This window comes from Pseudopipra pipra, chromosome 10, assembly GCF_036250125.1.
Source record: "Pseudopipra pipra isolate bDixPip1 chromosome 10, bDixPip1.hap1, whole genome shotgun sequence".
NCBI classification, from domain to species: Eukaryota; Metazoa; Chordata; class Aves; order Passeriformes; family Pipridae; genus Pseudopipra; species Pseudopipra pipra.
In genome coordinates this window covers 12,205,439-12,277,074 of record NC_087558.1, presented here as the reverse complement: position 1 = coordinate 12,277,074, position 71,636 = coordinate 12,205,439, and the positions used below count along the sequence as shown (strand labels likewise).

Here is a 71,636-nt window from a genome sequence, read left to right as displayed (position 1 = left end):
TAGAGTTAATTTCCATTAGCAAACTAATTTTCATTTGCTTCTGTCTAAATGAGCCATGAGAATCCAGCCATCATTACAAATAATCATGCCAACACTGCTAGCATTGTCCTTTCCTGTCTACTGCTTCTCTCCTGTCCTGAGTTGATTTGGACACAAGTGACATCAGTCACATCCAGAGCAATTGCAGCCAGGGTAAGTGGATGTGGCAGAGAAAGGAAATTGCAGGAGGACCTGATCCGGCAGAGAAGCACAGAGACACTGTGTGAATCAGTCCAGGAGAGAACTGTGTCCATCTGCAAATCTAATGGAAGAAGTGACGTGATTTTATGGTGTCCCTTGTAATGCAAGGGACTGTAACTTCATCTATAATCCAAAATGGACTAAAAATTTCAGCAGACTGTTAATGGAGGATATGTCTCACCTCACATATGACAACAGAACCTCTGAGGGCTTCTGTGTATGAATAAAATTGACGGGTGTTCTGTTGTCATTGTCTGTTTCATCCTTATAGTTACAGTTCCGTCCCATCCTTAAAACTGGGCAGGCACGAATTCTTGCATCTAGAAGGATTTTCACACACAAAATTGTATTTGAAATTTGGAGGCCTCTTTTCACCCTCTGCTTTCACTGGAGAGTGCGTAGTTGCTGACTATATTCCCTTCTGGGTTGCTAGACCCTCAAGTACACAGATAAACAACTTTGAAATTTCTCTCTTTACTCTTGTGGGCTCACACAGATCTGGTTGAGGAAGCCACACTGCATGAAATGTCCCAACACACTGTAGGCTGGCTAGAAAAGGCAAGCTGATGTAGTTAGAGAAACCTGCCAGCAAGAAAATAAAATTTAACTTACCCATGGCATCTTCACTGCAACTTTTCTCCTATGCTTACTGGATACTGCTGGTTTACAGCGTTTCACAGGTGGTCAAGGTCTTCTCCAAACTACATCATATGATTTGAGCTGTCACTGAAGGACAGACATGAGCCAATCCACTGCTGACCCACATGGGGTCTGTGCCAGACAGTGGAAGGCTTTTCTGTGCTAATAACCCATGTCTTCAGCTCAGGACTTAATCTAACAAGGAATTCTTTATGCTCTAGTGCCAGGAAATAGTGTGTAAAAACACAATGACAATTAATACTTCTCTGAGATATGTTGTGCAAGCCAACCTGGAGAGGACAATACTGTAATCTTTTTGGTGTTATTGTAACCTATTGCCCATAAGGAATGGCAAATATCAGCTTCAAATTAACTGTGATACACACACTGAAAGCTAAGTGCAGTGAATGAAGAGAGACCAGAGATAAAACAGGCTGCTCTCTAGATATTATTCTGAAAATTAAAGTGAGTGGATGGAAGATATACATCACAAAAATATTCTATTATGCTGAGTGTACTAGAGCAGAACTTTCACCCTTTTAAACTCTCATTAAAATGCAGCCATTTTTGTTTCAAAGGATTAACTTGTTGGCTCTAAAGAGAGAAGAAAAATGTGATTTGTGGTGTACTTGGAATTAGATATTGTTAATTGAAAATAACCCTAGGCACTTACATAGTGCTTTTCAGCTCAAAATCTTGAAACTATTTTGTGTTCATGTGTATGAAATTCATTCATGTAAAGGGGCTGCTGAAAGACTTGTGTGCAGCAAAAATCTCACCAAAAAGTATCACAGGAGCTTTTGTATGTTTACAGTGTGTTTTTATATGTTTACACTAAGGCAAACACCACCTTTGGGAAGAAGGCTTTTGAAAACGTGGGGACTTGATGTCACGTAGGAACAAAATAGCTGTCTGTAAAAATGGCAGGAAATGATTTATAATGGTTTGGCTACAGCTGAATGGTTATTTGTACAGATAGATAAAACAAGCCCCCTGGAAACTCTGCAAAAGAGACACTAGTGCAGTCTGACTTCTGTCACTCTGAACATAAAAAAATATTCATGTGAAATGAAGACTTTGTAGCCTTGTGCAAACTCCTCACCAAAATTAATTAGAGAAGGAATTACTAGTTGTGTGTTTTGGTCACAGTGAACTTTCTGATGGACTGAGTCCTCCAGTTTAGCAGGGAGGTTCAAAGCATCATAAAGTCCACTGTGGTCATCAGCCACTGCAAGATTCCCCCAAGGACTGCCACACAGACTCAAAAGGTAGGCAGCCTGTTAAGATACTTGTTGAATGAAGTTCGATGGCACTCAACTCACCTGGATCACAAATGTTCCTGCTGGGCAAGTGGGGAAAACAGGTACACGCAGTGGAGGGGCTTGCCTAAGGTTACAGAACTACTTAGTCTAGAGCAAAATGAAAACCCCTTGAGTCATGCCCTTTCCCCCTTACAGTAATCTTATAAAGCATCAAGCAAAAGCCATTAAAATTAACAAAAGCAGAAACAGCTAACACAGAGTGTGGACTCTTTCCTTTGGTCTCTGGAGTAGTACAATGACATTCTGTAGTGGTGCTGTGAGGATTTCTGGTTTACTTACTTGTATAGTACTGGCATGGATGTTTTGGAGTGAAGATTTATCTAAGTCATTTGTTTCTGAACTCACTGTGACCTACTTTAAGTTTGCTATTAAGTGGCTGGGATTTAGAGTGGCTGGGACAGTGATGTAATCAAAGTCACACTTTGGTACATGGAGGCAAAATAAGTCATTGGTATCAACGCTGGACCAGGAAATTTTGCAATGTGCCACCAGATGAAATAAATCACTGTGGAATAAAGATGAAGGACACATCAGGTACTGAGAGGAAGGATCTGTTTAAAGTGGAGAGAGCACAGTTTTCATGTGGCTAATTGATGCAGCAATTCCAGCAGGAAGTCTTGTAACTGATGAGTGTATTCAGCACCTCCAAAACACCCCTGAGAAGCAGAAGTGATAAATATCTTTGATAAGCCATTTTCTGCAGGCTTTCATTCTTTGTTAAGGTAAGGGGTGGTTTCTCACAGCCCTAGTAGCCCCTATGACCTTCTTGCATTAACAGCTGAGGTCTGCCATCTACAGCTCCTAGAAATAGGAATAGCTTCCTTTCACACTGTGTCTGGGAGGAAGGTAATGAGAAAGGGCAAGATATAGGTACAAGAATTAGTGAAGACAACTAAATCCAAAGTGCTGTATTCTGTACCCAGCTTTGGCTCTGGTTTCTCCAAGGAAGAACCAGCTATAAGCTGCAAGTAAAAGGCCAGTAGTATTAAAGAACTTGGCTCTGAAGAGATCTGGGAATGAGAAATGCCACACACTAGAAACTATTACGGTTGTCATTTTACCGTGGGCAGTTCACTGTCAGCCTCAAAGAGTGGTGGAGGAGAAGGGTGGAGTGAAGGAGGCTGGAGGAAAAGCCATTAGGATGGGCAGAGAGGGCACTACCTGGAGCAGACTTATGATAGGGCTATGGACAAACCTTACACATGAGAAACCCAGAAAAGTCAATGAAAAAGCTCTCACTGCTGTCAGCAAGGTCAAGATTTCACAGAGGCCTGACCTCAGCTTTATGTAGTCCAAAGTACAGGTCACAGTCTCACAAGGGGAGCTCCAACAAAGCATGGCACAGGAGTGATTTTTGCTTTTAAGCATTTTGAGATGTCACTGTGGCTTTTATGATCCACTCTTCCTTCATATTGTGACCTCTTCCTAAGGCTCTGCAGAATTCCCTGCAGAGGTCATTAGTGCCTCTCCTGGGGCAGCAAATGTGGAGATAAGGGGCAAAGAAATAACATGGGTTTCACAGGAGCTCAGCCCAACATTCTAGAAACATTTTCTTTGTCCTCAGATGGCTTTCCAAGCACACAATGGGAAAAACACTAGTACTGTTTCAATTAGCACTCTGCAGCTCTCCAGGCATGCCACGGTTCTCAGAGCTCTGAGTTCACTGCTACACTGAGCCTCCATGTGTTAATGGAATGGCACCTGCTGCTGTGTGCAATGCCTCCACAAAGGACACATTCCCTGCCAGCCCAGAGATGTGCAAAATCACTGAAACTGTTTGGCTCTAGCAGACAGTGGAGTTTGATGTCCTTTTATAAATATCATAGACAGGGAGCATAATCCTTGCTCTCACTGTCTCCTGAAACTAAGAAAATTTCCCACAGAAATGAAAGGAAATTTTATCTTAATAAACCTTCAGTATTTACTTTGCTTAAATAGCCAAGGAGAATTTAAACTCATCATTTGTTTTTCTGTGGAAAAATCCCATGCACTGTAATAGAGGAGACCCTGAAAGGCTTTTATCTTAATTACTGCAGAAAATTACAGAGAATTAGATCCTTTCTAATGGTTTTCTGAATCATCCTTTGGGATTTGATAGCAGGAATCTAATTCGCTATTGAATTGTATAGACTAGTGGAAAAACAATACCTATAGAAAAGTTTTCACTATCTATTAATGTCTATAGGGCTTCCCTATAAAAGGTTTCTAAAAGCCTTTTATTTACGACTACTTCCAGGGGGTTTTATTATGCCATACACCTCTGTTTATAATGCACACTCATTAGAGTCAGAAAAGCAAAAACAGACAGCACAGACCAATGAACTGGTTTCTGGGAAAAAGGACAGCATGAAATCCCAAGATACCATCTTCCTAATCCCATGAAAATACATCACATAGTCAAGAAATGCAGAAAAAAAGCTAAGCTTTTGATCCTGTGTGGAGTGAGTGCTGGCAGACCCTTGTTCCCACCTTAACTCTGCAGCTCTAGGGAGGTGCAAAGAGCTTTACTTTGGATTACAGCTTCATAAATACTGTAAATTGATTATGGAGTTTGATCATACCCTGGAAGCTTGCCTGAAAGAAACCATGATTGCCTGTGTAATGTAGCAATAACTGATCAGTTCCTTCCTTTAGCAGTTTACTTCCTTTAGCTGAGCAGCCTGGTCTTTCAACTGCAATCACGGATCCCTCCTGAGCAGACTGTGCTGTACACAGCCTGTTTCTTGCTCCCCTAGTACTTGTTGCACCGACAGAAAAGGAGTCCCTCAACCTTTCTCTGCCCTCACTTCCACCTCACAGACATCAATACTGACACATAACTCCAGGGAAATCTGCGTCATGGTTGTGCAGTCATTTCCTACACAGATCCATCCTCACTGTCAACATGTTTAGGACTCTGAGGAATGCTTGCAATCCGAGTGTGTAGAGCACTAGCACATGCTTTGTGTGTTTAGGGGCAATGCTAAGCTCCACTTCCAAACCCCCTGGTCAACAGGCTTGCTTCGAGTAATGGCCACACAACATCTGCTTTGGGACTTTTCCATTTCCGATGGGCGTTTCTGTTCCTTTTTTTTGTTTATGCAAACTGCTTTTGCTCTATTCTTACAGAACCTTGAAGGAAAAGACCTTGCTGAGTGTAGCTGTGTGCTTTTCAACTGATTTGTTATTTCACCACCTGATGGGGAACATGCTGAATGGTGCCTGACACCAGCACACACTGCCAGAGTTGCCCTGAGTTTAAGCTGTACAGTAAGGCTGTCAGATGCAAGTGTTTGCAGGGCTGAGAACAAGAGAAGTCATAGCAAATGTCTAGGCATCTATTCTCATTCACCTCTTGCAAGTTCACAACAGGGAAAATGGAAGAAAGATGACAGCAGCAACTTCAGGATTTGCCTGTTTCTGCAAAAGCGCTGAGGAGGGAAGAGGAAACACAGTGACTTTATGTGACTTTCTTTCCAGGTGACAACATGTCAGGCTTTCACAACAGGAGTCACAGAGGGATTCTAGCATCAAAGGATACTGTGGCTTTTTTTGACTAAAATTAAATTAGGAAAATGTTACAAAGGTCATTCTGTGGCAGGTGTCCCAAGACTGCATAGCCATGCATTGAAAGTCCACATGACAAAAGGTGTTCGATAACCTCAGACTAAACGATGCTTTTCATTTCCCAGGGACCCATTTATTTCACAGGTATTGGTATTGCAGCTGCTAGCACAAAACATTTAACAGCAAATACAGACCATTCCAGAAAGCGGAAAATAGCATGCTCAGTCCTAGACATAGAAAACAAATTTAGTTATTAAATTTATAAGTTGAACTAATGCTTGAAAAACCATTCATGCATGTTGCAGTTCTGACCAAGTCCTTGCTCAGTAATATCTTTCTTTTGTGAAAAACAGAACTCCCTAGATTTTCAACAATTTTCTTTCCTCTCCCCACCTCCCCTCCCCATTTTTCTAATTATTTTTCATTTGCAACTGTCTGTCTTGGCAGATAGACAAGTTCTGTGTTCAGGACACAAACCCCTACTCCTTATTATCACAAAAATGTTTTATCTGACACATTTTCAGGCTGTCACAAGCATTACAGGAGATTTTTTTATCATCATAGATCATTGCTTCCTTTTGTTTATCTGTCTCAGGTTTTCGCTTCCTCAGATATGAACCTGTCTACCAGCCAGAGCTGTGCTGAATGCTGCTTCTCAGCAATTCAAAACATGAATTCTTAAAAATCTGTCAGCAGTAGCCAAACGCAGAAAGGTTTTTAGTGAAGTAGGGCAGTTAAATCCAGTACAGAGCTCAGGTCTCCTGGATTTCATTTTATGTTAATGTATTTTTATAGAAAGACACTCAGAAAGCTCTTAGATCTTCATGCTAATGAAAACGAAATTGATATAGAAGTCAGTGGTTTGATAATCAGATACAGGCTGGGGTATTCTAATAGGAAGCGGAATGTAGGGAAAGGCAGAGGAAAGGGATTGCTGGCTTTCAACATGTGACAAAGGGACTGTGTTTTTCCTTTGTGTGGATGCTGCCACAGGGAATTGTAGCATTTCCTGCAAACCTTCATTGTCCCACACCTTTATGACAACAAGTAAGAAGCTCTCCATAGGAAAGAGTCTGGGTGCTGGAGTGTTTCTTTTTTCAAACTTGGAAAAATACCAATCTTTTACAGCTACAGCCCTTTTACAGCTACAGCAACTACACAGTGGTCTGGAGAACTGAGTCACCCGTGAACTCAAGGTGGGATTTTAAACAAGAAATGATGCTGAGACTGGTACATTATGAGGCTCCAAAGAAGTAGGAGGTATGTCTAAATCACAAGGACAGTTGCTATTTTACTGAGTTTGCATGTAAAGTGCTTGTTGAAATCTGCTCAAGAGCTGCAGAATATGATGTAAGGGTTAAACTGCTGCTGGTAGTCACCTTGTGAGCAGAGGGTAGGCTCAAGAGAAATGGTGTAATTGGTTCTTCTCATCCTGGATCTGTACACCACTGCAGGCACAGGTCCACCAGTAACATTTCTAAGCTCCAGGATAGGAAGAGAGTTGCTGAATGAGGTTTCTGAGCTTACAGTGAAATGAAACAAAGTGCTAATGACCACTTCTTCATTATGTTTATATCTGGTTTCCAGTACAATAGGACCCTGATTCTCATTTGTGGCTTTTGATATTATTGTAATATAAGCAATTAGCTACAAATGAACAACAGCAATGAGTGTCAAGCTATACATAATGTATGCAGATGTGTAAAGGAGCATGCCTAGATGTTTGTGTTCTCCAATCTGCCCCACCAGAATTTATTTACTATATATGGAACAAAACCCAAACACAAACCTATATCCCCTCCATGGAGGGGGAATGTGCACATAAATCTGAGATTAAATGTTCTGGCCATATCCCTGTACCAGAGCATTAGCTCCAGTGCAGCACTCCAACTGCTCAGATCTGAATCCTAATTTTACTGCTTGAGATAATCCCAATTTAAAAATAAAACTAATGAAAGAAAATTAACATAAACCCAGGAAATGAGCAGCAGAAATATATCCAAACATTTCTTGCAGAAGCCCTGAGACAACCCACTTAGAGACTATGAATTTTATCAGATCAACTTGAAGGTGTCTGGGTACAATCTAATGACATTTAACAATAACAAGATAAACAGATCACCAGTATTTTCACACACACATCTGAGGACTTTCAGTAGTGTCTGAAGCTGATTGAGAATCAGGAGTTTGCTTCTTGGAACCTTACTTAAAAGCATCTACTATCCTTTTAGAAAATGCTTTAAGCATCCTGAGTATGGGTACTTTGAGGCTGGCTATGACATCCGATGCTATTGTTTCAAAAGATTTTAATGAGCACAGCTCTACTGCCATGTGGATGGCTCAATGCTGTGTTCTGCTGCCAGGATGTAGGAGATCACAACTCTTCACAGGGGAAGGCAATTTTTTAATCTGGAGGAAAATTTTAAGTCTGTCAAGGGAGCAACACACCCCTTTTTAAAACTATCTCAAAACTGTGGTGTGTGTTGGATGCCATCGGTTTGTCATAATCCTTTGCATACTGAAATTGTGCCTGTAAATCACCCATATTTTTATTTACAGACACTAGCTTAGACAAAGTGGTGCCTGGAGAAGGAATTAGGGGTGGGGGGTGGGAGGGTCAGAGCTTCTCATGGTCTCTGGGAGACATGTGGGGGACAGTAGGTGTTTGGAGAGGGACACTGTGGAGTATAATCCGTGCTGCTCGGGCTGGTAAATTTCTCAGTTTGGACCACACATGTGCCATGTGGAGACAGCTCCAGATGATGAAATTAATGGGGTCCCTGGGTCAGAATGGTACTGACTTTTCCCTAGAAATGGGAGAAGTGAAGAGGGAGCCCTGGATACAGAGTAGGAGCCTGATTCTTTGTCAGTTCCAGATCTCCAGAGTTTGGGAGTGCTCTGGTGGGGCTGTGACTTCATGTTCACTGGCATTCCTTCAAGTCTTGCCTCTTTGAAGCATGCAACTTGACTAGCAGAACCAGGGAGAGATCTTCTTCTGAAAGGCTCTGTTTGCGCTGAGTCTGCACTAAACTCAGCCTTTGTAAATCCCAGCCTTGTGGAGCCTGAAGACTGCTACCTGTAAGTGCTATTTTGAAGATATTTTTCATGTATGTGAAATAGAGGCAAAGTTTGTGACATTAGAAAGAGGGGAAGACCCGATCCAAAGAAGCACGAGAAGTGCTTTGGTGACATCACGGCATGATGTGCCATTCCAGTCCTGCCCAGGAGTCCCAAAATGCCTCACTCCAGAACCAGACCGGGGACTGCTAGTGGAGGGAAAGACCTGAAGAGCAATGAAGCAGCTGAAGGACACAAGGATGGATATCACCAGGGCAGCCAAATGAAAGTGAGGTCCTGATGAATGTGAAACTAGGTTTGGTGCTTCCCTGGGCTCCTTCCTACTGGGACTGGTGCATGTCTGGGAACTGAGGTCACACAGAGAAGGTGCTCAGGGAGGAGAAAAGGGAGAAATCTTGGCCAGGATTCAGCTGTCAGTGGGAAGAGGAGAGCTAAGTGCAGAGCCAGTGAAGGAGAGGGAGGATGATGGCACAGCAGGATCCTTGGTCTGCCACTGAGTGATTCTCTCTGTGCATAGCTCACTTCCCTGCTTTGTCACTCTTCTTATCTGCACAGACAGCCTGTTCTATAGGCCAGGACCAGGTTTCTGCAACACAACACACAAAGGACCCTTGAACAGCTTAGAAGGTACTGCAATAATATGAAGCAGAAATTGCAGCCATCAGGTTGGAAAAATAGAGCACTTCCAGTCAGCAATTTTGTTCCTGGTGAAGCCCCATGCCACAAGAAGCTTTGAACTACAGCTGCTTCAGTGCCAAGTACAGAAAAGGAAGGTGTTTCTGGAGTTTACTTTTAACCTCAAAAAAATAGGTACAATTTCTATGAAATGAGGGATTAATTTAGCTCATTTTGCACCATGCTCTAATTACCAGCTGCAGTGAAATATTCCAAGATGATGCATCTCAGGATCCATCTTATTTCTGGATCTTGTTCCAATTAATTCCCCCTACCAGTTTAGAGCATCTAAATGAGATGGCTCTGGGTTTCCTAGTCTTTCATCCTTGGTATCCTGGGCCAATTGCTCTTAATAGCTACTGCAGAACCATTTTGCCACTCTTAGGATCATGGTATTAATACTCACTTGCTATCCAGCAGTTTTTTGAGAGAGCCTATGAGAGAGCCAAGTGTGAAAAGCATTTTGAGGTCTCAGGTCATGCTACAGAAGTGAGAACAGTTATTTCTTCTCTCTCACTTCATTTCACTGTGGCCTATTCTATTTCTAAATGCTGGACGTCGCACTGAGCAGAAAAGAGGATAACTGTTCTGCAGGAGAAAAAGAAGAGGAAGTCTATTTTGCAGGAGGAGAAGAGGAAGACTATTTGAAGGAAAGAGAAAACACATGGGAGAAAGGAAGAGTGCATGTGAGAGGGAGGGCACAGACTCAAGTGCAGGAGAGAAACATCTTAGTAGTCTGGGTGTTCAATCCCTATCCCAAATAAGGTGTATGTCCTCATTGGTAAGTCTTGGGGCCAGTATGGCAGAGGCCATGGATTCCTCCTAGGTCCCAAATAGTGCTCACAAGAGGAGCTTTGATGCTGCAATTTTTCCACAAAGAGTTCCATTTCAGAAAGAAAAAAGATTTAGTAGAAAACTCGTGGCCAACCGTACTTGCAATCTCATTCTCATTTATTTGCTCAAGTAATCCCCAGTGCTTGATTTACGTAAGACTTGAATTAACTGTGTATTTATTCAGAGATCTTAAATTACACTGATGTGATGAGGTAAAATTGCAAGCTGATGCAGTTTCAAGGGTATTAACAAGCATATGACAGTGTGGCAGATCCCGCTTGCCAATGAGGAACCCAAGCCCATTTAAAGATTTTCAGAGAAGGTGGGATAAAGGCTCTTTCTTTCACAAGTACAACTGCTTTTCATGAAGGAGAATTTGCCCTAGCACTGAGGTGAGGCAGAGAGGTGTGGTACCTGTCAGAGACTCTTGAAGAAAATTAAAACTGCTTGCTCGATGCTGCTCTTGTTGAACAGTCTTGGTTTGAGCTCAGACACTAAATGAAGCACATTTTTAGTTCTGAGCAATTTCTGAATAACGAGTAATACCAGGAATGTAACAAACTCAGATGAGCAAGAAGAATGGAGCAGTTAACACTATGATCCAACAAAAACTTTCTCTAAATATGAAGGTGACTATAACTTCAAGCAGAGGTACCATTAAAAAAGACTGAAAATCAAACTGAAATCGTCATTGCTACTGGCTTTAGCTGTTGCTGAAGTTTCATGTTTGCAATAGGTGTTTAGTGACTTCAGGCAATGAAAGCTAGCTATGAAGTTGTCACTGAAAGGGATTTAAACCCGTTAAATGAAGAGGGAGGAAAATGATACTGTAAGTCTATGGTTGAGAGTGGGTGGAGAGTTGGTGTGATCATTTGGAAGTCCACTGAAAGACAGAATCTGAGACAAAATACTCATGAAGAATACTGGAAGTTCCAGTGTTGAAATATGATGCAGCATATATGATATGGTTAGGAAAGAAAGCTACACAGTCCATGAAGCCTGTGGAGATCATCAGCCTGAAAAAGATGAGGCAAGAGGGTTGGGGATGAAAAGTGTAGTTGGTGTAAAAAGATGTCTGCTTTACCAAGTGGTGCCAAGGAGGCACACAGCATGAATGCCAGTGCTTCACATGCCGTGAAAGGGAAACAAGGATACCCACGCAGCTAAAAATGGTTATGGCTGGTACACGAGGGACTTACAGGTGTTCAGAGATGAACAGGGCAAAATAGAAGGTCTTGAAGTTGGCTGGGGTTCAGGAGCTACTGTGACTTCTGTGGGAGCGGCATTATCACAAGAGGGAGCTCTCCGCCTGTATGAGATTGTCACCCCAGCTAAAAACACACCGCGGGGATGCAGAACCAGGGCTCTCAAACCCTGAGAGGGGCAGGAGGAGAGAGATCCTGAGTGCTCAGACAGGCAGTGGTCACGGTAGGTTAGTATAGGAGAGCATGGGCTGAGCCGGGTTAGCAGAACTAATCCCGCAGGGGAGGCCATCAACACTGCACACTGTTAATTGCTGTTCTGCAAGTCAGATCCTGCATTATATTAACACTATCTGCTAATTGTTTTTATTTGTAGGCTTTTCTGGGGAAGGAGGAAAAGGAAAGGTGCTTGCTTGGCCGAAGTCAGACTGTGCTAGTGAGAGGTTCATGTGACAATGCAGCTGATCACCAAAGCTCCAATGGTGAAGTTGAGCAGTGGCTGAACACAACAGGGCCTGTGTACCCAGCAGAGGGCATGTGCACACACACATACACACACACACACTTCTACTTTTACCTCTGGGACATCATTTCCTAGATAATGAGCATATCAGTGCCCTCAAAAGCTGTGTAAGTGGTTACAGGACAAAGCCAGAGGCATCAGCCATTCTGCTTTGAGCAGTCTGTGTTTTCTGTTACAGGATCCAAACCCACCCTTGATTTTCATTCTTGTTTCAGATAAGGTCCCACTGCAAGAGGTGCTGAACTCCCATTTCTATCAAGATTGGTGGTTCAGAGGATCTAAGCCACATCCCTAAGATCAGGTCTGAACACTATCATTTGTATTTACTATGTATCAGGGAAACTAGCCTGTAACCTCTTCACACTGAGCTTAGTTTCATCTTCCAGTTATTTCTCTGAAAGCTCATGCTTGATTTTGGAAGACACAATTTATCATAGTCTGGGACTGAGCTGAAAGCTTTGTTTCCTGCCAAGAGTCTTGAGAGGATAATACATGGCCAAACAGTTTGCATAAGTGCCATAGCATCTGAAATGCCCTATAGAAGGCAAACACATTATATTTGTATGCTCCCAGGGCAGGAAGACAGACAGTTCTTCCAGAATGCACTAAGGTACATAATGGAATGTGCTACATATGTTCAATGACAGGACAAGGCACAGAAGACCAGGCGAAAAGAAGAAACCACTCCAGGTTGAAAAGTTAGAAGGCATTAAAAATACATATAGAAGAAAAGAATGCAGTCTTGTCGATGGGGAAAATGGATGGAGATCAGAAGTCTGGGCTCCTTGCCACAGGCTGCTTGACCTCAGGCAAGTCTTCTGAGATCCCATTTCCCCTCCTACCCTTTGTCTATGTAGCTCCCAGGAGCTTCGAGGGAGGGTTGGTCTCAAGCACAGCAGTAAAGATACTCTACTTGGTCATTGCTCCTAAGACATACAGTAAAATTACTTCATATATATAAGTGTGCATATATATAAAACAATTTTCCGGATACCTTAAGAATCAAAAAAGAAAATAAACATAGAATGCCTAGGGAACATGTGGGAGGAGCAGAGTTCCCAGCCGGTTATTAATCCACTTGGACGACAAGGCTTTCGCTGAAGTTTAAAATTAAATCTAAATTAAAAAAAAAAAAAAAAAAATTCTATCCCGAGCCAGCGGTCTGGCTCCGGCCTCAGCACCCGCCCGCCGTGACGCCGGCAGCGGAGCAACCCCCCCGCGGCCGCGGCCCCGCAGCAGCAGCAGCAGCAGCAGCCCCCGCTCCGCTCCCCCCGGGCGGGCGGCTCCGCGGGGCCGCTTGTTGATATCGCTCCGGGCCCCGCTCCGCCCGCGGCCGCCCCGCGCCCGGGCTCGCCGCCGCTCGCCTCCTTCCATTGCAACATTGCAAACCCCTCCTTTCTTTTTTTTTTTTTTTTTTTCTTTCCCCTCCTCTCCCTTTCTTTCCTTTTTTTTTTTTTTTTTTTTTTTTTTTGCATGAAGATGGCGGCGCCTCTCGCCAGCAAGGCAGGGTCCGCCGGCACCACCAGCAAGCCTCCCTTCCCGGAGCTGGATTTCCGATCGGGAGCCAGGGTGGAGGAATTGAATAAACTCATCCAGGAATTCACCAAGCACGATCAGAGGGAGTACGACGACCAGCGAGCCCTGGAGATTCACACGGCGAAGGACTTCATCTTCTCCATGCTGGGTAGGGCAGGGACCGAGCGGGGCGGGGATGGGGCGATGCCGGCCGGGAACCCCCGGGCAGGGCTCCCGGCAGTGCGGCACCGGCGGACCCTTTCCCCGCCGTGAGCGCGCCGGGCTGGGGGGCTCTCCGGTCACAGGGCGGGTCTTATCCCCAGGAAACTATTTTTTCCTGTTCTATCCAACTAGCCTTTAGCAGCGATGTATTTATAAGCACAGAGGAAAGGCTGGGTTGCAGAGCTGACCGGTGCCCGAGAAACACGCCGAGCCAGCAGGGCTGGAGGCGAGGCGAGCCGGGCTCATTATTGTTTTTCTCCCCAACTATCAAGGCTGTAGTAAACCCGAATATTTTTTCCGGACCGCATACTTTGGTTATTAGACCAGCTGATGCTTGAACAGGAGTATCCTCTCAACCGCCTTTCTTGCTTAGGTTGCAAAACTCGCTGCGAGTAGAATAAGTCAGATTGTGGCGGGGGAGTCCTCATCTGCGTGAAACTTTGAATCGCGGGCAGGGATCCTTACACTAGGGTGAAACATGCGTTGACCCTTGCAGAAATCACCTGGGCTCTGGCATGACTAAGGCTTCTTAAGAGTATCAGTGGAATGACTAACAGCTCTGATTCTCTAGGTAGTCAGTTTCTGATAAATATTTATCTTGAATTGACTAAGAAATCACTCACACGAGAGCCTTCAATACGCAAAAGGATGCTCTTTAACGTGCAGATTAGACCTTGAAATCAGTCATCCAAGTTTGAATCATTATCACAAACATTATCTGAAATATTTTTGCGTGTAAAAAACCAACATGTGTAAACAGCTGCTGTGGCCAGTGAATGGTTCTTTGTAGTCCAGAGGTGCACATACACCCTTAAAGCTTATTTGACACAAACCAAATGTATGGTCTGCATGTCCACTGTGAATAACCTACATCGCTTTTCTCATCCAGAAACACAGAGCTCTCCTATTGCAATAATTATTATTTTCTGTATCAAAGGATAGTCACTATAATAGACCACTTCCTCTGTAGCCATGAACATACCTACACTCAGTAATGAGAATCTACGTGTCCAGCTGGCTATCTTGTAAGGTACCTGGATAAGTATAATTGCCTGCTGTATGGGATTTGCACAATATTATGTGTGTACTGCTTTTTCACTGAGGGCTGGACAGGATATAGCAGACTAAATTTAGCTTGAGAACAAGGACAACAAGTTGAAAAGTCAGTAGCATGTATATTTATAGTTGCTGTTATAAATATTTTTCCCTTCCCATTTAAAAAAAAAAGAAATGATGTGGTGAAGCTATGGTTGCATCAAAGCCTGTAGGATTTTTGTTATTGAAAACCTGATCCAGTGGAAGTCATCCGCTATTATGATCTGATACATTTTTCAGTCAAGGGTTTAAATAACTGGCTGAGGAAGCATGGCTGGATGGGATGAAGCAGAGTGGAGAGAAAACAGCCGTAGCAGCAGTTCGGGGTGTGTGGCTAGCAAGTAGAGACAGCTTTGTATGATCCTGTTTAAGCATTAATAGTCTTTGCAGGTTACGGGGACCACAGCATTTCTTTCTGCCTCATGCCAGAGAAGGCAATAGAGACAGAAGAATGAACTGGAGCATGCCTCATGTTTCTGCAAATGCACCCTAATGCCTTGCTGTTCATGAAACAGGGAGCCTTAGGCTGTTTAGATATAACATAAATTAATGTGGTTGTCTTTGTTAATGTAATGACTGGGAGATGAGCCTTCTTCAGTTTTAAATGTATAGGCTAAACCTGTGGTTTAAACAAAGGCTATATGTCTGTCTAAGTTATGTATGGTAATTTTTAATAAGTCTTGTTTCTGAATAAAAGAAGAGACTTAATGACCAAGCCCAGGACAGAAATGGAGGTGGGATGTCTGATTTTTCTGCATTAGACTCAGAAGTTGTGTTTGTGGATCAGATCCTTCTTAGCTAGAGAAGCTCTTAAATCTAAAAGGATTTAACTTATTAATAAATAGTTCTTTCCCCTGTGCCTCATCCCTCCCATACATACTGCTCTTATCTTATCAGGCAATAACAGGAAAATTAAACGTACCTTTTCTGATTTAATTACATTGGCGTGTAATTGGTGGATGAATGATAGGTGAGGAGGCCTTGTGCAGAATCTCAGATGTTTGTACTCTGCATGACTTGCCCTCTAGGTCAGATCTTTGCTTTCTATTTGTATTAACTCTTTTTCATCTGTGTTGTCTTGCCCTGGCTGTTAGCAGCTGAATTTAGGAAGATCTAAAGAGCTGGGCTATGAGAAAATTAGGGAGAGGTACTACTTGTTATGCCTTTGTCCAAAATCTTGTGCTCCAAGCATTAGAACAGGACTGCAAATGAGCTACCTCTCTGGTGGGGGAAGTGAGTATTTTCTGCATGTGGGCAGTTCCTGGGCATTCACAGTCCCATTTACAGTCACCAAGACCATATGGTCTTGCCAACACCCTACACTGAAACAACAGGTGTCTTTTGTTGCCTTTGCTGGGGAACTGTCTGTATTCACACTGAGCTGTGCCTGATAAATACTTGTCTCTTTGACTCAGGTATAACTGAGCTTCAGAGGAGGGGAATTAATCAAGAAGAAGAGTGGACAAAAGACAGTCTTGTTTTCTGGGCAGCAGACTGGCTGAGAGACCAAGGCTCTGCCTGCCAGTCATGAAAGGAGCTAATCACTTATTGTCCCCAGGACTCGGTTCTGGTTGTGTTGTTTTTTTGGGGTTTATTTGGGGTTTTTTTGTGCTTAAAGAGTGATAAAGGAGTATTTCTATAAAGTAAAGATATTACAGTCAATGATATTTTGATTTTTAAAGCACTTGCTACTATTGTGATGAGAGGTGCATAGCAGTCATTAAAAACCTTTTAGGGGTACCTGACCTAGAGAGTATTGTTTCTGCAGAACAAGTACTTTCAGAAAACTTCTTTAATAATCACTACCTCTCTCTTTCTGTTCAGCACCTAAGTAAAAAGTGCTTTAGTGCATAGATGTGCTATGCTTAAAAAAGTCATGTATTTTGCTCTTGGGAACTACAACACTGCATATTAAAAAACTCCTTAAAATTTCTAGTGCTATTGCTGCCTCACACCAGCTCATGTTATTAGGGATACTGACCCTAGCATTTTGCTTATTAACAAGAGAAAAGAGCAAGGAGATATGAATAAGACTGTATAGAGCTATTTCCTCCACTTCAGGTACACATCAGTGTTCAGTCATCTAGAGCAGTTCTCAAGCTCTTCATGTTGGTATTTTGTTTCCTTTTCCTATCAGGAGAGTTCTCTTTAGAGTCAGAAGAGGGATGCTTAGGACATTTCATGCCATTCTCCTTCCTCTCATTGCCCTTTCTCCCCCAGGTCAGGGAAAGGACTGGTTTAAACCAGTGCTAAAGTGGCCTTTTATTATTTCAAGGCCTCTAGTGTATTTTTTCCTCACTTCCCTGGTTACATCTCATTTCTGCGGGAACCGCCCACCAGGACAGGACGTACTTTGAGAATCTGCAGCCAGCTGCAACTTAGAGCTGTTGACAAGACCTCTAGAGAGCTTGTCTCAGCACCTGATACAGGAGAGGTGGTGAGCCTATTCTGAGAGCATTTCCTATTTCTCTGGTGTCTGTCCGGTGCTATGTTGGCTGTGCTAGCAAGTGTTTGTGATAGAGGCAAGTCTCAGAGTGGAGGCAGAGCTGGCATCAGCAAATTTTTCTGCTGCCAATACCAGCTTCCCAAATGGAGTGAGTTACCCTGCTGAGCCCCTGCATCTGTAGCAAGGCTTCCAGCTGTTTCTTGGACTGATGGACCCCTAAAATACGTGCAGTCGAGGTTCAGATTGCTGTGCTGAGAACACAGGTGTCCTGACAATAGCTTGCTTTTATCAGCAGCTTCTACAAGAGAAGAATTTTACAGTCCTCCCCTGTACCCGAGGTCTGTGTAGCAGAACAACATTGACAGTGTGACTGTTGTGTGGGTTTGTGTGGCATTTTTTCTCCCTTTCCCTACCTGTCATAACTTGCTGATGAAACCTATTGTAGATTAGATTTCAGGCATTGTTGGAAGTGTTGCCTGTTTGTCTATGATACATCATGGAAATTCTCTGGTTTCTGTTGCAGTGTCGAGCTGATGAAATAGCAACAGGGTTGGAGTGATCTCTCTAGGGTTAAGTCTTTTATGTGTGTTCGCCTTCTCTCAAGAGAGGCCAATCATGATAGGAGCACACTGTACTCTGAGGCCTATGTTAATAAAGGCTCCCTGCTGGCATTCCCTGTGCTGCTGAATGCATAATGCACAGCTGTTAAAAACAACCTTACTGTATTGCAGATTTCATTTCTGGCTTCGCTTGTGTCTCCTCTCCCTGCAGACCACATGTTTCCGTATTTGAGGCTGTGGGTGTTTCTTGGTGTTTTGTTTTGTGTTTTGTTTGTTGTTGTTGTTGTTTTATTTTACTTTTTATTTTATTTTATTTTGTTTTTTTTTCTTATGGGACAGTGTGCTAGACTGATAAAGTTACCCTAGCAAGGCATCGTTAGCCAGAAATCAACCAATTTCATCTCACTGGGAATTCTGTCTGTGTAACTAGTTAAAAAGGTTTGGTACCATCCTCTGTCCCTTTGTTTAAAGGGATTGCTGGTCCATGTATGTGTCAGTGAAAATAGCTTGAAAATCTTTGTGTCAATTTGTTTTGAGATGCTGGTATTTCACTTGCTCAACTACTGTTTTGAAACATTAGTCTGTGATGCAAAGTATTTAGTGTAATAGCTAGGAACATGTCCTAAGGGCACAAATTCTCATGGCAGGCTTGTCAGACTGCCCACCGCCTGTTCCTTCGGTCTGTGGAAATATTTGTAAAAGATTTGGGTGAATACTTGCCAAGCCTAATTATGCAATTATGTCTTAAGGACAATTTTATAATTATAGTGGAGGATGGTAACCAGGATACAAGAGTTGTTGGGGTTTTGACTTTTTTTTTCCCCACATGACTTTGAATGAATGCTAAAACACTTGGAGCAATTCTACTCAGAAAACCAGTCGTTCAACTTTCATTTAGGCAGCTGGGTACTTTTATAGATGAAGCTTAATTAAAGACAACTCCAACATTGCTCAGGAAGGCTGGAGGACATGTTTTATTATAGCTTTGGTAATCTCCAGGACAGATGTGTACTCAGAGACCCAGAGTAGCCCACAGGCAATGTCCAGTCTAGAGGAGACTCAGATGTAAAAGTCTTGCTTGGACTTCTCAAAGGGAATCTCCAAGCTGTGCAAGTTTTTTGGGCAGTGGGGATTGTCTGTTGTAATTTTTATTTGACAAATGCCAGGTTTCTGCTTTGTCTGTCTCCTGTACAGCTGTCATTTTGCATCTTTTCTTGGGCCTTGACATATACACTTTTGCATCTAGGGGCACCTTTAGGTGCATGTCCCAGTCCTTTTGCTGCAAAAATGGTTTTCCCAGGCACACCTCTGAAACCTTTTTCTGCCCAGGTCAGCCCCTGTTTGTACTCTGCAAGATTGGTTAGATGAGAAAGTGCCAGGAAGAAATGTGGTTAAGGCCAAGAGATTAGCTGTCACCTCCAGTCAAGGGGTCTTCAGTTGCAAGGGCTGCTTCAGCATGACACTGTGAGCAGTGATTGAGGTGACAAATTGTAACTCCAAGCATGTCTGTGTGAGACCCTGTGGTGCAGCTGCAGGTAGAGGCTCTGCCATAGACCTCTCAATGCTCTCTGAGTTTAAGAAAAATGAACCACCATGGAGTCCATTTACCTTTTTCTGCGTGTATGAAACTCACTTGAGAAGCAAGAGCTGCAGCTCATTTGCTATGAAAAGAGAAGCTTATGAGTTGAATGCATTATGAAGGGTGACATACCTTCTGAGCCAGGTTTTTCCTTAGCAACAGCAGGGATGGGTTAAGTTCCATGTCCTAAAAGGAAGCCATTAATTCTGCCTGTTGGTAGCTTGACCTGCTATCCTGTGAACAAGGAGAAAATTCCTTGAGAGTGACAATCTGTTCATGTGTACAACATACTGTATTACCTTTAGTCTGTCTTTAATTTGCCTATCTTTGGTGTATGAAAAAAGCAGCAGAGTAGGTGGGGTTCTGGGGGAGCAAAGAAGGGTATCTGCCCTGTTGTTTTCCCTTGGAAAAGCAGAGGACCTATTATGAGAGCTAAAGCAGAAGGGAGCTTTGGATGTTGTATTCACAGAATGTCCTTTATTGAGAAAAGAGCAGTATGCCTGCGTGGGAGAAAGGGTGAGAGAGCTGAAAAATGACCTTTAGATGGATGTCTCAAGTTATTTGCCCAAGTCTTGTCCCGATCACTTGTAGTGTGATGTGAGTTCAGGAGCTGAACTGTAGCTTTATTGGAACTTACGACCATACCTCAACGGCTCCCAGTCTTAACTATGGATTTTATATCCAGTGAAGGTTTATGACTTCTGTTAGCACAAACTTCTCTTGCTGTCTGACTAACAAAAATATGGGGGTTGGCTTTACTCCCCCCGCCAAAGCAGCCGGAAGGCAGCTTATGAGACATTCAAAATAAATCTTTCAGCAGCAGCTGATGTTGCAATTGACAGATGCTGCTATGGATTTTGCTCTGTTTCATTAAGAGAACTCCACTGTTTGCTTTCATTTCTATTGTTGTGTTGCATTCCCTTTTACTGTAAATAGCAATTGTCCTGGACTGAGTGGATTAATCTGTGCCTTAGTACTTCAGCCAACTTGACAGGTCCCTGAATCATGTACTTCTGAATTAGATAAACTTTCTGCAGCTCTTTTGAAGCAGTGTTTCGGTGACTCTCTGTTTTTAAGGGAATCAATGTGTGCTGTAGAATTCAGTTTGAAGAAGATAGATCCCCTGCTCCCCAACATATTGACTTTTGAACTTTTAATAAACACTTGATGCTAAGTTACAACAATCCTGTTAATGCGTTGTATTTCAACTGTCAGACCATATGATTTTAACCTAATTTAAAGCATTTAATTAGAAGATCGTTAATGCATTTTGTTACAAGCAGGTTGGTGTCAAAAGTCCAATTTGCATACTGTTGAGTGGGGTGATTAGTTACTGTAAGGCTCATAATATCCATATCTTTGAAACAGCAATGGTACCTACTGCCACCTACTCATGTTTAGGGCTGTGGGCAGACATTTGCACAGCACTGGACGGCTCCAGCTTGTAGAACAGGAGGTGGGTGGCAACCTAAGAAAATTACTCTATAGGTAAAACGCTGAGTCAGGACACCCTAGACCACTCTTCTGTTCTGAACTGCCCCCAAATTTACACAGACCTGTGCAAGTTTCTGAATGTAATTCTATGTAGTAGGGTGTTGGTACTACCAGAAGCCTTCCTCATCTCCTGTGTTTCAGCAATCTGTGGAAAGTGGGATGGTACTGGAATAGTGGAACATTGTGGTGCTGAGGTTCTTCATGATAGGATGGTTTAATCATGCAACCCTCTGAGACTGAAGATGGAAAGGGAAGTCTGGTCTTGTGAGTCTTGCTACAAAAAGCATTTAAATAGTGAAGGCAAGTAGTTGCTCTGTCATTTGGTGTTGATCTGGTGGCTTTGAGATCAAGTACAATTCGGCCTCTGTGAGAGAGATTACAACCTGACCCAGTTCTAGCAAGTAATCTTATTTTATACTGAAAGAATCCCAAAGAAAAATTGGGACAAATTAGTTTAAGAATACATCCTGTCCATAGTGTTCATACTGATGTAATTTGTCAGAGTCAGGCAATGCCAAGCAGGAGAAGGCAGCAGTTTGGGACAGAAAGCAAGGGTAAAATACAAGACAGCCAAAGCTGGAAATCCTGCCAGGATAGCCATAAGGAATTGGCAGAGAATTTTTTTTTAATTTTTTTTTTTTTTTTGGGGTCCAATGACATTTCTAAAGTAATGATTTAGAAGAAAAGTAGAGGTTTATGTGTGGGATGTCATTGGTCTGCCTAGATCTTCTCTACTGTGGCTTGCAGTCAGACCATGCAGAATTTCTTCCACCCACTGATGGAGTGAAAATTCATAAATGATTTGGTCCAGAACTGCTGAGCAGCAAGAAAACACTTGCCATTGCATCTGGAAATAACAAAGTCAGTTCTTGCTTTACTGCATAGTGTGTTAGGCCATATGCTTATTTTGTTCTAAAAAATCTTAACTCTCCTGTTCCTGTTGTAGAATCTTTTGACACTGCTCGACAACTCTGTCAAGGAAGGATGTTTTTATTCAGTGGTGCATATTTGACCTGGTTTAGAAAATCAGGTGCTGAGGTCGTGAGGAAGGAGTTGTATTAAAGAGCTATCAAAAATGCTAAGACAAACATTGCAATTAGCTTCAGCACTTTTCCCTTCAGCACTTCTACTCTTTGCATTTTAATAGATCTCTCAAAGAGCTAGAGATGCTTTGGGTGACTCCTCTTGGAAATGAATCCTGTGCTAATAGCTCTGGCTGTGTCCGACCCACAGGCACATGCTTGGAGATATTTCATGTTTGTTTTGTACCTCACTAATTAATGTATAACTTATTGGTAGAACAGCAGGAAAACTGCATTTGCTGACACTTCATGATATAATGATTTAATCCTTTGTGACACATTCCTGCTGAGTGTCAAAGCTGATAACACTAATCTCTGTCCCTAGCTCAGTGTGACAGGAACCTGTTCTAGAGGGCATTTTGCAGGATCTTGCAAGCTCTTGTAGGTACTTTGTGACCAATTCATGTAAACGTTTTTTGTACATCGTTACTCTTGAAAGTGATTACAGGATTGCCTGGTGCACTGAGGAATCTGGGGCTGAGTGCAAACAAAGAGCTAACTGACTACATCCAAATAAAATTACAGCTTGTCCCGTGAGGAGGGGGGAAATACCCTTGTCTTCTAAATACACATCCTGCTTTGCCAGCATTGGGAGTGGTGTGGTTATATTGATTCAAAGGTGCCTAAACCCACTGCTCTTTGTTCTATGTGATTCTGAAGCCTGGGTATGGATGCAGATCTGTAGGCAGGGATAGCTGTGCAACTACTCTGCAGTAGTTGGTTCCTGTGATACAGCCGGCAGAGCTTGCTTCTAGTCCAGCATGGACTGTGAATTTTTTAGAAAAAAAAAAGTGCAGCTCTGCAAACAGAGAAGAGAATGTCACTGTAACAACACTTCAGAGTCTCTGTTGCCTTCTGTCTCTGAAATTTGCTTGTTGAAAGTTGCATGCAGTGTGCTGAATGGCAGATCAGGTATTGATGTTGGCCCCTTGATATAAGGCCCTTAAAGCTCGAGCTGCTGAAATGTCTGTATTTCATAGACAGTAGGACAACCATGTGCTAAGCAATCAGCAACTTGAGGAAAATAAGGGGAATGCAAGTCTCTCTGCCAGCGCAGCATGTCTCTGACAAGCTGAATTAAATGCCTGTGTTTTTCTTCCAATATGCAAGCTGTAATGCACATCTAAGTGCATTATGGAGAAAAAGGAGCTATTACAATTTCATTTAGCATCTCTCAGAGACTTGGTGTTATCTACTAAATTGTCTGTAAAAGCTTGATCCTGAACCCCATTTTTCCCAATATCCTGTGGATTTTCTGAATGTGTAAAGTATGCAGTTGAAGCAGCAATGTTATAGTGAAAAGAACTCCGTTGACAAAGGCTTGAAAGATCAAAGAATGACTGTGTCTGTACAGTTATTTTAATTGTCTTGAGGAGGGGTTCATATGTACTGTATAAGCACTTAGTAAAACTATTTGCACATTATCAAAGCTGCAGAGTTAAATTACAGGTTAGTCGGGAAAATTGAAGTTAAAAAAAGTTATTTTGATCTTCTTAAACCCAAGTTCTGGTTCTGAACTTGGGCATTCCTGAGTTACTTCAAAAACTAGACAATCCCTCTCGCTCCTTCACCCCAGCCACATACAGGAGATTTAGAATCATCTTTTTATCTAGGCTGCTTCTTAACAGTGCAGCTAAAGAAATCAGTGTCTAAAAATCTGCTCTTATGCTGAGACCAGTCTTGTAAGACATTGCTTGTGTATATGAATCACTCTACTGTGTTGTGTATGTCACTGTATTCTCTACTTTTTTTAACTAAACCTTTCTTTACCTTAAAATGTGTATCTGCCTTTATTTTATTTTATGTCTTACTTTTCCCCAAACAGTTAATTTACGTGGGAAATATCTGCTGTTCAAGGGCGGTGATGACAGTGCTTTGGAGTGTAGAGAGTGCTGTTGAGAAGTGCTACAACGTGGGTGTGGAGGTGGAGGTCTCATCCCCTCCCAGCAGAGCTGTTCGAGTGTGACAGGCTTCCCTGGGCCAAAGCCAGCCAGCACTGTTCAGCAAGGACTGTAGGAGTTCTATGGAAGAGATTTCTGTCTGAGGAAGACAGGAGTGAGGGAGACAAATGAACAAAATCTTCAGACCCACAGCATGCTGATAGACCTCCTGTTGTTCTTAATTCGTGTCTGTAAATGACACTGGTTTCCGCTGTTGTGCACCAAGACAATAATAAATAACAATCCTTAGCATTTATATACCACTTCACAATTTTCAGAGTGTTCAGCACACATTAACTAATTCAGCTGAGATGTACATACTCTGTGAGCAAAGCTACTCTTCTTGCTGCCCAGGGGAACCTTTCATTACAGCTGGGACAAGGCTTTTCTTTTTCCCCATAACTGGAGCTCTTGGCAGGAATGTTCTATATAGGGACTGTGTCTTTCTTCCTGAAGGTTTTAAGCCTTTGCATGTACCCCTGTTTTCATAGGAATTGGACTACTCTGAAGTCATATCTGGTCCTATTAACAAAATTATGCAGGAGACTTGCCTGTATGTTCTATGCTGCAAATATGCAGACACACGGTTAATAGATTTGTGGTTTCAGAAGCCATTGAGTTAGTAAAGATGTGGCTACATTAAGTGCATCCTTCTGTGCTTGCATAAGGCCTTCAGGGAACACCATCTCAGTGAACCTCAAGGCTCAGGAGGAGAATAAGCATCTGTCAGGTTTGACCATGTTAGATCATCACACCATGTGCTTAAGAGAATTGAGGATGCTTAGTGTCTCTGGTCCACTAGATCCAGCACCTGCTAGGCCACCAACAGTTATTTGGGGCAGGACAAAGCTCAACAGAGGCGTATTGCCAGGTAAGAGGTGTTTTGAGGGCAATTAAAGACATTATGCCCTGTCATTCGTAATCCTAAACTCTGGACATGTTGTTTGGGATTCCAAACATGCACTGACATGAATCTAATCTGTCTGGCATTTGATTCACTTTTTGCCTTGGCATTTTGTGTATGTGCATAGAGCTGCTGAGAGGGAGTTTGAGGCATTACTGTCTGTATCTTTAATCTGGGTAGGGTTGGTTCCACATTTTGTTTGGAAGAATAGCACCTTTTTAGCATTCCTTTAGGGTGCCTCGAAGTTAAGCATCTTATTTAATCAGGTCATATAATGTGGGATTACTGATTTACCTTAGAAATAATTATTTTGTAGTCTTTGTAAACTGATGCCTGGTACTTCAGAACGGCTTTGCAGTTATAACCCTTTTTCTAATCCATGAGGTTTAGTTCTAACTAAGTGGTTGCACTTCTGAATTGCCTCTTTGTCCAACTGTTTGGTAACTTTCTGGTTTAGAAGTGGTGCCTGCAGGTCTGACCTGAAATTGATTCTGCAATAACAGCATAGATTATAATTTTCCTATAAATGATTGTATGAACAGGAACACCATTAGCCTCTTAGTGACCTAATTATGCAGGGAGGTAGCAGAACATTTTGAGATCAAAACTCTCCTCTTGCTATAGCTCTCCCTTCAGCTAACAGTGCATGGGAGAAAAACAGCATGTTTCTTGTAGGTGATGATTTCTCTTTCAGTGGCTTTGATATCCTCATTTTGTGTTTGAAGGTAATGTGCAGATTGCTGGGTGGTGTCACTCAAAGTGACTGACTGAGCTGCTGTAGTATGTGAAGATGTCTCCAAGACAACTAATTTACTGGTCAAACAGCACATTGGCTTCTTCCACAAGACATTCTAAGGGAGCTGAAGGAGCAAGATATTTTAACAGTTTATTATTAGCACTGTAGCTGGCAAATAAAGCTCGGAGTCTAAGGCTGAGAATGTTCCTATTAAACACTGCAAATGAATAACTTCAAAAAAAAAAAGAATTTTGTTATTTAACTAGCAAACTGATTCATCAGAGACCTTCTACAAAATAATTGGAATTAAATCCCTACCTTCAGTTTTTTTTCTCCAGTTTTTATATGTGGAATTTAGGGACCTTCTTTCACTCTCATATTTTGTTGTTCTATGTCCAGACTTCCCTGCTACCTTTCAGCTCTGCTTTTTTAGTGTTAGTGGGCCATATTTTTTCTAAAATATACCTGAAAATCAAATGTTTGTTGCCATTTCTCTTCTGCTCTAAAACTTAGAAAGGTTTAGTGACTCTACTCTGTTCTATAGTTAGGATAATAAAAGCTTGAAGCATCAGATTTTTTTCTCCCTCTTTTATCCCCTCCTTCCAGTCCTCTTTGTCTCCAGAGGAGCAATGTTACTGAACAGGTGTAGAGCACTTAGAAATATTTTCGTTCTGCATTTCAAATTTGTAAGTTTTCTTCATAAAATAGCCCTGTGCCCATCCTGTTTCAAGGTACTCGGTCCAAACCAAAATCAAATATGCCCACATTTTTTTTTCCTTGCAAGGAATGGCTGTTCTCCCTAGCTGAACAAACCCCACCTTTGTCTTCGCTTTGGAATTAGAAACAAGCAGGCTTGTTGATTCCTGCTGCATTCACACTCTCCTCCTCCCTCACGCTGATGTAGTGGTTATCAGGGGGGCAGGGTGGAAGCTGCTTGCTGCTGTTTTCATGAGACCTCCCAGGAGGCTGCTGCAGTGTGGATCTCCGGCCCCAGAGACTTACAGCACGTCCTCAGGCTGTAAGGAGTGGAGGAACACAGGCAAAAACTGCTTTGTGCAGTAGTGGGCATCAAGAGGACACCGAGAGCGCTACACTGAGAACGCTTGAAGATCTTCAAATGAAAGTCCAGGAGAGACAAGGGGCTGTATCAATGGCCTGAGCTCTGTCTTTTGGCACAAACTGAACCTGAACTCTCAGCTAATAACCCCTAAGCTGCCTTCTCTGAGCACGCCTGCATGCACTGGGGAATTTTAGGAATGTGGACTTCAGCACAGTGTTGCTGCTGCTCACCCTCTGTTCAACTAAGAGCCTTAGAATCTGACATGGGGTTGCTATTGCCACGATAAAGCCCCATTGTGATTGTTTGCAGCATTATTTAACTAAAGATTTATTTTCCTGGGTAAGGTTCCGTTTAGAACAGCAGGAGTCAACATCAAAGAACTGGAGAGAGGCCTCTTCCCTTTCCCTGACACAGCACAGGGACACACACCCCTCTCTCTTTACCATCCCCTCTCCCAGTCCCTTTGTTTTTAAGGCATTACAACTTTAGTGACCAGAATAGTGAAGAGACTGTAGTTAGTGTTGTATTGCTCCAAATTACAGGGGCGATTGATCTAAGGAGGTAAGAGGAGAAAGCCTGTGGGTGGATGGAGCTGGTATCACTGATGCAAACTTCTTTCTTTTGATGTCCCCTCCATGATGAAGCAATCTCATCGTTAGCCTCCAGCTACTTAAATTGTTCCAGTTGGAGGATGTGGGAGGTCTGCTGTTGCCCCATGTGGGAGGAAGATAGGAAGCTGGTCATACAGGCCCTGCCACCTGCTTGGCTTTGTCCACAGCTCTGTGAACTGTGTGTCTTTGCTGTGTGTGTGTCTCGCACAACAAGGCAACTTGAGTCTGTGGATTTGGTTTTTGGCAGATATGGTAACCGGGGGGTGAAGGAGTACACTCCTTGGTCAATCCCTGGCTCTGATTCTGGTGAACAGTTGAAAGTCCTCCTATTTGCTTTGAAAAGCAGCAAAGGAGACAAAGGAAGGCAAAGCAATTTGCGTCCTCAGCATGGCAGAACAACCATGTGACCAGCATCTCTGAAAGATCCCAACAGTGCATCTTGGAGTCTCATCCATACTCAGTTAGCACAGAGTTCCTACACGTGCAGGCATTCAGTGCCACACTTGATAACTAGGCAGTGGTTTAAGTTATTTGAGAGGCTAAGTGCAAGAAACAACCTGGACCCAAATGAGAACCCAGTGTGATTCTAGAGGAAAATACAAGGTTATTTTTGGGGTTGTTGTTATTCTTCTGTGCTCCAAGGAAGATGATGCTCCAGTTTTGCACTATAGTTCAGTGTTGTTCTGCTTCATTCCTCATTTCTTGGTCCCATCTATTTTAACAAGCAGATATTGGTTGCTTGAGCACCTCCTTTCCTGACCCTGTGTCTTCTCACCTAGGTGCTGGACAAGGCTGTGGTTTGAGGCAATCCAGGGCTTCTGTTCTCTATAAAATACACTTAAAATTGTTCCTGGTCATCTTGCAGCAAATCTATTTCTGCCCTGCTTACGGCCTGGCTTGCAAGCTGCAAGTGTCTGGATAGGATTTATTATGCTCTGACCATAAAATTTTAAACTGCTTTTAATGGTAGATGTTAAATCACTGCTGCCCCAATTCCAAGCTCTATGCAGAATTTCTGAATTCCTAGGAAGGCATTTTCCCTGCCAGCAACCTTTGGTTTCTGAGAAGGACAACAGCAAGTTCACAGGATGATGAAACACTAGTTTGGTGAGGGACCTGTGTGGTGGCCAACATCCAGGCATCTGTCTGGCTGCAGAGAGCAGAGCCAGGCAGACCTGGTACGGCTGTGATGTGACCAAGAGATGTTTGTATCGGTGTCTGGGTGCAGACACTCTGCTGCGACACAGTGACTGAGTGTCTCTGCCCTTGGCTTTATTCCTCCCTGATTGAAGTATCTTTGACACAGCAAGAAAACTGAAATTCAGTGTTTCAGCACAGAGCTGCTTACAACGAGCTATTTTATTTTTGTGCATGTCTAATAAATACTGAACTGTTCAGTGTTGTTACTCAATGTGGCTTTGTCCCTTGCTGCTGGGAGCCTCTGTGTAGATTTCTCTTGAGACTGGCAAAATGTGGCCATGAAGTCCTACAACTCTGTACAATGCTGGCTCCTTCCTTTGGTATGGCATGAGATGCACACTGTTCTAGCTGAGACTGTTGTTTGTCACCTTTGCTTAGAGAGTACTAGAAGCACTAAAACAGAATTTAATGTTTCTCAAATCAATTAATAGTCTTAAAGTCCTTTTCATCAACATGCAAAGACAGCTGTGGCAGGTGGGCAGGAGATGACTTCCTTGCCAAGGAGAGGGACATGCCTTCTTCTCTGCTGCATATGTTTGCAGGGGAGGCAGAGAGCCACCCAGGGCTTCCCACTCTCAGGCCTATGCATTTTGCACAGCTCCATCTTCCTCACACTAACCTAGCATTGGGCTTTCCATTTCATCAACTGAGTACTGTTTAGTGTGTTTTGCTGTAACTCAAGGCTGTACATCATAAAAAATAGTAATCTAAGACTAGGCTGGTTGGAATTGTTTGACATCAGCATATCAAAGAAGGCTGTGAAAAATTAGAGTATGCTGTGACAGAGTTTTCCAGAGCTTGTGCTTTATGAAAGCAGGATAAGTCCAGTCCTTAATATGGTGTTTTAAACCACTGTTCATAGCAGTGCCTGCAGTTATAGCAACTAGAAGCAATCTTCCTGACCAGAGTAGCCAGAAACTTAACACTATCTTGTGTTTGATAATTTTCGTCTTCTGGAAGATCTGTGCTCTCTAACTGGGGATATTCCACTTCCCTTATGGTGGGAGAGGCAGGCTATCATCAGTAGGGACTGGTGATCCTGGAGCAGAGGTTTAAGCAAAACCACTCTCAGCAAGAATGCTTTCCACAAGTGGTTCTGCCTCTCTCAAGTTAAAAGGAGACTCTGACTTTTTCTCTGCTTATTCTCACACCTGTAAAGGTTGAGGAGACCATTTTAACAGCGCTGCCGTATGGCCTCTTCTCATATTAGAAAGGAAGGCGCTGAATATGGACATCCCAGTGTGCATGCGTCTGTCTGCCTGGACCTGTCCCATCAATTAAACAGGAGCTGACGTCATATTTGAAGGTCAACTGTTTTATAACCTAATATTACCATTTTTTTTTTCCTCTGGGTTTATTATCTCTCTCCAACCTGCAGCTCGGCACCATCTGGTGCAGGCACACAAGGGAGAAAGATTAGAGAAAGTAAAGCAGCTTTGTTCACTTCCCCCATTGCTTCCGATGTACAGAGGAGTCGTCAGTCTCTTGCAATATTGAATTTTAAGTGGTGGGAAGGGCTGGATCCTGTTAGCTGTCTAAGAGAGAGAGAAATAGACTGTGCTTACCAGTGATCTGTCAGGAAGTTTCTCAGGATTCCTAAGGGACTTATTGTGGCCACAAAGTGCACTTTGCTGCATTTTATTTTGTAGTTAAATAGTCTTGGTTTTTTATGACCTGTTTTTCCCAGCACCCATATTTTCCGTGCCTGTAAATTGCCAGAAGCACTCCTAAATAAAGGTACATGTGCAGTACCAACCCAGACTACAGCCTGCTTTGGCGGTGAAATCCTGTGAACCCTTGGAAGTGTATTTACAGCTGACAGAGCCACCAGGCTGTCACTCCACAAGCATGTTCTGCCACACAGAGATAGCTTCTCTTCCCTGGTGGCATCTGTTTGCACAGACCAAGGAGGTACATATTTGCTTGTCCAGCCACTGTGAAAACACACCAGTTGTTTCCGTTTCATAGGCAGGGTTGGGTTTGCCCTCAAGCTTCACCCTCTCTCTGATCCTCCCTCCTCCTTTTTCTCCATCCCTCTGGAGGTGTGACCACTTTCTGTCCAAACTACATGATGATTGTTTTCTGTAAAAGCAAAGCTCTTTTCTTTCTAATAATTTAATGATAATAATTCAGGAATGCTAATCTCCTAGGCCAGCAGGATTACTTGCAAACTAGTATCTTGTTGCTTTGCTTCAGTGTTGTAAATTTTGCATTCAACTATTTTGAAACAAAATGTCTTTAGCCATAAAAACAACTTTTGTATTTGGCTATTGGGAAAGGATGGCTAATTAATGTGCAGTAGTTTGACATGGATATACAAGTTTAGTTATGAAAACATTTGTCTGACTGTGATTCATGGTATGTACGTGGCACTGTATCGTAAGGCATACAACATGTATAGAGACTTATTTGTCCCCCTTTGCTGCTGTGTAGCCTTCTTCTAAACTGTGATTTTTGTCAGGTCAAGGACACTTTGTACAAATTCCTAATTCCTGGAGAGAAGGTAAACTTGGGGGTTTTGGGAATGTTTACTTTTAGTTTTAGGCTTTTAAGAAAAAATAAAATTAGTTTCTAGCCATTATATACAGAATCTTGAACTAACAACAGTAGACATTCAAAAGAGGAACATTTATTTGGAAACAAGGAGGGAGCACTGGGGTTTCCAGTGCTTTAGATTTAGCTCCAATTTGTAACAGAAAGATGTATGTCTCCTTTTACACATGTTCTGATGCAGTTCTTTCCACTGTAGTCTTTGAGGTTGGGATTGGACTTTTTCTTCTCCTAAATCATTGTAATGTATGGTGCTTCGTCAATACTTGATTCATCTTTTCCTGTCCCCAGCATCTTGATTTATACATGGTTCTCCCTGGGGGAGATTCATAGTAAATGGAGCAATGATTCTTGCATTTCTTGACAGGTTGTAGGTTTGTAAAGTGTTCTTTTCCAAGTACTGAGACAAACTTAAGTCTCTGCATATAACAGTAAAGAGTTGAGAAGACATTCACACAACAGAAGGCCTGACCAAGTCACCACAGTCTTCTTAATGTGGATCTTTGTCACCTTGAACTCATTTGCAGATTAACTCTGAAACTAGTTGTGTTATGTCCTGTTAATTGCCTAGAAAGGTGTTTATTCCTTTTTTTCCCCCACCATTTTATTTTTAAGACCAATCTTGAAGTAATTTTAATCACTCACAGCAGTTTACAGCACGTTTTGTTTCCAGTCCAGACTGGCTCAGTTTTTTCTATATTTAAGCAGTATCTAAATGAAAAAAAAAACAAGATGAAACCTTCTTTGTGGTAATTTGTCATGAGGGAAGACTAGATCTAGGATATAATGAAATGGCATTTGAAGAGAGAGAAGGAAAGAACATGGAAGGTTTCACTGTTTTTTTGCAAGTTGGCTTAGTTGATCATAGTGCCCAAGAGAAAAGGAAGGATGATTTTTTTAATTATTATTCAGGTCATAATGTGGCCTTTGCAACCTAAAATGCTCCTAGACATATCACTTTTGTGCTTCTAATGCTCTCTCCAAAAAGACCTCTCCCTTCCCTTTTCAAGGACAATATAAGACATCAGTGCTTGGCTTGGATCATTGTGGAATCCTCTTATCTGCCTGTTCTCACTTTGTTTTTCTTCCAACTCTGGTCTTTGTTGGCATTGAAAATGTGCAGCAAAGGTTGATAAAGGCAAAACTTAAGTTTTGGTCAGTCTCTACCTTAACTCTTTGCAGTTTTTCATCAAGGAGGACTGTGAGAGAGTAAAGCTATTAAATCTTTCTCTTCTTTAAATTTGTTTTTTTCTTTCTGTCCTAATGCAGCAAGGAGTTTTAATCTACCTTTTGAAGAGCTGAGAGCTCAGTCACTGATCTGAAACGGTGTGCTGTGCCTGGTGGTGCTGAGCACCCTGCAAGGAGCTCGGATTCCTCCATCCCTTAGTCTTTTCTTCTGGATGCCAGAAGATGTGTACATGTTATGATTACTGTAGGCGAGGTTGTACATGCCAGATTGCCACATGTCACACTTCAGAAAAGAGACAACATGATAGCTGGCTTTGCTACCCAAGATTTCTGTCCCAGAAGAATGTTCTGCGAATGGACATCTTCATGTAGCTCCTGGTGCTGTGGCCAGAGAGGCACCAACACTGCCTTGGTGATGTCCTGGTAGGGAATGAACCAGCAGTACTGGTTTGTCTCATATGCACCCAGCAAAGCCATCCCACAAGGGTCAGGTTAATGGTGGCAGTAATACTCTAAAGCACGTTTACATGTTGAAACAGAGGCTTTTTGGTTTATATTGCTAGTACCCCTAGATGTTCTTGGTTGGGAACAGAGCCCCGTAGTACTCAAGTCTGTGAAAAGATTAATGGAAAACTGCAATCTTGCTTTGAAGATGTTTTCAACATATAAGTAGCAGCAGCATTTTAAGTAGTCCTGTGCCTTCTGCTACTTTGTTAAATTTCACTTTCACTGGATTGTATTAACCATTGAGTGAACTTCTTGCAGTTGCTTGATTTTTTGTTTCTTTTGGATCTCAGCAAAAATCCCTGCTGATCATCCCTCAGGATTTGTCTTATTTGTTTCTGGAAGTTCCCCTGTTGAGGAGTTTGGCTGGGGTTTGCTCAGTCTCTAGTAATAAATGAGGTGGTTTAGTGAGTTATGGAGAATAAACTGGATTGATTTCCCTTTTGCAGTCTGGACTAGAAAAGCTGATTCCCTTGGTCTGCTGTGTGCTCAAGGCCACAAGCCAAGCTGCTATCAATTTTACCTTCTCCTCCTGTGAGGAGCTAAAGAAAAGATGCTTTCCAGATCAAGTGTGTGGGACAGATGTATCTTATATTACTAGATGATTCAGCTAAGATTGGTGCCAAAACATTTTCCAGAACTCTCAGCTGGCAGTCAGATTGAGAAATAACTTGATAGAAATGCTGGGCTGGCTCTGCCATCCGTGTCTGTAACTGCAGCCATGTCAGGTACAATTCCCTTTGATGTAGCAAAGGTCTAACAGAGTGATGGGATGAGGGGTGCACACAGGTTTTGTGCCATGAGACCAGGGAAACATGGGAAATGTGTGTCCAGAACCGGGTGCTGCCAGCCTGGGAGCCTGAAAGGAATACAGAACTACCTTTGCAATAGGCTTGGTTAATGTGTGGAGGTTACACACAGCTTGTGGCCAAATTACACATTGCTTCTCTCCCTCCAAGTGTTCCTTTACAGTCAAATACCATCAGCATAGAGATCACTGGGGCCTTCTTGGCCAAATGTATTTCCTTCCACCTTCTGCTGAGATGGAGAAAATTCTGTTTTGATAAATAGGAATGTGATTAGCTCACCTGTTTTTCCCTTTGCAGTCACACTTGGCAGTTTCTCAGAAAGCCACTGAAATGAGCTTTTCTGAGGCTATAAGTATATATAGACTCATGCCAGAGATGGGACTGGGCAGTTGCCTGAAAATCTGGCACTGTTAAAGCCCACTTGTTTGTTTAAAACTTATATGTATTTAGACTGAGGAGAATGAGCTGAAGTGCTTGATCAAATTGTCAGTACGTGTTAACAACACAGCTCTTTGGACTTTACTGCTGATATAAATTGGAGCACTTTAACCCTAAATCAGGTTAAACGTTTATATGTGGGTGAAGTCCAAGGGAAGTGTGCTGGTGGTGGGGCCTGGGGAATACAGCCCAAAGCGCAGAAACTGGCTGTTTTATAACCCATAATAGGGAAATCTTAATCTCAACTGCTGAACCAGGCACGGCTTTTACTGCACAGAGGGCATTTATGGTGAATACCGAGTAGCAAGTCTTGGCACTGGAGTATGTGGATTCTATAGTGTTGTGTCTGTGACTGTCAGAAAATACATTTATGCAAAACGATTGCAGGGTACCAGCAGCCAGAACACGGGGTACTAGTCGCCTCACTCATGGGTGCATCAAAGGAAAGAAATGTCTACAAGTGGTGGTGGAGATTGTCTCCTCTCCGTGTTCCCAGAAAACCTTAAGCTCCATTAGTCTTCTGCTGAAATATGTATGACATTCTGCCTTAATAAGGAGAACTAACTATAGGAACTGTGGATTTTTTTCTGCAACTGCTGAGTCAGGAGGGGGTGGAGATGAGAAACTCAGAGTTGTCATTCTGTTCCCATGGGAAAGCAGTTCACAGCTTGGCACAATAGTTACTCTCAGTATCTGTCCTCTGGGAGCTCACTCTATGGTTTAGCAACCCTACCTGCCTTCCCTTAGAAATCAGGATACCTCCCTATTGCTACTTGTTCCTGGGCTGTGGTCTATAAACAGACCTCCTGTGTCAGTGAGTAGAGCAACCAGTCTCTACTCAATGCCACTGGTACAGCTCCTGGTAATTTGGAAGAGGTCAAGTGTGGTATACTTGGGGTACTGCATACTGTTTTATGTAACCTTGGTATTCTGTGGGAGATGATGGTCCTTTAAACGGTGGTGCTCCCCACACTCTGTGCCTCTAGAGTCCGGCTGCCTGGGGAGGGAGCAGTGTTTGCACACTCTGGCTTGTCTCTTTCTATGTAATTATTAAATAAGGCAGTTGGGGTCCCAGCTGTGCTTCTGTGGTTTCTTTTGTGTTTAAGGTTGTCTGTTCTCTATCCAGCCACTGGAGATTTTCGCGCAGCTCAAAGTGCAGGGGCTGGTGCTTTCAAAGCAGGAGGCTCAGTGTCCTTTCAGGTTAGTGAGGGCAGGCTCTGTCAGCAATTCTTTCCAAGATGCTTGTACTTTTTCCCAGGAAGACTTTTTCCTACTTTTGCCTGTGTTTGAGCAAAAGGCGTCACCAAGTGGCAAACAGACTGGGCTCATACTGCAGGGTTTCAATGGCAACACTCAGCTAATCATGAATAGCATTCTTGCACTTTTTGGCAATGCTGACAGAAGAGCTTGCAGTAGAGGCTGGGTTAATAGCGCTTTTCTCTTGCTACCAAGTTCTTTTTAATGATAGTGTACTTTGTGGCCCCTGGAATTTCACTCAGAACTCCATGCACGCTTTGGTAGTAAGCAGTAAAATGCTGCATATTGCAGACTGAGATGTGCCTTGGTAGGTGAAAAACCGCCCAGTAACCAAAAACCCAAGCCCAAGTGGATGCAAAGATGAAACAAAATGTATTTACCAAGTTTTTATTTACTTTCACCACAAGGATTTTGAATGGAGGCGTGCGTGCTTTTTGGATAAAGAGGCTGTTTTGTGTATTCAAAGTGTAAAAGTTTTTAGTCACACTCTGATTAAGTTGCTGAAATATCAGAAGTTTGCAGTTCCTCCCCTAGCTCTGTAACCATTGAATAGTGGGGAGGATACAGTAGGCAAAAAATATTATTTGAAGGAAATTAATTTCTCTCTGCTCCACCTCTTCCTGTGAGCAAAAGGAGGGGGAAGGCACAATGAAGACATCTGTTCCTTTGAACCCACTCACAGCCTTGCTTAGTAATAAAACTAGGGGAGAGGAGGAGAAGCTGTTGGTGCTGTTCAAGTGTTTGCTAATCGCTTTGAGTACTGAGGGGGTGAGCTTTTATCAAGCTGACCTTCTTAGGGGATATTGAAAAGAACCTGGCACTGACCTCTGCCAGGATTTAAATCCAGAAGATTCAGAATCCCTTTGTGCCCCTTTCAAAGAGGAGGCAAATCTCTGTGGTAGCCACGCTCTCCCCTCTGCCTCAGGGTAGGTGCCTCAGCTGTACTGACCCAGATGCTGCACTCTCCTCTCTTGGAGGAGCCCTTCACTGCCAGTGTACCACCATGATCAGGGCTGTAGCAAACTGAGTGGGAGTCCTGCAGGAAAACCCCAAAATTATCCTATCCCCTGGACTCAAAGCATGCCCTGTCTCCCATCCACTCTTTGCTCCTGTTATGTGTAGTGCTTAAAATCTTGTGGCTGTAAGCACAGGGCTGCGGGGCCCTCCCCATCCCCCGCTCCTCCTGCCTAATCTCATTGTGCTGCTTAGTCACAGCCAAGACCCTTCTAATGGGTTTAGGTGGCCCTGCTCCTGGCTGGGTGTGTTGTGCTTTATGTCCAGCCTGGAACCCTTGGTGTAAGTAAGAGGTCGGGTTACACACATCTACTGCCTCGGAGTCCTCCTGGGCTGTCAGCAGGTGCCTGCATGAAGATTAGGTTTCCCTCTAAGTATCATATCTGGAAACAAAAGCAGTGCAGGAACCAGCACGTTAAAAAATGCCAAGGGGGGTGATACATTGATCTCAGACTAATAAAATGTGGCCAAAAACCCTTCTATGAGCTCAGCCGCAGAAGGCAGGAGCAGATGGTCTCTTAAGGGCTTTCCCAGGCCCTTAAAAGTGTCTTAAGTAATAAACCAATGGTTGGGGCACACACTGGCACCAGTAAGGTTGATGGGGGGCATTCTTCAGTTGTGGATTTCAAGTTTCCTGTGTATTATATTACATTCTCCCTTAGCTAGTGAGGAGCTGTCAGATAAATGGCTACCTGGGAGCTGATATAAAGTCTATAAAGCTGGAATTTTTTTCAGAGTGGGAATGGCTCTGCCTTAAGCAAAGGTAAAAAGAAGGCAGCTGCTAGGGAGAAGAAAGATGGCTTTGTGCAGTGATGCAAGGTGCAAGTTTGCCAAACCTACACAATGGAGGAGAAATAGGGACTTTGTTATCGTGGGTTGTACTGAAGCATGATGATGTGATTTAAAGTTACGGGGTTCTTTAATTTGTGTCTATAAACCATAGGAACATATATAATAGAGGTGAGAAAGGGTTAAAGGAGCTGCCCAGATACCTTCCTAAACTGTAATGGGTGACATAACATGAAGGCAAGAGACAGCACCACAATGTAACAATGCATTTAATGTGGTCTGTGAAGTTGAGCAAGGTAGCAGGGCAAGGCTGCTCCAGGGGCCTGGAAAAAGAATGAGCCAAACAGGAACAGAAGAAAGGCAAGTGAGGCTGGTAAAGCACTAGGCAAGAGCAGAGGTTGGTACTGAATTAATCTTGTGAGCTAAATGGGAGTTTGGTCCAGAATTAATCACTTGAAATATTAAGCAATAGAGACTGGTAAGGTGTTAAACACAGTGTCCTTAATAGGCACAATTGTCCTGCACCCCAGGGACCCTCTGATTGCAGGACTGAAAAAAAAATTATCACCAGAAAGAACCCTGTGTTTCTCCACTCAGTGTTTTGATCCCCTTTCTCTCACTTATGGCATGGCGCATCTTGAGGTGACGCAAAGAGCCTTTCAAGACAAATTCACCCTTAGCAACAGGAATAGGTGGGAAAACCCAGCACTCCTACATCACCAAGCTCCAGAGGAGGCAACAAGTGCCTCTAAACAGCAGAAGACTGCTTGATGGCAGCACAAAAGTGTGTAATACCTGCAAGAGCTTACCAAGGGTGAGGAAGACAAAGACAAGGATGTAGTTGATGGGAGACAGCCCTCAAAGATGTCATGTGTGTACTAGTCTGTGGGTGAAGTAAGCAGCTGAGTGGGAGAATGTTGCTTCAAGAAAACCTCCTGAAGCTGGGGATGGAGCTGATCTGTCATTAAATACCTGATAGTACCACAAGCTGATCTGATTATGCAGATGGCTGCTCCAGCAGTATGTTTGCTTAGTTTCAAAAGCAAAGCTATAAGCAGGGACTAGCAGGAAGGAAGGAAGGAAGGAAAGTAAGTTAAAAGTAATTTCCTTTATAATAAATGCATTAAGATGGTTAAAGGGTGGCAGATCTCTCAGTAATAAGTGGCAGCACATTTCCTAGACTGGGTTAGTTTTAACAGACAGAAAACAAGAACAGAGTAAAGGACAGGTTAGATAAAAAGCAATACTCTGTCTACCCAACGAGCAGGAATTCAGGCTGTTAAACTCTACTGGGGTATCTGAGAAAGGCTGGATCATAGATGCTAATTTCAGGCGCTCTCCTTGTCCTTGAAAAACATCTGGAGTAAGTGTGAACACAAAAATGCAAAACTTAGCCAATTTTTCTCATCCGTCAGAACACTAGATGGTATCAGACTTTACAACTGTATTTAGAGGAGGTTACAACACTTCCTAACAGAGGTTACTGCCCAATTATCCTTATGGGGGTTTTTACACTGCAAGATAGCTTGAATAAATTATTTTATTTTCTTCACTAAAGCAGTGATTTGATTTTCTCCACTAAAGGTGGAGGTTAGTCTCTTCTCCCAAGTGACAAGCAATAGTCCAAGACGAAATGGCCTCAGGTTGCATGAGGGGAGATTTAGATGGGATATTGGAAAAATTTCTTTGCAGAAAGGTTCGTCAAGCATTGGAATAGACTGGCTAGGGAAGTGGTTGAGTCACCATCCCTGAAGGTAATTAAAAGATGTGCACATGTGGTATTTAGAGACATGAGTTAGTGATGGACTTGGCAGTGACATGTTAATGGTTGTACTTGATAATCTTAAAAGTCTTTTTCAATCCAAATGATTCAGTGATTCTATGAACACCAGAAATGCAACCCATACTGAGAGTCTGTCTCAGAATAGGCCAAGCTTGTTCTTTCTTTTTTCTGTCAGTCTCTAGACAGTACTGAGTTGATAGTTGTATTTGTATGCAACGCTAGTAAGTATGGACTCTACTGTGTATTGGGACTTAGAGGACACTTGAAAGAAAAGGCTGGAAAGCAGAACCTGTGAAGTATTATTCTCCTTTGTCCTTTTGTGAAGTGCTAGCCCTGGGCCTGAAATGTCCTGGATAAAAAATTGCTTCCAATAACCCATGATGCTATTGACTTCATGGAAATGAAATCTCTTTGCAGCACTGCTCTCTCTTCACCCTGCCTTTCAAGACAGAGCTTGGTGCAGATCCATGTGGTGCTGCTGGGAAGTGCAAACAAGGAGTTGCAGTGCCCTGGAAGCCACTGCTTGGCCCACAGATTTCTCTCTAGTTAGGAGTAGAGTCTACCCTTAGGAGCCTGCACACAGATTCCCAGCCAGACCCGTGTCAGATGGCTCCTCAGGAATGCGAGTAGCTGCTGACCTCCACAAAGCACAAGGTCCCAGCCACTGTGTAGGGAACCACGAAGCTGTCAGGCCCCACTTTGTAGGATGCTGATGCTCTGTGCTGCCATCCTGGAATCCAGGATGGAAGCAGGCTCTGGGGAGTGTCACCCCACAGGCTGCAAGGATTAATCGTTTTCTGGTGTCTTGGGGCAGCACAGTTAGAAGAAACCTTGTGGTCTTTCCTCCTCTACTGAAAGAACCAGACAGCTGGCTTTGCAGGCAGAGTGATGGACTCAGTAGGCAGTTGCTTCTTCTCTGAGGTGGTTGAAGCTCTAGTCTGACTGATACATGTCAGCTGGGTGGCATGGACAGAGAAGGGGTTTTTGGCTAACAAATCCCCATATCTTCCCTTTCATTCTGACAGCATTCTTCTAGTACAGCTCTTCTTACTAATCTCTCATATATCAGCTTTAATTTAGCAATGCACAAGCCAGACAGAGTTTGTCAGTTCTTTCCCCTGGAGCAGAGTTTGTTAGCCACCAGTGCCAGGAGGGATGTGTGTGCCCTGGTGCCCTTTCTCTTTGCCCCAGTCTCTGTAATGCAGTGATTTGTCTGGACTGATAATACTCATACCACTTACAGAAGCAGTCTGCCCAAACCTGTCATTGCCTGGTAGAGAAGGTTTTTTTCTGATCATGAGGCCTGGGCTGGAATATAATCTTTCTCTTCCTTGTAAAGCAGCCATACAGCAGCTCAAACTGTTGAGATACTTCTTTAGGGAGGAAACAGCTTAAAATAATGAAATGATCCATGGCATTTGCTACTGCAATCTAGGAGAAGTCTCCTCTATGTGTTAAACTCCTTTTCCCTCTGATGGGAAAGATAATGGGGTGAAAAGGATGATATAGTATGAATTTTTGTTGTCTTCCATGCTGCAGAAGAGTTACAGGCACCAATAAACTTAGCAGGTGGCCACCAAAATGCAAGCATTTCCCTTGACCCGTAGTTGCAGCACAGAGCTTGTTGTCCCATGACACATGAAGGCTAAAATACAAATGAGTTTAAAAGGAGTTGTGCAAATTCATAGAGAATTTGTCTGCCAGTGGCTATTTAACATTTACAAGTCTTCATGCAGAAACCTGGAAGCCGTGCACTGCTGAAAGCTGGGGGAGCTTGTGCCAGAGGAGGCATCGCTGTAGGCTACTCTACCTTTTCACACTTTTCCCTGAAGTTTCTACTCCTGGTCTCTGTCAGACAGTCCATGGTTGAGGAATTGACCTAGGATTGTTTTTCTAGCATTGTGGAACACTGACTGTTGCTTTACCACGATCTCTCTCCCACCCACTTGTCACAGGCATCCCAGTCAGAGCCTGCCTGTGTGAGGCATCGCCCTAATGAGCTCTGGAGCCACAAGTTCCCTTTTCACACAAGTAGGGCAGCTGCTCCAGTGTGGGTGAGAGAGGAAAAGTGGACACAAGTATCATGAGCAATAAAGGTGTTTAAAAATAAATGGCAGAGCAGTTCAGTTGTGCAGATAGATCAACTGTTTGGCTCTTTTCACCTATATGAGCTTCTTTGGTGTGCCCGCCGTTGTATTTTGCAGCTCAATACCTTCTTTTTTCATTTGTTGAGCCCTTGTCTCTGACACTTTGACTGCAAGGATCTCCAAGTATGTTAAAGAGATAAATGTTGAAGAGATAAATGCATATTTTCTGGCATCTTAACTATCTTCACTCATAGCAGTGGAATTTAAAGTATATTATCCAACCCCCTTTTCAGACCCTCCGTTTCAAGGGGTTTGGATATGAAACTCAAGAGTTCTGCTGCTGGGAAGGTGATGCTGCTGCTTGTGTAACTAGTGTCTGGATGGGTGATTTGTACACCACAGATCCTTCTCTCTGGGACCAGCTTAGGAACATACTCTGTAGCAGACTGTGGGTCACAGGCTTTCTTAAGGATTTTAATCCAGAACATGTAATTCACAGAGATTGTTTTGTTGGAACAAACATTATGACCAAATGTAAACAGCTCTTATTTGTGGGCCTGATTGGTTGTGTGTCTCTCTGCCTTCCTTCTTCTACCCACTATCCTCTCTGCTAATTGCTTTTCATCAAATTTATCTGATATTTCTTAGTAGACAGGAATATCATCAGTCTTTCATTAGATCTCTGTTGAGATGACTTTTTCCTAGGTGGGGATTCAGGCTCTGGTGTCTTTTATGCAAAACTTCAGGGTGGAAAGAGACTTCCCATGTTGGAAATGCTGTGCTGTTGACCTGTATCTGCTGCAGTTGGATACCTTTTGGCCAGGATTGTTAGGAAGAGGCATCCTGACAATGTTCAGTGTTGGCTTTTTTCCTCATACCAAACTCTTCACACACACACACACACTAATGTTGCTGTGTTTCTATTCCAGTTTTATTTCTGATGCATGCACCTCTTTTTCCCAGCTCTTACTCTGCCTCTGTCACCTTAGCACCTACCATGGGGCTTCGAGTGAGACCTTCAAACCCACACTGGGTCATCTTCTACAACTCCCACATCAGGTTAGACAGATGGCTGGGTTGATTTTTAAGGCCATACATATGTGTTAGGTTTCCTTACTGTGTTTCTAAGACTTTAGAAGCCTATGTGTGCTCAGAGATCATACAACACTAGTTTCTATGATACAAAAATTTGCGACTTAAAGCTCTTTAAGAAGAACTGTTGTATTCCTTTAGGACTACTTGCATGTTTCATCTAAACCCTCTTCTCAAAACATCACATTAAAATGTGACTCTGTTCTCAAAAGCTGCATGCATAACCTTTCTGGCATATGCAAAAGAGGTGCTGTTGGTTTTTTTACCTTAGCTTATTCCTTAACTGGTCATGAGTTCATTTATTTATTCCTGTTTATTTTATTATTTGCAATGCCCAGCTATGTAACCTCATTGCTTGCTCCATTCTGTAATCAGTTCTTCACATCTGCTAGGAAAGAAAATAAGCCCATGCAGTTTGCATTACAAATCACTGCATGCTGGTGTATCTCGGCATTGACAGTGTAGCTGTTCTGCACTTTCATGTCTTGTGAAAGCTCACTGAGTAAATGTTTTATAGGATCCAACCCAGTCCCCACTTCATGGAAAAAAATCTTATTGCTTTCAGTGGTATATGGATCAGTCTTCTAATCCTATGAAGGAATGTAGCTATATTCTTCTGTGGATTTTAGCATGACTGTATGCTGAATGCCATAATGACTGCTGCAATACTAGCCTGCATATTTTCCATTGGGGTGTGAAATCATCTTGATGTTTGGAACTGCTCAGATATTTTTCTAAACCATTGCTTATCTCTGCATGGGAGCAGCGTGCTGTAATAGCCTTAGGACTGACTGAATATTGCATGCTACTGGACTGTGAGTTCTCCCTTAATCCAGGGGATTCCTACAGTCTTTGTGAAAACAAGCATAGGGAAAGGGGAGGAGGATGTGAGAAAGATTTTAAAAGGAATTTGTAATGAACCTTTGCAGACTAGCTGTTAGGTATTACAGGTCTGTTACTGAGGTTTTCTGTATAAATTGACTGATGTCTTACTTTGAAGCCATGCTGTAGATTTCCATCATGTTTTTAATCTTTGTAGCACTATTGAAGCATATCTAAATGCTACCAAAAAATTTTCACTAACTTATAATCTGTGCAGTTCAATATAATAGTAAAATATTTCTGGCAGGTGTGCTGCATATACACAGCGATTTAGAAAAGCGTTTAAAAATAATTTTTGTGTGTTACTAACATCTCCTGTATCAAGACTCAAAGCAGAATTCTGTGTGGTGGGTTTTCTTTCTTTATGCTGTCAGGTTTAACTTGCTGCACTGGATTCATTGGGAAGAGTTCATCAGAAACAGACTACTTTCCCTGCTTCTGCACTGAGCTTGTTGCTTTCATGCAGCACCAAAATAGTGATTCCAGATACTAACGTCACATCTACAAAGAACAATCCTTATAAAACCAAGAGCGTGCAACTTCCCCTTCCCTTTCCTCTGGATATAGCTTTGCTTTTTCTACCTGGTTAATTTTTAACCTTATTTAGTTTTCCTTAGAACTGACAGCTCTTGCTACTGATATGCCATTTCTGTGAAACAACCTTGCAAATCATTTTCTTTACCTGGCAGAGTGGATGTATGTCCCTTTAGGGTGGTGAAGGGCACAAGCTGCAGTGTGCTGGCTGCCTTGTTTTGGTTCCTGTTTCAGAGAGGTTTTTTGTTGTAGTGTCGCATTTCTGCAGACCACTTGTCAATCTTCTGGTATCGTTTTGCATGGCAGTGGGAGAGCTGAATGACACTGGTTTAAACAGATTGTGAGGATCAGCTGCAATGGCTGAATGGGGCTGCTGAAGCTCTTGGCTGAAAATTTGGTACCCTGAAGTCTTAGTGACCTTGTGCAGCCCTACAGTTGCTTTTCAGAAGGGGACATCCTTTGACTTTATCCCATGGTGACAAAGAGCTCTTTTCAGGAGCTCATCCCCAAACACTGATAGCATCAGGACAAGATGTATCAATAGTGTCCTCTGAGGCCTGACTGGCAGGTGAGAGCAGACCCTCCTAAAGCAATTCCTGCTTTTCCTGTCTTTTATTGCTCTGAGTGACCTATCTATGCAGCAATGGCAATGAGCTGTAGAGCCCTGACATCCATGCTCTGTGTGGATGTGGAAATAGCAGCTTCCAGGCCACCGATGGTGACAGCCTGGGGAGAATTGTCTTGGCATAAGGAGTGCAGAAGTGCTTCACTCGCTTTTGGTGCCAGATGTCTGCTTATTTCTGGCTACTGGAGTAATGCCAGCTCTGGGGTGGGTGTGGAAAAAGGGATTTGGTCAGTTAAATGCGGGAAGGGGAAGAGAGGTCAGGCCTGGCTGCTCCTCAGTGCCTTACAGGATCTTCTTACAGCAGAAGCCTTAAGGGGCTGAGTGTCTTGCTGTAACACCCATGGGCAACACCCTATGATCTGTCCCCAGACTCACTTCTAACTACTCTCCTTTTTTAATATCCATGTGAAATATGTGGGGTCTGGGCTCACACATGCTTGGCACGAACAGAACCAGAAACCTGCCATGGGAATCACGCTCATCCTGAGAGGTCTAGCCAGGAGCACAATTGAATCAAGTCAGATATGGATCACAGGGTCAGGATAACGATTAGTCCTGCCCTTCCCCCTAGTTGTAATTAGCTGTGGTGATGTCACCCTCTGTTCTGACTTCTCGCTGGCATTAATTACAGAGCTGCAAATTTCCTGCCTTTCCCTTTTAATCGCTCTCTGGGAAACTCGGAGTTTACACTCTGTTTAATGTCTGCCAGCAAACTTCCTTATGACATGCTACAGGGCCTAACCTCTGGCTTATAGCATTGCCTGGAAATGGGCTTGGTTGGGGTGCTTGCTCAGATGCCTTTCTGAATGTGAACACTTCTGGTTAGGAATGATCCCTCTGCTTCTTTTGAGATTGCATCCTTTCATCCCATTTCATTTCAGATTGAATCTTGAGGAGCAAAAAGTGTTTAAAACCTGCAGTGAAGTTAACCCTCCCTTTAAGAGAATTCTGTCCCCCACTAGGGGAGCCTGTTTCTGTTGGAGATGTCACCTCTGCTGCTGAGAAAGGATTCTGGAAGTCTGAACTGGTGCAGTTCTGTATGGTTTGAGTGGCCTGCGATCTTTCCCAGTCCTGTGAGGACCCTACAGTCCTTGTCTTAAACTCTACCTGCTTCAGGAGCTGTGGCTTGAACCTAGCCAGTAGAAGCTTGTAGTCTGTCACCTATGGACCCTCTATGCAGCCTCTAATCACTAGGGTCAAATGGAAAGGGTAAGAGAGTAGGGATACAGGAAGGGGATAATAGTGATTGTACTGAGAGTTGTCAGAGGAGAGAAGGAGGAGCTGTTGAGTGCAAGTGAGATCCTGGGGGCCAGGAATGTGTCAGCATGAACTGGCTGGATCCCCACCAGTTCAGAGTGAGCTGTCCTGGTTAAGTGCTGAAGTTCCAGATTCAGTCTGTGAACCCCTGAGCCAGGCTGGTGCTGAGAGAAGGAAATGAACTTGTCTCCTCTGTTGGGGTGCTCCTCTTTTAGCATGTGGGTATACAGGGCTGCTTTTACCTCCAAGCAGGCTCCCCAGGCAGCTTCTGATGTGCAGTGTGAGGAACCAAGGTTCTGCACTAATACTCATCCATTTAGAGAAGATTGTAAAAATACTGTCCAGATCTTGTTCTGAGGAAGCGAAATCCAGAGCATCCATACCCCTGATCTTCATACTTGTTTTGCAGCCATTTATTTTCCTGTATGCCTTCTCAGACTTCTGCATTTAGCTCTGTATAGATATCAGCAAGGTGGCCTCCTGGCTTCTTCAGTCAAGCATCTCCCAGTCAATCCTCCTTTTATTTTGGGTGCCTCTCTCCTTTCAAGTGGGGTGCGTCTATGACAATGGATCCATCATTAACATGAGGGGGAACATATCCCATAATCAGGAACCTTCTGTCTAGAGAGAAGTGTTTATTATACACAACTTGTTAGGGAGTGTCAATCAACTAGGCTCCCTTTGTTACTCCATAATGCATCATTAATGATGGCTGCTGCTGTGCATTTAATTTCATTGCACACAGGGGCCTTGTCTCTGTCTCCTCACCCCCTTCCCCCTCTTTATAATCACCAGCACAGAAGAAATTAATAAATCGATCCAGGGAAGGAAAACTACAGACTTGCTATGGGCTATCTTTGTGTCCTTGCTCTCACTGAGTTGTACCTTACTCTTGGAGAAATCTTTTGGATGTCAGTAGAGCTATTTTGGGTTTACTACTTGCTCTGCATCCTGAGAAGGGGGATTGGTGCCTGCCCACACACATACGTGAGCATGGACAACTGGCCATGTAAAGAAAGGCCAGTGGGATCTCACCAAAATGATCTGTTGAGTCCTGGGGGTGCATATGTCACATCCTTTTCAGATCTTCATTTCTACCCCACCCCGCTGGATCTTTGAGCCTTAAGAACATGCTGATGCTTTGCTGATTGACATCTTGCTCATTCAGACCAACTCAAGTAACTTTAAAGAAAAAGAATGTTCAGCTGCTCCAGGGCTTGTGAAAGGTTGATGGGAGAAACAAGCTTACTGGAGGCTACATATTCGCAAGAAAGTCAGTGCCTCCCCTGGAATTTTTAGGAAACCACAAAGAGTTAAAGAAAAACAACCTGGAAAATCCCCAGTTTAGAGTGATAAGAGAAAATGCTAGTTATAGTGTATTTGTTTGCTAAATAAACCTAACTATGTGGTTTGGGACCAGCCTGTTGGAAGCCCTGAAGCTGATTTTCTCCTACTGTCAAAGTTTGCAAGCCTTCATCTGCAGCTGACATTCAGCATGCCAGTGATGGCTAGGATAATTCTGCCTTCTGGCTGGAGTCTGCTAATTGGTTTTGGTTGATCTCCCTGTCTCATTTCTTTCTGTTTGAGTATCTAGGGCTTTTTTTTTTGAGCAGAGGGGGCCAAGTCCTGATGTGAACTGTGGATGCCAAACTCTCTGGTTTTGTTGCACTTTCCAGGATTAGAAATTACTTGGATTGTCTGGGTCCTTTCTTGCTCTGTTGAAAATCCAGTCCTGTTTTGTGGTCCTGAACCAGCTGCCTAGTGTCTATCTTGGCACCCAATCTTACCAAAGTCCTTATGTGGTGCTGCCTGCTCATTTATGTCATTTAGGTATACAAGACACTGATGTTTGTTCATGTGGAAGCAGTGGTTTGTGTGGTCATTCTGGCATGAAAGCAAGGAGTGGATTGCATTGAGGGTAAGGCATTTTCACAAATATTTCTGCCCATTCTCCTGGGTTTTTCCAAAGGAGGTCCACTCCTTGTCCTGATAGCTGTTCCGCAGAAAGACCTGTGGCTACTTCCCATCAGTCCTGAGGACACTGCATAGCAATTGGAGGAGGGGGAAATTCAGTCCACTTCAGATGGACTTCTTTAATTCTCTCTCCCCACATCCTTGGCTCCAGGCCATAGTCTTTTGGGATTTCCCTTTGGCAAACAGCTTTGGCAGAGTGCTCCGGGCTGGGTTCCAGCTTGTTCGCCTTTGTCCTGGGCGTGTTGGGGCAGCCAAGCCTGGCTGTGGGTTTCCGGTATTGTCGGATGGGATCCCACTCCTGTCCGTCTGCATGGGCATGACCTCTCCCCTGTGTAAAAGCAAGGGAAGAGGAAGCTACACACGTGTCCTCTGCTGGTTACCAAGAGGGAAAAGCTTACCTGTGCTGCCCTTGGCCAACAGTTTGGCCTTTAAGTCAAGAGCATTCCCCTATGGAAGGCAGAAGGTCTTGAGTGGAGCTGCTTTAAACACCTGATAAGCAGAACTGTTGCAAAAACCTTTGATCATTTTTCATCTGAAGGGAGTAACTCACAAAACTGCATTGCCTCAATTTTCCATTGTAAAGGAAAAATAACAAGATTTGATGTTTCTTTTCTGGAACAGAGCACTTGAAGTTTTTGAAATGTTTTGCATATTTTCTATTTGTTGTTCCTGTACCCTTATGTCTGAAATATTTTTAGATTCTTCCTCTTGTGAATAATTTCAGAGGTTTTATGTCCTTTGTTTTAACTCCAAAGGAAGTAAAATTTTAGAATGTTTAAATTTTAGTCATAATGGATTTCTGTCTTCTGTACTACTCTGTGGATTTGTTTGATATTTAGCAAACACAGAGTTCAGTACAGAGGAGGATAAATTTTACCTTTTGTTTCCAAATTTTTTCTAAGACCTGCTGTTTCACTGGAGTCACAATTCTGGAGTTGCTGTTTCCACTCTAAGGTTACTTTCTCCCTCCACTCAGCACTAATTCTAGGGGCCACCAATGGACCAAATGATCTTTGGTGCTGGGCTGTGAACCTGTTTTCCCAGGATAAGAACATACCACTTTGGTTAAAGGAAGTCACCATGCATTCAACATGGTGCTGAGGCATAAAGTGCCTCTCAGTGTGATAACTGGTAGAGTTTATACAAATTGACAGAGATCCTAAATGCACATTACTGGGAGGAAAGTGTGAAGATGTAGTGACCAGTCTTTCCTGAAAAAAAAAAAAAGAAATTGGGGACTTAAAATTTTACTGTACTCTTTAGTAGTTTGACCCTGTTGGTTGAATTCAGATTTCAATAAATGTGTTAAGTAAAAAGGATTTACCAATTTACCTTCTAATACTTTCTGCTCTTTTAGTGGAAGGTTCTTCAGAGAAGACCTGATGCTGAATTTCATCTCTAGACAAACTACATGAGAAGCTTAACTGTCTAGGTCTTTGTGATGGTAGGAGACTGAGCAAAAACTTGGTATGAGAATAAAACACTCTCAACTTCACATTCTGAGTTCTTTGCTGAATTTTGTTCCTTTATATGCAATGCACTTTCAGGCTTGTTTTATCTTGAGGATGGAACTATAAACCTGGGTACTTCTCCCCTCATTCATGGCCAGTGTAGAGCAAATAATTAATTATGGAGTCTTAAATCACTACTTGGAGCTGTAACAGCAGATCATCATTCCCTTTAAATGTCTCTGGCACAAGCTCACTATCTCTAATTTTCATGTCTCACCAGTTGCTATTTTTACATGTTTTGTATGGAAGAGCCTGCACCAAATAAAGCTCTGTGTTGTAGTAAGTGCTTGAAGACCTTAAAATGGCTCCCACTCTGTTGTGTGCCTTATATCCTGAATCCCAGCTAAGCTTTTTTCCCATGCCAGGAAATGTCTCCCACCTTCGAAACTCCTCTTGAGAGATGAAAGATTAGCTTTATGCTGTCAGGAGCTGTCATTTCAGGCAATTAGAAATAGAGCAGCTGACACCTGGTAGTTTTGCAAATATCTCACTTTCCTGCAACTGCTTCATTTCTGGCTGGTTTTGAAGATGGCATGCAGGGTAACCCTTCCTTATTACCCACATGCAGTCTTTGTTCCTGGCTGCTATTCTCTGCCTGCTTTTTCACTGTTGGTGAAGTTATTGGCAGCTAGTAAGGCCGCTGTGAGATAGCTTTATTTGAGGTGTAAGAGGGGTGGAAGTGGCAGATTTCTCCCTCTTAGTTAACCCAGCCTCTGAAGAAAGAAACAGAGAAGATAGAAATTGTTATTGCTGAAGGCAGAGGCAAATAAAAAAGGAGCTTTTATTGCTCTAGAGACCTGTCCTCTACTAGGACTGGGAGGAAACATGCAGCAGGAGCTAGAGAACTGCATCCATAGAGTGAAACTCTTTGCATGCCCTTCGGCTACATCTTTCATTAAGAAGCGCCTGCCAGCCCTCTGCTGAGCATGGATCTCAACCCACCTGTCTGGTCTTGTGCTCTCTCTGCATAGAGGCTTCTGCTTTCATCTGTTTCTAGGTTAAATATTGCCACCTGAAATATGCAGTTCCCAGAGGAGACTCAGTCAATGTTAGTGAAAGGCTAGGATCTGTTTCTTTGCATTTTGGGTTGAATATAAAATCAGTGTAGGAGAGTGTGGGGGAGGCTGAGCCATGGCACTAGGAGGAGCACAGCACTCTTTGGTGACCTCTGCACTGCCTCCAGAGCATCCTTTTTGTATGTAAAATTATGAACTCTGGGACTCGGTTATGCTGCCAACTTCATTTTGGTTTTCTCCTCTGCCTCTGAGGCTGTATTTTAGCTGAAGCAGAGCTAGCAGGCAGTTACCCTGAGAGCTCTACCTTGGAGACGTGCTACCCTAGATAATAACATAGTTTTTACCAAACTGTTGTTTGAAAGAAGTCTCCTTGACAACTAAGTTTCTTGGCAGGGATTTGTTATCTCTGGATGGAAGCTAAACAGAATCTGGAAGGTAACCAAATGCCAGGAGCTGGCCTGTCTGCTATGTCTGACATCTTCAATGGCAGAGGCAGAGGGGGGTCTGGCCACATCCAGAAATAGTGAGGGAGTGAGGCTCTGGGCTCCCTGTGTGCATGTAGATGGGGCAGGGGAAGGAAAAATGAGTGGTCTCAGGGAGCATTGCATTCAAACCCTTGTCTTGTCACAGGCTGTGAGCCCCTGAGGGAACCCTTTGTGAGGGGTCTGAAGGGTGGAAGGTTCTGGGCTCTGGTGCTGAGCTGCTGTGCCCCTGATGCATCAGATGAGTGCTGAAAAAGGCCAGGACTTGGACAGATGGAGTAACGGAGATTGGAGGCGGGGGAGCCTGGCCTTGTGCCAGCCTGTGGAGTGGGGGGGGCAGATCACAAAAGAGGAGCTGGAGGGGGGGTCACAGGAGGATAATCCTCAAGCAGCATGAAGGCTGCAGCTGTTGGTGTTAGAGCATGGCATTGCAGAGGTTTTCTGCTGCTATGCTGTGGGTATCATCAGAAGTCTGCCAGCCCTGAGAGCTGGGTGAAGTGGGGTGCTGACAGGCTTGTGCCCTTCCTTTGGTCAGTGTCCCAGGGAATGTTCTGGGACATTCAGCTGAAGGTGGAGGAGCCTGGAGGTGTGCAGAGCCCTGGGCAGAGCCTCACCTTACCTGGCATGTCTGGGGTTGTGAGAGCTATGGCAGTAGCTGGAAGAGAAGGCAGGAGCTGGCATTTGGATATGCTGGTGTGTGTTGTGTTAGAATAACTGCTGAACTCAGCTTGAATTTCTGTCCCTCTTTGCTCCAAGTCACAGTACTCTGCCCTGTCAGAATGCTCCTTCCAGGTGCCCCAGTGTGGCAAGTGGGGCACTCTGGTGGGAAGGATTAACTCAGGCTGAGCAGGGAAGCAGGTGAGGAACCCAGCAGTAAAGCTGGTGAGCAAGTGAGGGCTCTTTAGGCTCCTGGAAGCCGCTTGCTACTGTCCCTGGCAGAGGCACCCGAATTGTGCTGCACTGCAGGACCTGGCAGGAAGGCAGTGGAGTAAAGCCTTTCTTCCCTGCTCACTGTGGCATTTCTAACTTTTCCAGTACAAGTGTACATTGCTGCTGTTTTGCTTTGAGTCTAAAGAGAGTTTGGCTGCATGGAAGAACTGTGAAGGGATGATAGAAAATCCATCAGAGTTTTTGATGTGAAAGTGGGCACCTAGAAGATCACAGCAAGGCAAGGACCATTAGGTGCTGAGTAGAGATGCACTGCATTCCTGCACTCCACAGAAGGAAGGTCTCTGTCTTGGAAAGAATATACCCTTATCCTTGCCATCTCTAGGGCTGCAGGCAGATCCCTTTTTGGAGAGTTTTTCTGGGACATCACTGTCCCAGGGAATAATACATGAGATCCTTCTGTCCCTTTCCTAGCAGTGCCATCTCTCCACATCTCTGTATGAGACCCAGTGTGTTTTACTTTGGTATTCTTTTATTCAATAAATTTATAGAGAGACCTGATGCCAGACATCCAAAGGGAAGCTCAGAGAGAAGAGCAGTGAGCTGGTTTGCTAAACTTGAGGCACTCAGAAGCTGAGTTGGACTCTAAAATGAAAAGCTCTTTGTGTATTTTTATTTCTGTTCTGTTTTCTTCAGCTTTTTAGGTGAGCCTCATCTCCTTCATGGTATTTTTTGTTATTTGCAGCTGTGATGGGTAGGAATTGCTCATTTCTTTTCATAAATTGAAGCTGAGACTTTTGTCCCATCTTAAGACTCTAGAAGCTGGGGTCTTCAGAAAAAGACAGAAGACAGGTAAGAAAGAATTGGTTATATGGCCAAATGCTGAATATTGAACACTTGTCAGGCACTTCCAGCACATCTTTGCTGAAGGCCTGGACCTTAATGCAATGCAAACACTTGTCTGTGGCTCAGGATTTGGAGGTTTTGAGAAGAACGGGTCTGTAGGTGTCAGGTTGGTACACGGAGGTGATGGATGAGAATGGATCTCGTGTGTCATAGCCAAAAATGGTTTGTAACAGAACATAACAGTTACTTCTGTCCAGCTGGCAGGGACTATTGAGAACTTCTGTCTCAAAAGTGCAGATAGGTTTCCATTTTCCTCTCTCTGTTCACTGGGAAGTTTGAGATCTGGCTCTGGCAGCAATTTAGTGTGAAAGCTGTCTAAGCCCAGCCCCAACCCTGCTTGTTCTCATTCTGCAACTTAGGATGTGCTGGAGCAGGCACATCAAATAGTTACAAAGGGTGTGAATAAGCCCTGGGAAAGAGCAAGCAGGCAGCTTGGTTTATATTTCCTTCCCTGTGTTTGTGTGAGTCACAGAGCTGGCGGCAGTCCTGCTTTCCCCTCGCAGAGAGCAGAAATAAGTGCATAAGAGCCCCACACTAATTTGCTGAAAATAGCCAAAAGCCAGGCTCTTAAGATACTCAAAAGAGATTGCAACTCCTCAGTTTATTGATTCTTTTTCTCCCTGCTTCAAGTTAACAGCTTTTAAAAGACAGTAAAATTGGAAGAGCATGAATGCTGCCGGCACTGTGTGGCTGTCTGTCCCAGCCCGTGCCTGGTTGGTGTGTGTGTGACCTTGCAGGGTGACCACAGGGCGGTCAGTGGAGTGGTGTGTGGAGATACACATTTGAAGGAACAGAGAAGAGGTAAAAAATGTCTTCCCCTGTTACCCTGGAGGCTGCTGGCATGCCATGGCTGGCTCTCCACAATCACACACGAACTCTGCCCTGAGCAGTCAGAGGCCAAGGGGGTTTACACTAGAGCTGGTGCAAGCCTCTAGCAGTTGGGTCATGCCCCTGCCATTCTCCAGTGCAGGGGGCAAAATACCAGCTGAGTGGAAATCAATTCTGGAGCTTGAAATGGGCTTGCTGGTGGGTTGTATCCCAGCAGTATCTCCTATGACAGTGTCTGAGCAGTGCTCGCAGGGTGGGGAGTGTTCTGGAGTAGAGAAATATGTGTTTGTGTCATCCATTAAGGTTTGTGCTGCCTTACAGCTACTGTGTGGGTGTGACAATAGCTATTTAAATGCAGCTTCAGAGGTGTCTGTAGGAGATATCCAGCCCCCCTGGGAGCTGATGCTGTTGCTGTAGTGCTGTGGGCACGGTGCTGTAGTGCGTGCAGTGGCAGCGTTACTAACACAGTGCTTGTGGGAGCTAGTTTGCTATTTCTGCAAACTCAAAGGATGCTTGGTTTTGTTCCTTTGATGCTCCCTCATCCCAGCTGTGTTATACACTGCCAGATGTTCATAACTGTCTGTTAGGGCAAACACATCTGAGGCTGCATTAAATGCACCCACTTCCCACTCTTTGTTCCTTTGCTGGTCCATAACTCAGCTGACACATGGGAAGTTTGTTGGATTTTGGTACTACAGGTGGAGTCATGCTGTAACCTCCTACCTCTTCTGCAGCTCACAGCACATCTAAATTATTCACAGAAGAGGGTCTGTATCTTGAATCTCTGAGGAGTCACAGTGACAAAATAGGCATAAAATTTCCTTGACTAAGATGCTTTTTTTGGTTTCCTTTTTCTCTGCTATTTAGGTGCATTTTAAATTTATTTAGTTCACAAATTTTATACATGCAAACATGACCTTACAAGAACACTGGTTTTGTTGTTTCTTTCTTAATGCTTTCTCCTCCTCCCCCATCTCTGGGTGGACTCTCCATTTATTGCCTTGAAGCAGTTCCAAAACCCCAGTTCTGCTCTTCAAATACACATGGGTGTATGTGCATTCCTAGATGTTCCCCTTTGCATTTAATTTCGAATGCTTCTAGATTACTTTTGTTGTATTCACTCTGTTCTGAGGATGAAAATAAAACAGGGAAACTGATTAGTTTCACCTAAGAAACATGCTGGTTTCACCTTTAGTCTGACTTTGGAGGGCTCTGTCCTTAAAGCGAAGTCCCTGCTTCTGTTGAACACAGGAACAGCTCCTGTGCAGGCGTGTGCTTGCTGTGAGTTTGCTTGCTTTTCAATGAAGAAATAGGAAATCTAAATTTTGAACTAAATTTACCTGCAATGACTCATCCAGAGCACTGCTATTTTCATAACTTAGCAAAATACGTAAGCAATAAATTCTTGACAGTGCTTCTATAAACAGCAATTGTTCTGCTTTGAAGCTGTGATGCTCAATGCCTGCTGAGTTGTGCTGCTGTGCAAAGTGGCATAAATACTCCAAGAGAAACAAACAACACAAAAGGAGCCCTGTACAGATGGCTTGGACAAAATGCTGGCCTTTCCCTTCAGTCGTCACAAGCTGGAAATCTGGCATTAAATAGGATTTGTAGACAGGTTTGGTGTCTATCTTCTGGCTTATCCCCTCTTAAAGATGTGTCTCTGTACGTTGTTTGCTACCAGAGAACTTCTGGCATACACCAGATGCAGCAAATGTGGGTTGGTAGCTGGTAGCCCAGCGCCAGAGGTCTCTTTCCTCTCTCACCAGTAATTGTGTCAGAGCTGGCTTCCTCTTCACTGTAAACCCTAGCAGGTGGCGGGGAAAGATGTTTGTGTGCCTGCATGAGGCTCTTTCCCCACAGCAGCGGGAAAACATTCCCGTTAATTCCTGCCGGGATCCGGGTCTCCCTGCGCTCCCTGATCCCGGTGCACTCCTGCCATCTGCTGGCGAAACAGAGCACTGCACGCACCAGTTTTCTGGGAGTTTTCGCAGCTGTGGGATCTCCTACATGGAAGGACAATGACCGTGCCCATAGCAAGGCGGAATGTTTCCTCTCTTCGTGTTAAGGTGACTGAGTAACCGACAGTAAAGTTTGAAGTAAGATTTGAAGCTCGATATGATGATCTAAAGGACCAGCAGCAGAACAGAATGTGGGAAAGCAAAGAGATGTTTTAGCAGCACCGTGATTTCATAAGACATCTTTCTGGGAAGGGTAAAATGCTGCTTCTTCCTCAACAACAAAGTTCTGTGGAATATTTCTTGCTTAATTGCTGAGTGTTCACAATGTAATTTGGGGAAGGAAGCTGTGGTTTAGCAACCAATTTTAATTTACAGGGTCCTCCTAGTGGTGCCCCTGTCTATAGGCAGAGGATGCCAGTGACACGTCTGAGCACAAGCAAATGTTGTCATTTTGGGAATCAGCATACTTTTGCCCTTCTCTGGGCTATGCCTGTAGATAAGCCTGGCTGATGTCTGAGCTTAGCAAGGAAATGCCCCAAATCCCATTCAGCATGACACCTTCCATCCCTGGTGGGGACAGAAATCTGAAAGGTCTTTCTGCACTCTTCCCAGTGGATTGTTTGTGAGCCAGGGAGAGCAGAGGAACGTGTATTTGGGTAGAAGAGCTCTTGGCCCAGCTGTAATACAAGGCAGGTCTACGTGGGCACAAGCAGAACAACCCCAGCCAGCCCCTTCCTCAAGTGCAGCCAGGAACAAACAAGTAGGATTGTGCTTGGGTATCTTCTGGGTACAAGGTGTACATCAGCTTTGTCTGACTTCAGGGATGAACATCCTTGTTACAGGACCAGCTCACACCCTCATATTACAACTTCTACCTCATGCAATTAATTCTGCAGACTGTGTTAGCAAATTTAGGAGGTCTGTAATCTTCTTTCTTTGTCTGTTAATCACAGGGTGGGGACCAGCTGTCAGTGGGAAACTAGCAAGGATTGTGTTAGTCGTTGCTTTCTGTGTAGCAGGACTGTATTCAAACAATATCCATCCCCATTGTGCTGAGAAGTGTTTCCATGCAAGGGATAGCAAGCCTTGCAGGAGCTGAGCATCCATGGGAAAATTTTACAAGGTATTTTCACAGCAACGTCTATAAAATACAGGTGATAATTCTAATTACTGAATTAATTTGAAGGATCTGTGTTCTCCATGTGCCTGCCTCTTCTAAGCATAATTTCCGTATCAGCATTTGTGAACAAAGCTTTTTAGCATATTTCATTATTGCTACAGATATATTAGAGAATCTGTAGGATTAAAATTCAGGATTATGCACTGTGTAAGACAATAAAGAAGGTAGATTAATTTTTGAGAGAGACTTCAAATGCAACAGACCTGCTATGAAAATTCTACCTGTACACTGTGGTTTTCCTTAAGGCTTATTACTGGAGTGATGTGAGGTTCTCTGTTAAATGAAGTAAACAGAGCATTTCTTGTTCTCATATTCTCAGGGGAAAGCTAACTGAACTAACTGAATTTACTGTATTGTTGAGCTTGAATTTTGAGCGATAGCTGCCTTTCCTTTGTCCTTCTTGCAAAAATGTCTGGAAAAAAATGAAACTGGGAGAGCATTGCTGTGATTTCATGGCCTGTCTCTTCATGTATGTTTGGGCTGAGGACACTGCTTCCTAAAACCTGGGGGGATGGGTGAATGGGATTCTGTTCATCTGAGCTTTCAGTCAGCAAGGTGAAGCAGCCCTGATAGGAGATGAGAATTGAAGAATGAGCTTTGATTGTCATCAGCTTTCCATTTCAAGAGACTCGGAGATACTACTTCACAAGGTCTTTTGCATAAGTTCGTGACAGTTCTGTGGACCCTAATCTTGCTTATGTCCATATTCCACTAGATTTTTAGATGAGGCATTACTTTGGGATAGGCTATTGGAGGGGATGGCTTCCTGGAACATTCTTTGTGAATTTTCTATTTGATCAGCAACAATTTTACTTTCTCTTCTCTCCTTCACCTCACAATGTAGCTGTCATCCCGATGAGCTGAGAGATCACCGGGCCTGCTTTAAATAAATATGTGTGTGAGGCTTTATTTCATTCCAGGTAAGAACAAAAAGGCTTTGCAACAAATGTGACTGGTCCCCTGGAATTTCTCCCGAGTGAGAAGAGCAGGCAAAATGGGATGAAAGAACTGTACAAAGGGCATTTCAAGCCCTGTTTCTGGTAACAGAGAAGTGCTGTCTGTCCTGCAGGGATAAGAAATCCTTGACAGCTGCTGGGGCCGTGGACTTGATGCTCAATGAAGATCAAATCCACACAGTGTTTCTTGTTACACTCTTTAACAGGTGACGGTGCTCAGCTGCACATAAATGACTATAAAATCTGAAAATTTGGGACTGATAATCACCATTAGAAACTTCTGCTGGCTTTTGTGTGCTGTCAAATATGACCTCTGCAAGGTGAAGCTGGGGTAGGACAGTAGGAGCAATGGGACATGGAGAGGCAAGTTTGGAGGGCTTAGGTTTTCCTCTGCCTGTTTCTCAGTGAAAGCAGGAAAGAATGCCTTTGAAATTTCTGCCAGGTGTTTCCATTCATTTCAGAGAAGCTGCTCTGTTTTCTGCCAACAGCAAATTTGGCCTGCAACAACTTCTCCTGGTGATGTGGATGACATTCTGCATGAATGTCAAAGCCAACCAGCACTTTTCATACAGCTGATGCTGTACATGGGGCCTTGACAGAAGTATTTCATATAGGTGACTTGATCCAGCTCCACCTGGCTTTGGCAATGTTCTTGGTGGGTGGGAAATTGGTTAGTACTGCAGAAAAACTTGCTCTTCATGATCTCAGAAACAGCTGTGTTGTTTAAGCCTTTTCATTTCAGCACCCTCTGACAATGATCTGCATCCCCTGCTTCGTTTTGCTAGTCCAATCCATGCTCATGTGCAAGGACAGAGAAAAATGGTATTGTGGTTCTGCCATTGACTGTCTCATGTGTATTTGGCCTATTTGTCTTGGCTTCTCCCAGTGTTTGGATACAGGATTTGTCAAAGGGGCTGGGTTAGGTCTGTATGAATTGAGTCCAGTGAATTCTGGGGGCTGGAGAGAGAATGTTTTCTTCTCCACCAAATACCTCAGAAAAGCTTCTGAAGGTACCTGCTTTCCTTCTGTACTCATAGAACAGATTTCCCCTGTGTCCAGCACTCTTCTGGCGCTTGGCTGGTTTTCTGGAATCATCCTTCATTCCCTCTTTTTCCGATCTGTCCCATGGTATAAACCAAAATGGATTTAGTCATTGGTAGATGAAGAGAATAAAAGCGATTGAAGGGCATGCCATTCCAATCCTGTCATTGACCCCAGGAGCCAAGTTTGATTTTAAGAGAAAGTCAAGAACATTAGATGAATTATAGCTGTGGTTATTCATCAGCCTTCTGATGGCTGTTAGTTGCCATGTATACTCCACATGTAAGTTTAGTGAAGAATTGTTGAGTCAAGGACAAATCTCCTGCTGCTCTGCAGTGAGGTAGAGCTGTTATTACAGAATAGGCAGGTACTGAGGATGGGCAATATTAGTTCAGGCCCAGTTCATAAGGAATAGAGCTGTGATTTGCTCTGGCTGTGACTTATCTTTGTAGAAAACAGCTGCTAAAGAAACAGAAAGCAGGCTGGTAATTTAGCAGCTGGGGAGAGAATTTCTGGGGTGTTGGATAACTGTAAGCAGGAGGCTTGGCAGAACAGCTCAAAGCGCATTTACAGTGGAGGCTCTTGTGTTATTTAGAGGATGTGAGGGTGTGGTGGCACTCCTCTGGACACAGTTCTCTGCCTGGCACCAGAACATAAAGTGGTGTAGCAACTTAGCTCTTTCAGGGTGGGCAAAGAGATACCAGACAGTAACTGAGAACAGAAAACCATCCCAGAGAAGCCCAAAGTGCTTTTGCAACCTTGGAGTCAAGTTCTGCCCGATATGTACTCATGTCCCTCTGGCTGACTGGAGCAAGAGGAGAATTCGTTCCCAGGTCTGGAAGGGAATGGCTTTGCTCATCACTGGAGAGCTGCCACGTGTTTTCTGTGAGAGGCACCTGGCGCTGACTAGTCAGATTGGGATGAGAGCTTGAGGGAGGCTTGGGACTTTGTTCTCCTTTGCATCCTCCAAAACCTTACCCTGTCCTACTTCCACTGTTCTTTTCCAGTGTCAGCAACATCCCCTGTAAAGTGACGGGATTGGTGTTGGCTTTTTCAAGGGGAATATCCTGAAGGTGAAATTAAATTTTGGGGAGGAAGACTCCATTACACTGAGCAAACCTGCAGTGGAGTGGGGCTAATTTAGCAAGGAAGGCTGCTGAAGTATTTCCCAGAGGACTGGGAAGACATCCACCTAGAAGTCACCTTCTCATGTGCCATGCAGTGTTGACCACCTCGTTTTACATGGAGTGTAGCAGTACAGGGGCCCATGCAAATGCAGAGAAGGACAGTAAACTATACGAAGTTTAAATAAGTTGTCCCTTTCAACATGGAAGAAAGATTACTGATGGAGTCATGTAAAATCTTCAATGATCTGCAGAAGGTGCCATGGTTAGGTAAGTTTCTTCATTTCCTAGCAAGACAGCAAAAGGAAGTCCTTTTGACACAACATGTGCTTTGTGAAAGACAGTGCTGCAAGGCACTGACTATAACAAAAATATAACTGATTTAGAAAGCAATGAGAGACATTCTCAGCAGATAAGTCTGTCGGTGCTGTTAAAACTGCAAAACCGCGTCTGGTTTGGGAAATTGCAAAGCCAGAGACGGCTTGAAGATTGCAGAGGGAAAATTATTATGCTGTATTTTCCTCACTCTTATGTTCTTCCCCTGAAAGCACTTAGCAGAAGTTGTCTGAGACGGGATTCTAGGGTAGATAGACGTGTTATGTATCTCACTGAGGTTGTTGTGCTCTTGTAAAGATCTCAGTAACAATGAAGGGACTAGGAAAACAAGGGCAGAACAGCCTCTCCTGCAAGGAGCTGCATGTTTGCACTCAATATGCTCAACCTGGTTTGTGCCCACTGCTGTTACCTTGTAAGCAGATCCAAGAGAGGAATCCTGGCGAGTCTCCCTTGATGTAACATTGTGCTGAATACTTGGCAGTGCTCTGTGAGGGTGTGAGCAGAAATGGCCCATCTAGACCCTGTGTAGCCCTTGCCTCCCAGAGGGTAGAACTGTTAAAGCAGTCTGTACCCTGGCATATTTTGTCTCTGGGATTGCAGTTCCAGGGTAGATGGCATCTTGTGCCATTTCCAAAGGGAATTTTATGTCTTATGCACACTTGAAAATATGGACACCGTATGGACAGTGTACAGTGTTAAGCAGAGTGTAGCAGCAAGCTGTTCTTATAAGTATCCTTTCTGTCCCCTCTTCCTTCTGTTCTGCTTGTCAGCTGCTCTCAGACCTCATCACCCATATCCTTCAGACCCTAGAGCACCTCTTTGACTTGCACTTCATTTTCTGTGTTGGCTTTCAGCTTTCATCACTCTTACCGTAGTTTGGCTAATATGACTCTGGAGTAAGTCCACTGGATAAGCAGACTGGCAGGCTGGAAACCCAGCATCGTATGGGAACACGACTCTCAAACTCTTCCCCACCCAAAGCAGAGGTACACAGGAGTGAAGGGGGGGCTCCCTCTGAAAATGCTGTTTCCAGCTCTGGAAGCAATCTAGTCCTGCTTTTGTGGTCTCTGAGACCTGACTGGTTTAGCAAAGCAGGTCACTACAGTACCACTGCTGCTGGTTTTGGTCCCAGGGTGGGTTTGGGTGTTTGTGACAGCACCACTCTTTGCTGTACAGGCTCACCCTTTCAATCTGGGCTCTTTCTCTCCCCCCCCCCCCCCCCTTTTTTCTGCTTGCACCATGAAACACCCATCTCCGTTGGCAAACAGGATTTTGGGTAGGTGGGTGGCTTCCACCAGGGCACATGAGAACTGGAAAAAAAAACTGGGACACTGCTTTTAAGATTGTTTTTAAAGACTTTGGAGAAAGAAGCTGATTTCTTTTACGAGGGGGTGCTGTCTCCCTGCAGTGTGTTCTGTCACCATGTCACAAGATTTCTAAAAGGAGCAGAATCAGTAGGACACTGGTGTATCACTCTGCAAGGAGCAGCTTCCTTCACTTACCTCCCATATTTGACTAAACTGATATCACAGGATTCAATCTCCCCACTCTTCTCCCACCCCCTGCCTGCTTCCGCCAGCAGTCCTCTCCAAATGTGCTTTGTAACTGAAGACTCCCCTAAAGAGCTGACTCTTTCAGTTCTTCTGCGTAACAAAAACTTGTGCTGCTCATAAATAGCAATTACTGAAGGAAACAGAAGAATCTGTGCAGTCCAGATGTATCAGAGTGGCCTCCCATCCTGTCTCAAAGAAGCCTCTGAAATTCAACACACATTGCTTGGGCATAGCTGGGAGACCTCTGCAGAGATCTTTGAGCAGCATTCCTATTCTGCAGGATCTGCTGTTTGCAGCAGAATTGTCAAGGAACTGCAGAGTCCCTGTCTAGTGTCTTTATAGAAAATGACAAAAGCTTTTTGTTTTTTGGCTGGCCTGGGGTTTCATGTAGTTCTTATAGCAGTCAAGAGTAAGAATTACCTGGTCAGTGTGGAAGATCCTGAGCTTACAAACTGGTTCTCTGCTAATAGCATCTGGTGTGCGATTAGTGCTGTCTGAGCAATTCCAAGCACTTTCTGATCATCCAGGAGGTCAGACTTCCTTAGCTTTTGGGGCTTACAAGATGGTAGTGATTTCATATAGAAGAAAAAAAGGCATTCCCAAGGATATGCATCAAACTGGGTAGACTTGGGAGGAAAAATCAAGAGCCCTGACTATGCTGGGTCCTGTGGAAGGATTAAGCAGAAGAAAAGAGGGAGGCAGTGGTACATGTGAATGATCCCTAGCTTTCCCTAGAAAAGAGATCACATATATAAGGAAGAACCCTTCTATATATCTTCTCTTTTCTTTCTCCCTTTTGTCAGGGAGCACAAGGGGGGCATACACCCAGCACAGTGTTTTTTGTCCACCCTCGTAAAATGAATAGGCACTACCCCTGCCTTTGACACAAGTATGTCAACTCCCTGCAAACCTGGGTGGACTCAGCTTGGCTTAGATCCTGAGCTCGGGCTCTACATCCCCACAAAGTGTGATTAGTTTCACAGTGACACGTCCCAGAAAACATGCCTGGAGCTGGGGCATGCAGGGTCACAGGGCAAGCTTCCCTACAAGGGCTCTGGGCTGCTTCTTGATGAAAGCACTGAACCAATGAGAGCAAATCACATCTGTTGAATCAAAAGCAATTTCTAGCACTGTCTTCTCAGAAATGTTTGCTTCCTGGAACCCTTCTGGAGGCCTTCCCTGTGTGGGAGTTCACTTGCCCAGAGACTTGGCTGGGTCTATGGAGGAATTTAAACATACAGCCCTATAAATGTCAGTGGGGACTTCCTGATTGCTTTTATCAGGGGTGGCCACCCATATTTCTTCCCCCTTGCTGGGGTTGCAATAGGAGCAGCATTATACTCACTTTCTTTCAATATGTTTACTAAAAAAACGTTGGTTAAGACAATAGTCAGGTCTGTGAAAGACTGGCTACAAGTGATGTAGAGCACAAGCTAATGGTTTGAAGAGGGCACACTTGAAATGTAAGGTCAGCCAATGATCAGTGCCAGAACACCACATCATGGCTATCGATTGAGGAGATGATCATCCAAACCTCTTGTTTTGTGGAGATCAAGTTACCTGCAAAGAAAGAAAAGGGGGAAGAAGATATCAATGAGAATGTCAGCTCAGGTATTGTGTTTCTCTAGAGAAAATCTCAATTTTAATTCTGTAGACTTTCTCCTAGTGTGTGAGGGAGAGAGAGAAGGTGGGAGAAGGATATTTGTAATTTTTTCTAGTTCTCCTTTCCCTCCCTTCTGTCCAGGTGGATGTGTTGAAGTGTGTAAAGCATCTGAGTGTCCCAGTTCTTGTGATCCCTCACAGACAGCACTCTGCCTGCGCTGAATTCACAGTGCTTTGGGTCTTTGAGCAGCGTACTCTTTGAGAGGGTACTCTAGCACTTCAGAACTCCAGTGTGGGGCTGAAGGGCAGGTACCAGGCATGTTTATTTTGTGCTGCAGCTACTTTTAACAGCTGATGTTACACAGACTTGTGCTTCTTCACAGATTAGATGGCAAAGTCAAGAGGTGAGCAGAGCAGTAGCAAACATCACCTCTGCTTGCTGAATTGCACAGCACAGCTGCCTGAGGGCTGCAGCCAGCCCCTCACTGTTAACATGCAGTCTTTTCCTCCTGGAGAGAAGAGGCAAGCTCCTGGCTTATCCACAGATAAGCTTGTGCATGTTGTTTACACATGTCTAGGGATCATTGTGCCCCTAAAGGTCTTTGGCAGCTTGTCCACAGTATTTTTTATGGTTCACTTGCCTCCTCTGCAGGTAATGTATAGAATACATTTGTGATCTTAAGAAGCTGAAGATGATCTGTGATAGCTTTCTGGGCCGGGTTGCAAACCCTTCCTGGCACAGAAAGTCTGTAAGGACAGGGATGTTACCATAACTCATGGTCCCAGCAGCTTACAGAAAGCCCTGCAGGCTGTGCAGAAGGAGTGGGTGATGCAGGGGTCAAGGAAGAAAATTGAGGCTGTGCCCTGAGTGGACTGTCTCCTCGCCAGCAGAGTGATGTGGAACACAATCAAGGCTACTGCAGACGCTGAGGTCTAAATTGGAGACCAGGAGCAGTGCAGAGCTAGCGCCTGGGTCTGGCTTGGCTCCTAGAAGAACTCCCATGATAGGCTTCTTCTGTGTGCAAAGTTCTGCAGATTCTCCTTTGTGGAGCCTCTCTGAGCACCCCACTGTTTGTTTGACCTCTCTCTTGTTCCCATGCAGCAGAAGTCTCCCTGAATTCAGTGACTGCCCTGAATGTCACTCCATTCAGTTTGGTGAGACCAAGTTGGACTAATGGAACAGCATCTATTTTTGCTTATGTTCTTTCAGCTGGCATTTGGGCTCTAGCAACTTGGGATGAAAGCTTGTGCCAGGGTAGTGTATGTCATGCAGTGTTGGCTAATGAGATTCCTTGAAATCCCTTCACATGTCAAATAAATTTTTCAATAAGAGGGGGTAGTCTGAAGACATTGCAAACCCCTAAAGCCTTAGTGAATCCTGAATTTGGCCATCTTAACTATTTATAGAACACTCTATGCCTATTCTAAATATATTTTTCTCAAGGAGACCTCAGCTCCCTGCTCCACCTCTTCAGTTGGATCAGCAATGCTGTTGTGATCTGTTAGCAAAAATTCCTTCTCTAGTTCTGTGGCAGAGCTGCAGATGTTTTTGGTTCAGGCCTTGAAGGGGAAATTATATGCCAAGCAGAGCTCAAGGATTGGATTTAAACTGCAGCCAGCCAGCCAGGTAGAGAGATACTGATGATATATTGGATCATTTCCTGTACTATTTTTTTCACATTCCTCTTCTGCTGGTAGTTCTAGAGTTCTGGAGAGGAAAAATTGAGAGAATTATTAGCAATGTACAATGTACACCTTTCCCTGTCAGGAGTCTTCAGCCTTGCAAACTAGGCTTAATGGTAAGCACTCAAAACATTTTCTTTCCAGAGGGAGTGTAAAGAGTGATCTGTGGGCAGAAAGCATTTTTTGTTGCAAGGATGCTTGAAATTGGTCTTCTCTTTTTCTTTCTCTGCTATGGGGAAAAGTATCTCTTTGGTGGGAGTATCCACCTGACAGTGCTTGAGAGCTGTGCTTCTTCCTGAAGTGTTTGCTGCTCACCAGGAGCAGAAGTCTCTTCTTTGCTAGCTGGTGTTTTGTGACCCCTCTGGCAGTACAGCAGGCAGTGCAGGTTTTGTCCAGTGCAAGCTTTGCTTTGTGTTAGTGGAGGCAGGAGTGCTATAAGATGGTATAGAACTGACATTTCAGGAGTGGCTCCTGTTCTCAATTGGCTTTGGAGGTGGGTCATGTGTGTTCACTGTTATTTTCCAGGCAGATGAACATGGGCTGTTTAGAAAGCAGGGCTTGAGCCCGTCATGCTATTGGTTGAATGGGGTCAGACTCATTTTGCTCCCACATAAGGACAGAGGATCTCTTCAGGCCAAGGAGAGGAACTCATCCTATGGTAGATTCCATAGTGGAAAATCTCTACCTTTTAGAGAAATCATATGATTTTCTTTTTCAGTTAAAGGCTCTGGCTGTACCAGAGGATAGAAGTTTTGGTGCAAAGGGCAAACCGCAGAACTTCACAGAACACTTTTCATCCTTCAAGTTTAAAAATATTTAGAAAAGTGCATACTTTATTGAGTCCTATAGGTCTGAGCAGTTTCTTCTGTAGGATAGTTACATTCTGTATGCCTATCTCAGGAACAGTCCTGAGTGGAAAATTCTGGGCTCAGTGTAGAGGCAGGATTGGCCATCAGAAGCCTACATATCCTGAATAGCTCTGCTGCCCCACAGTCAGGGCCAGTAGTGACTTAGGAAGTAAAAGCAATTGCTCCCTGTCTCTGTGATGTGATTGACCCAGATTTTACTTCGTGGGTCATGAACTCAACTTACAGGTGGGCTGTAAAGCACTAAGGCTGCTTGCACTGTTTCAAGGACAGGATTCAGAAGCAGTGTGTCAGTAGTGGCTGCAGAAGTCACGTCAATTTAGGTACCTGTTAGAAAACCCCTTCTGGGTACAACGAGGGAGCGACTGCTACTTATTTCACCTCTGGGATAGAGAAGCCTGTGCAAGGCTTTGCCACTCCACAATCAGGGTAACGTAGCTCACTGTGTATCTAAGCCTCAGAGAACGTTTTTGTGGTTGACAGAAGCTTTTCCTGGTTATTACCCTTTGAGGATGAACAGGGCAGCATGTGGCAAGATCACAGAATGGGATTAGCTCAGGATTTAACAGGAAGAGTTTCTTAGCACTCCTTCAGAGCTATTTCCTTCTCTTGCAGACCCTCCAGCTGCATGAAATGGAAAGGGTTATGTTCTTGCCTGCCTGGCAGGAAAATCATCCCAGCTCAGTGTAGCAAAATGGACTGGGTCCAGTGCTCTTGGAAGGAATGAAACAGATAAAGTGTATTTAACAAGGAATTTCACATGGGGGGTTGCATAGTTACACTGAATATTGCCCCAAGACACATTCTGCTTCACACACAGGCCTCTTCCTGCAGTCTCCTTGGCTTTTCCAAGGAATCAGTGTCTGCACAGCTTTGGATTTTGCTCTGGTCATGGCTCACCTCTGTGCCTGCAGATAGCATTTCCTTTTTCCTGTCCTATCAAGCAGGAAGGGACAGGTGAGTCTCTCCCAAAGCACTGCAATGCCACTCAGCCTAGTGCAGCCCTCGGTGCCTTGCGGTGCTGCTGCTGCTGCACTCTGCTAGGGAGACCCACTCAGTTCAGGCAGTATCTGTGATGCCATGGGGATGCATTACCTCAGGAAATGCTCTGCAGTCCCTGGGGCTATGCCAGGATGGGTGCTTAAACTGTAGCTCTGATCATTTGTATTTCAGTAAAAAACATTCCTAATGTGTCTGTCTGTGGTTCCTGGGCTGGCAGTGTGATTGGCAGCTTTCTGCCTCACTCCATTATGCCTCTGGCTAGTTATTCCCACTGATGGCTCTCTAAGACTGGCTTCCTTGTAGTGGAAGGTCTCCATTTGACCACCCTTGATACAAACAAGCTATATTGCCTTTCAAAAGCTTGAGTCAGTAATGCGTGCCAACAGAAACTAATACCTTTGTGCTTGTAAGGAATAATGGTCTATGCCTTTTGCAGTGCTTATAACAGCTTCAGCATCTCCATTCAGAGTTGCTGGCCTTTGTTCCCTGGTGGCCTGGGTGTGCTGGCTGAACTGAGGCTGGGAAGGAACCAAGAACATTTAACCACAAGGCAAACACCAGGATTGAAACAGCCCAGACAGCAGGAGCAGACTACAGAGCATTTGAAGTGCAGAGCACAGTTTTAAACCTAATTTGAACACTGAATGAGGTGCTAATATCTCAGCTACTGTGTGGAGTCTCTTCTCAGTCTGCTGTTCATGTTTCATGAACACAGTATAGGGGTATATATAGAATATCCAGTGAAAAGTCAGCTTTGTGCAACTGGTGAGGGCAGTGCAGGGTGAAGGGAAGTGTCTGCTTTTGGTGATGAAAATAGAAATCTGTCTTCATGTCTGCGTTCTGGGGAGCTGATCAGATATTTTATGGCATGATACTGTCATTGCAGCTTGAAGAACCAATTTCAGAGCTGGCTTCTCTAGGTGCCTGATCCCTTAACTTGTCTCCATTCGCCCATAAGAGGAGGATGCATTGCTTTTGTTCATATTGCCTTGTTAATCAGTAAATGTAAAGCAGATTGTAGAATTAGACCTGCCTGAACTAACATTTGTAGCTATTCATTTGGTGGTCCAGCTCTTTTATTATACCAGAGAGAAAATAAGAATTAATATTCTCCTTTCTTTTTGAACTGTTGGTGGAACATTTTGATACCATGGAAATGAGTGTCAGTATGGTGAAAAACTGGTTTAGAAGGTGTTTAAGAAGTTAAATTTAGTCCTGGAAGTAGCTTTGCTGTGTTTTACCAGAGGCTTCGGCTTTTTTCCACTGCTCTCAGTATGATGTTTAGAGTGGACTTCACCCATTCCCAAGAATGCAGGGAAGGCCCTGCCATGAGTCAGGTGGGACTAAAAGTTGTCTGAGTGCTGGGCCTGATGTATGTTTGTGTCACACAAACAGTGATGGATACCTCTGGTTGCCTTTCTTTCCTGCTGGGTATGGAATGAGTTTTAATCCTGGTTAAATCCCGTATCCCAGATCTGTTTGCCTTTTTCTGAAAGGACTTCTCTTTCTGTCTTTTGCAGGCATGGTTCAGAAACTTGACCAGAAGCTGCCTGTAGCCAACGAGTATCTGTTGCTTTCAGGCGGTGTGCGGGAAGGTGTGGTGGACATTGACCTCGATGAGCTGAATGTTTATGCACGAGGCACAGACTATGACATGGACTTCACCCTGCTTGTGCCTGCGCTGAAGCTGCACGACCGCAACCAACCAGTCACGCTGGACATGCGCCACTCGGCTCTGTGCCACTCCTGGCTGAGCCTGCGTCTGTTTGATGAAGGAACCATCAGCAAATGGAAGGACTGCTGCACGATCGTGGACCATATCAATGGAGCTACCAATTACTTCTTCTCTCCAACAAAAGTTGCAGACTGGTTCTATGACTCCATTAGCATTGTCCTCTCCGAGATCCAGAAAAAGCCCCAACGAGGGATGCCCAAGGTGGAGAAGGTAGAAAAGAATGGGACTATCATATCCATCATTTTGGGAGTGGGCAGCAGCCGCATGCTGTATGACATTGTCCCTGTGGTGTCCTTCAAAGGCTGGCCCGCTGTGGCACAGAGCTGGCTGATGGAGAACCACTTCTGGGATGGGAAGATCACAGAGGAGGAAGTCATAAGTGGGTTTTACTTAGTGCCTGCGTGTTCCTACAAGGGGAAGAAGGACAATGAATGGAGGTTGTCATTTGCCAGGAGTGAAGTGCAGCTGAAAAAGTGCATCTCCAGCAGTCTCATGCAAGCCTATCAGGCCTGCAAAGCTATCATCATCAAACTACTGTCCCGCCCCAAAGCCATTAGTCCATATCACTTGCGGAGCATGATGCTGTGGGCCTGTGACAGGCTGCCAGCCAGCTACTTGGCCCAGGAGGATTACGCAGCCCATTTCCTCCTGGGTCTCATTGACGATCTCCAGCACTGCTTGGTCAACAAGATGTGCCCTAACTATTTCATCCCCCAGTGCAATATGCTGGAGCACCTCTCTGAAGAGACTGTTATGCTGCACGCACGGAAGTTGTCCTCGGTCCGCTCAGACCCCGCCGAGCACCTTCGAACTGCCATAGAACATGTCAAAGCAGCCAACCGACTGACACTTGAGCTCCAGCGGCGGGGCAGCACCACCAGCATCCCCTCCCCGCAGTCAGATGGAGGGGACACCAACCAGCCTGATGACCGATTAGCCAAAAAGTTGCAACAGCTAGTGACTGAGAACCCTGGGAAGTCCATCTCTGTCTTTATTAATCCAGATGATGTCACAAGGCCCCACTTCAGAATTGATGATAAATTTTTCTGAGCTTTTGGCGGTGTTTCTTGGGATTTTTTTATTTTGTTTCTTTTCAAAAACTCTTGCAGTGTGCAGGTTTTTTTTGTTTGGTTTTCCTTGATGACTTAGTCTCTTGGTTTTTACATATCCAGCGTAGATTGGATCTGTTGAGAACAATCTGAATAAATTATAAATCCTGGTTCTGCAGGACGGTGCAGATTTTGAAACAGTATATTACTATTTCATATGCTGCTTTGATTTTTTTCACCCACCCTGCCCCATTGTCTGTGAGTTGTTTCTAAAGGAGAACATGCATCGTAAACACATGCCACGGTGTAATGTAACAGTTTTTTTCAAGCTTCCATAATTTATGTACGTGGTTGAGCCTGGAGAAAGGACAACTCATCTTCCATTGCTTTGGAAATTCACTTCTTTTTCCATGAGCTTCCATCACCCTAAAGAAATGAGGAGAGACTGGGTTGGAAAGCACTGCTGGTAATTTGATGAGGCCAAATCTGCTGGGCTGAAGCCCAGTTCATCTGTTCTTCACACTTCTCACACTAGGGGAGAAAGTTGACTTTAAAGATGATGCAGCATTTGGGGGAAAGAGTTGTTTCTGTTTTGATCTACTTTTTGAATGTAATTGTTCATTAATTGGACCTTGTACAGTCCAGAGGGTTGTTTCTGCTGCTTTTCCATGCGGAATAAGGTTATGGAATGTTAGTTTTAGTGTGTGTAATTATTCAAAGCCTTATTTAAATTCTATTAAAGAACATACCATTTTAAATGTAATTGCACTAATGAAATCTCTGCCATTACCTCAGTCCCACTGTTTGTGTTTCTTTCATGAATAAGCATCTGTTATTAGGTCTCAGTATTGCTGATTGCTTGAGACCCCTCAGGTCTCATGGTTTCAGGTGATTTCTTGATTGTCTCTTACAAAAGACTCTTCTTTGTTAGCCTGGCTATGTGTGAGCAATCAGAGTTTTGCATTGGCATATTTCTTTGGATGCATATTGTGTGTTGCAGTGCATATTGCATTAATATGTATTGCATGTTGTTGAAACAGGTTTACCATTAGATAAGGATGTAATGCTAAAGCAGTGGTATGTGCAAAGTGAATCAGCCAGACCTCGAGCAAAGGAGCTACCTTGCTTCTGTAATGCATGTATTAGGCCTGATCCTTTATGGCAGTTACCATTCCGTGGACTCCTGAGGACTTTATGACTTACCCTGGGACACGTGAGATCTTACACTGGTCTCATGTTTGCAAAAGTTGTGTTTGTATGTAAACTTGTGGTGCAACAGTAGCCTTGAAAAACACATACGCTTTTCTTCTGTGTGTAGGATAAGATGTATGGTAACAAGGGTTAGTCTGAGCCAAAAATAATTCCAAGAGTTCAAGGATAGAGTGACTTATTGTGGCTGGCTGGCCAGTGACTGATATTTAGGCCTTAAATCAGCAATTTGGGCTTACAGATTATCCCAGAGATGCTGTTCTGATCCAAACTTGATGCATGTGTTAAAATGTGATTATTAGAGCAGGTTGAAGTATTTTTTAAATATTTGACAGACAAATGAGGTGCATATCTAGTAAATTCTAACTGATAAAAATTGTGTATGAAAAATGTGTCACTTTTTTTGCCCAGCCTTTCTGGTAAAGAAACCAGGCTGGTGGAGCAACACACCAACAGCTTTGGAAACTGCTTTATTAGATGGCAGGGAGGTTTCAATACCTGATCTAGTGCCCAAGTCATGTCTTAAAACAAACTTTGGCTCCTCCATCTCTTGGGCATATTTACAAACTTCACACCATTGCTGTAGCCAAAATGTTCACATTTACCTGAATTTACTGGTACACACTCACAAGAAGCTCTCAGAAGTTGCTGGCTAGATGGATTGGATGAGGATTTAACTTTAAAGCACAGTTGGCTAGTGATCATGAGCCCCAGTGCAGCTGCAGTTATGGTCCTGGGAAGGATATGGATTGACTTCAGTGGAATCAGAACCAGGTCCTAACTGTGTGGCTATTGCCAAAGATGAGCCTCCATGTAAACCTGTGTAACCTGCCAGGGGAGGCAGGAGAAACAACTGGGAATCCTCTCCAGAAGTGCTTGGATCATGCAAATTTGCTGAAACAGTCTTTTCCCCAGTCTCTGGGACTGCTGTTTATTGAGAGAAGAGTCTGGGCTTCAGGATGAAGTTTCCCATCATCACCTGAGGAATCTGCTCAGCGCAAAGCAACGGTATCCTGGCAGGCAGAGTACTTTCCTGGGAGTCCCTGCTCCTGAGATATGCAGAAACACAGCCTTCCTCATGCCAGTTCAACGTCCCAGTGACCAGCAGTTTGACTAGCCCATGCCAAGCTCTGGTGTGTGCTCCTTTTTTTTGGTTTTAATTAAAAAACATTTTGAAAAGTATCCATCTTGTTCTTCCTGCTTTGTGTGTGTTGGGTTTTTTTTTGTGGGGGAGAGGAGGCTTGGCTTTTTACTGGACTGAAAAGTAATTTTCCAGGTAGGTCTGCGAGAATGTTATATCCTCTGGACCATCTGTCTCCTGAGGAGGCAGAATCCTAATCTCTGGTAGGTTTATGTCCGTCTAGGATTTGTTCTCTCCACATACTATAGTTCAACTTAATGAAGGAGGCTGCCAGCCCAGAG

General features: G+C 43.8%; 1 protein-coding gene across 1 annotated transcript; it reads left to right on the top strand.

Moving 5' to 3' along the window:
• The first annotated feature begins 13,519 nt into the window (after positions 1-13,519).
• MB21D2 (Mab-21 domain containing 2) lies at positions 13,520-71,396 on the top strand. The gene is made up of 2 exons (XM_064666237.1): positions 13,520-13,743; positions 67,742-71,396. Exons 1-2 carry the CDS (start codon positions 13,533-13,535, stop codon positions 69,004-69,006), a joined length of 1,476 nt encoding a protein of 491 aa, XP_064522307.1. The 5' UTR covers positions 13,520-13,532; the 3' UTR covers positions 69,007-71,396.
• Positions 71,397-71,636: the final 240 nt, after the last annotated feature.

What these genes read in the sequence shown, in the direction of transcription:
- MB21D2 (XM_064666237.1), top strand. Translation starts at nt 13,533, where the DNA reads ATGAAGATGGCGGCGCCTCTCGCCAGCAAGGCAGGGTCCGCCGGCACC. An exon ending in CTTCATCTTCTCCATGCTGG is followed by an intron (nt 13,744 to 67,741) that starts GTAGGGCAGGGA and finishes TGTCTTTTGCAG; the next exon opens with GCATGGTTCAGAAACTTGAC.